Below are 65,689 nucleotides of genomic sequence, written 5' to 3' on the forward strand. Positions count from 1 at the left end.
GCTATCTTTGAATGGATAGTCTGCTAATGTGTTCGACGAGACGGGGAAACAAAGCTTGTCAAATAATCAGTTAAATTATATATGAATCAATTATTATTATTATTTAAAGATTTAATAGGTTGATATGAAATTGCAATATTGAATTTACTAGTACATAAGAAAAGTCAAAACCAAGGAGTTAATAATGTGTTGTCAAAACAATATCGATCCATTTATTTAAGGTACACTGATATTCAATTTTAAGCTAATCTGGTAAGGGATATCCAAGATATGTCCAGAAGTATGCCTTATAAAGTATACCAGTTTTTTTCCACCGCACATACCCATGGACAAAGAGTTGCAACGTACTCAAGAATTTGTTTTCTTGGATATTTTATTGTGTTTATCTATTTTATTGCACACCTATGTCAGTGTCTAATGGGGATTTAAGTCTTGAGACTAATTTTATCATTCTGTTTAATTTTTACCAAATACATGTATAATTGTGTGTAATACACAATGGTCCACGATTATACCTAAATTTCCCAGAGATAAAACTACTCCCTTACAGATATTTTTTGAATACTCAGAACACTTAGTATCGCAATTACCTCGAATTGTATAACTTACTGCGGCTGTTTTGCAATAAAGTCAAGAAACTTATAAATCTCCATTCATTTTCGGGGCATAACATGTTGTTTACATATATTGTTTACGCTAGTGACAATTGAATGATACGAACAATAAGTATGCCGAAGGTACAATGTAATGCCGATGGTTGCACTTCAGAAAGCAAGTCAAAGTATTCGGAATATTTAGACTTCCAAAATAACGTTTATCAGAAAGAAAATGATTAAACTTATTATTAGAATAGTCTACTTAGCGGGAAATATCCACAAAAAATTAACACAAGAGAGCTAGCATTTTAATTTCATAGCGTGGTGCAACGAACATTTAGCTAGGTATTTCACCAGGGCTTCTTTCTTATATTATATGTCCCTTAAAAATCTGCAGTGATCGATCTCATAGTGTAGTCAATAGCTATAGCACATTGTCCTCAGCTATTAATCAACGTTTCCTACCTTCAACGCAAAAGAGTTTCATTACGTTAAGTAATAGCGATATAAAGTATTCTTCCTTTTGTTTGAAATAGGTTAAACTACCCTTATGGCATGAGGTTATATAAAACTAAAATTAATCGTACTTTAAAACACTTAATAGGTGATGATTAAATTAATAAGCCTTGCAGTTATTTTTAATTAAAACAGTTTAACGATTCGAGTGTAGTTGCAAGTACTTCCATGACCAGTCATAAAAGGTGTTTATCCTTTTTTCAGGGAAACTTCGAGCAGGTTTAGTCAGTATTGGATACGGAATATCATGCCCATATGTTTTATTATTTGTAGAATACAAAATTTAAATCTCATTCACTACAATTGGGGAGCAACCGCTAAAGCACATTTGCCACCAACATGCAGGGGGGTTATTTTAGCTTTGAAACGCTGGCTATAAAATGTACATGTTTAGGCATCCATTAAGTAGTTGTTACAAGGCTCACATATTTTTACTTTCTTTCATTTCAATGATTTATTTATTTATTTTTTTAATTTTACTATGGATTATAGTTGTTTAATAAATTGTGAAGAGGAAATATGATTTATGCAGCTAGGGAAATGAGAAGGGGGGGGGGGGTTAAGTACACAAATATTGTTTTTAAAAGTATTCTAAGTTGAGAGATGACGTAAATATCTCGTTTTTGTTCAATTTGGGTCTGATACACTCCACACTTTTTAGTACAACTATAACCAATACTTGCAAAGATAGTTTAAATTTTTATAAAAGCCATAAAAATGCGTAACAGGAGTAACAGCCTAGTAGGTAAGTAGTACGATAAAATAAACCTACAGTGCAGGTAAGGATCCACAATTTTAGATTAAACGGGGAGTTATTTTATTCTCACAAGTCCATAATTGCATTTCAACACATATAACGGAATAGGTGAATGACCGTTGACGATTTAAATTCATATTTTGCTTTAATGCATTGAATAGTAATTGACTAATAAGTCACTTGTTTTATAAGTTATATTGGTGAATGAGCAGGCCCTGGTCGACGGTGACCATTTGCGTTGAGGTACTGCCGCCGTCACCATGGTTCTTGGCACCCCCATTGGTGGCGGTTGCAGTTCCATTCTTACTCGTGGTAGACACGAGTATTCATGGCCCTTGCAAGTGGCGTATTCCGTCGCACCTCAACGCAACTGGAGGAGTGCAACACATATTCTTACGCTCATTCCATTGTTTATCCTATTGCACATGTAAATTGAAATTCAGGATTTGAATTTGTGCATTGGCTTGTAATTGACAAGCAGTTGACTTGATTGATATTGAATTGATTGATTGAATGATGATTGATTGATTGAACTTGATTGATTATTGATTTATTGATTGAACTTGATTTATAATTGAATTGGTGACGTTCATGCACTTGTGACCTACCCAGTGCATGATCCGCCCGATTTGGGTCGTCACATTTGTTGTATTGATTGTTATTGTGGGGCAGCCCTGTGGTAGCCCCAGCAAATTGATCACCGCGGCCAGAAGCGCCACATTAAACAAGCAAAATAATATCTGTTGTTTGTTTGATTAATAGGGAATCTGCAATAATACCACTTATACGAGCCTGGTCTCGGATAAGTGAGTTTATTTCAGTAACCCTAGTAATATTTATCTATTCCGGATAAGTTACGTACATTCGGATAAATATAAAGTTTCACCCTTAGTCACAAGCTATCATTCCGGATAATTTAGGTCCATTTGTATATAGTCTAATAATAAGTTCGTTTCTACCTCCTTTCTAGAAGAATCGATTAAACGGTAAGGTCATGGAAAATTTTTGGGAGTTAAATTGTGGCAATGTTTTAAATTTTACCCACCCACCCTCCTCTTGTTTTTAGAACAAATACTGCTGCTTTTTGTTATGTCATTGTAGCTGAAGACTGCCTGCTTCGCCCAGCTTCCACAACAGCCTATGTCGCGGTGGTGGATTATGTGTGTTCGGATATTATATGTACGTAGGGACGGCTTGCTTGGTCCAGCACCTACATCAGCCTATGTGCCGATGGTGAATTTTGTGTGTTTGCTCATTCCGTAAATACAGCCTGATTGGTCCAGCGTCCACATCAGCCTTTTTCAAGGTGGTGAATTCTGTGTGTTTACGTAATCCGTGATGACTGCCTGCTTGATACAGAGTCCACTTCAACCGATGTCGCGGTGGTAATTCTGTGTGTTTGCGTATTCCGTCGCACCTCAACGCAACTGGAGGAGTGCAACACATATTCTTACGCTCATTCCATTGTTTATCCTATTGCACATGTAAATTGAAATTCAGGATTTGAATTTGTGCATTGGCTTGTAATTGACAAGCAGTTGACTTGATTGATATTGAATTGATTGAGTGAATGATGATTGATTGATTGAACTTGATTGATTATTGATTTATTGATTGAACTTGATTTATAATTGAATTGGTGACGTTCATGCACTTGTGACCTACCCAGTGCATGATCCGCCCGATTTGGGTCGTCACATTTGTTGTATTGATTGTTATTGTGGGGCAGCCCTGTGGTAGCCCCAGCAAATTGATCACCGCGGCCAGAAGCGCCACATTAAACAAGCAAAATAATATCTGTTGTTTGTTTGATTAATAGGGAATCTGCAATAAACATTGTATATCCTTTAAATCAATTTATATGTGTTTTAAAAAAAGTTTGCTGAAAAAAACCCACACTGTTTTGATTAAAGAAAATGCTGTAAAAGTAGTAGAATGCTTATTAGACAGGTATGACGCATATTTTTTTTTTCTCTCTCTCTGCAGAAGTACATGTATTATAATTCTGATATGTCATAAAAATACTAATTGTAATGTATAATATAATCTTTGCCCAATATGTTGTATGTTGCATATATTTTTAATAAAAGAAAAAAAAAAAGGTATGGATGTCTATGATGTAACTCATAACTAAACTTTTAAATCCTTTCAATGATATAACATCTAATTTAGCTTTTAAATCCCTATCTATCATGCAACATCTAATTACAAGGGGCATTTCAAAAGTTCTGGCAACTGGTGTGCGGTAAATTAATGAGCGTCATTATCATAAATTAAATTATATCAATCCCTCAAAATAGTCGCCGTTGACCTGGACACACTTTTTCAGTCTTGAAATCCACGTGGAAAATGCTGCCTTATAGTCCTCTTTCGGTATACGCTTCATACACTGGAATACGACACTTCCGATTGCATGACGACTTTTAAATCGCCGTCCTCGGAGGGCTTCTTTGATAACGGCATTCAACCAAAAATCGCATGGAGCTAGGTCAGGACTGTAGGGTGGATGTGGTAAAACGGCAATACCATTTTCCTTTAAATATTTGGTTACTACCTCTGATCTATGGGCAGGTGCGTTGTCATGGAGGAGCTTTATTCCTCTAGTACTGGTTGTTGGTCGGGTCATTTTATAGTGCTCTACAACCTGAGACAAGACATTCTCTGCATAAAATTGATCAGTAACACTGCTGTGTTCTGGAACCGGAACTTGTGCAACAGGGCCTTTAGAATAAAAAAAATAAGGCGTACATTACTCCCCGGACAGACCGGTTTCTGCGTGCAATTTGAGGCCTTGTATCATTTTCATCGATCCAAACTTTATTACTGAACTTAGTTTCCGGTTCAAAAAAAATATATCCATGTTTCATCACCAGTTACAATCTCATTTATTCGCCTTTGGTCACAATCTTCATAAATTGTTAGTAACTGTGAAGCCATTTCTACCCGGATGCGCTTTTGCTCTTCCGAGAGAAGATGCGGCACCCATCTGGCACAAACTTTCCTAAGCTTTAAGTTTTCCTTTAAAATACGAAAAAACTGCTGAAGAATTAATGTTAGTTAATTCTGCTAATTCCTCAACTGTATATCTAGCATCATCAGCTATCGTATTTTGAACAGCGACGATTTCTTTTTCGCCATATGCACAAACTGGACGCCCCGAACGGGGGTCATCTTCAATTGACTTTCTACCCTCTTTAAATTAAATTTAAATCTTGCTATTACTCGATGTGAAAGAGCATGTTTTCTATATACTACATCTAAATCGGCTTTTATTTCTGTTGCCGTAAAGCCAAGCAATGAGCGAATTTTGCAATACGCTCTTTGCTCAACAAAAAAATTGTTCTCCTTATCAGTCATTTTTACGCGCAGTATACAGAGAATACCTAATTATGACGTCATTTTAGCAGACCTATACGTCATTTTGAATGTAAAATGAAGTCACTACTAATGCATATTTGCCTAAGCTTTACAGTGGTATCAGAGTCATTTTAATCCGTAACGTAGTTAAAATTTTATATACCAGTTGCCAGAACTTTTGAGTATGCCCCTCGTATAAAAGTATTCCTTTTAATTTCCCTATGATGCAACATTTAACATGTCCAGAGATCCATTTACCTTAATTCAATTCATTTATTTAAATCAAAATCTAAGTAGGTGCTAATTGCACCCATCTGGTAAACCAATTTGTTAAAGAAATGATACTAGTGAAATGTGGATTATTTATTGACATTAAATTTAGTGTAAATTCTGATAAATCAAGATTCCCCCCACATTGAAATTAAAGTTGACAATTCTAAATGTTAAATGTGGGTCTAATTATGTCAAGTTACATACTGTAAAATCAGATAAATTAAAGCTAATTTTAGACAATCCTTTTAAGAAGTCTTTCTTGGAATGATAACAGCTAATGAATAGAACATTCGTGTAAAAATCCAATTTTACAGAAGTGTATATGTCACATCCAGAGGTGATATTCTATTTTCAACCTTTGTCAGTAGATACCACATTGCTTTTCATTATTGCAATACTGTAACCATGATTAAATGATAAATCTGTGCAATTTTGTTATCCCTAATAGCAAAAGAAAAAATCAGAAACTATTTTTAAAAAAAAACACTATAGAAACGTATGTTTTAATAACTTTATGTAACTTAAGATTCAGACTCAAAAAGGACAGAACTTCATTGAAATAAACATGTCATCATCTGAAATTTACATTGAAATTTTTGAAAGACAATCTGCTCTGGTTATAATGAATAGGCAAACATACTTTTACAAGGTGGTGTGTCGAGAAGAACCATGCATTCTGATAGAGGATGATGAAGATAATGTCTTGAGAGAGACATTGATGCTACAGAAAGAAGGTATATTTTCTTTTGCTTATAACCACTTTCTTAATCTCTAATAATAATTCAATAAAAACAAAAAAAGACTACTTCAAAACTCTTCAAATAAACTACAAGAAACAAGTATAACCATAAGAAATAGCATAGCAGAACACAAATATTCTCACACATCAAATCTATATTTAAAAAAGTTAACAAATTAGGCATTGCACAATAAAAAAAAAACAATGATCATGTTTAAAATAAAAAATTTACTCACAAAGTAAAAAAAAAAACACTTGTTAAAATAAACACAAATTCTGACATTCATACAACATGTTATATCTTTAAAAATGATAATAAGTATAAGCAAAAGGGAAAAAAAAACTACTTAACCTCTAGAAACTATTTACAGACTTGATAAACATTTCATATGACACAGAATTTTTCCCTCATTAGCAATCCTTGTACACAAGATGAAACTTGAAACTAAAATATAAAACATTTGATTCTACATTATAAATTTAAAAAAAACAGTTTTGACATTTGAATTATTTGTTTCTTGTTCAAGATAAAGAGTAGGGATTTTAAACTAAAATATTGCAAATATTCTCACACACCAAATTCATATTTTAAAAAAATTAACAAATTGGCACTGACATAATTAAAAAAAATGTTATTTTTCTCAATTTCAACTTCTTGAAAGAAGGCTTTCAGATCTCAAGTGGTTGTGAAAAACTAAACTACATTTGTAATCCCGTGTATTAAACTGAAACTAAAATAAGAAACATTTGATTTTACATTAAACTTGCTTCAGAATTTACATCAGTTTTGACATTTAAAAAAAAGTTTAGTCTTTTCTCTCTTACTTTCTCTTTTTTGGGGGGTTCAAGTTAAAGAGTGAAAATTCCAAACTAAAATATCCGAAATTCAGTTTCTTGAAAGAAGTCTTTCAGATCTTCGTCTGAGTTGATTTGTAGATTGTGGTCTTGTGGTATTTTCTATTAGGGGTCTGACTTGATTGTTCTGTTGAGTCCTCTGAAGATTTTGTTGTACTGTCTGGATGTTGGTGATAGATGTAGTCTGTGTAGAGTGCATACAAGTTTGTGGGTTAGCTTGATTACCAGTAAATCATCTCTGTTGTTGTTGACAGCATCTTTTTATCAGCAGATATATTGCAATGGCTGGAAAAAATTAAAAGTCTGTGAGGGTTATGCTTCTTTCATATATAACATGGTCTTTGCACCTCCTTGGACATTTTGTAATTTTAAATAGAATTCCTCCGAAACATATTGTGATCAACACTGAAAAAATAAAACAGAATAAGAAAATAAATAAAAAGGAAAATGATATATCTTTTCTTACCATTATTTTAGTATTAAGAGGCAGTCCACCAAAAAACCAGGCAATGGTTGGCACATCGCATGTCATGGATTTTAATTATTTTTTGCATGTAGACTTATTAAAGCAAATGTTTACACATGGCAACATCAAATTTTTTTTAGTGTTCCTCCAGTCCTATTTTTGGTAAGTGCTTAATTTTAAGTGCAAAAAGGTCAACAAGTTGGTTAAAAATTTACTACGTTTTTGTTTTGTTTTATTTGACTGGATATGTCAATAAATATTATTTATAGTATAAACCCTTATCTTTTATAATATGAATGAATAAGACACCAATTTATGTATCTTTAGAAAAAAATATGTGGTCTAAACTTGAGTTAAGCAAGTGACTTAATGAATTCACTATCCAATTTCCATTACGTTCTAAAATCCAATACATTTAAATGTCAAAACTTTCTCTTCATGTTATTATGAATACAAAGTACAAATTAATGAATCAATTTAAAAAATTGGTGGGAACAGATATATTGAGAGAAATAAGAGGCGTCAAATTATCTACGTTTTATAAATTTATCCAAATTAAACCGATCCCGACCGGAATTATATAAGGAAGAAAGCTACTATGATTTCATCATGAAACTTGGTTGTTTTGTTTTAATATGGTTTACAAATTACTTGATTTATTTTTAAACATGTTTTCTAGGTGTCAGTTACCATTAATTTGATTACCGGTACTTAATTATTTTGCATTAATTTCGATCGGGATCGGTTTTATTTCAATCGGGATTGGTTTCTATATTAAAAATTAGAAATGTTTTCTAAAATCGGCTCTTCTTTGTATTTTATCGAAGGAATATGTCTGTATTTTATTTCTTTTCTGTGAGTTACATGTTTTAGATGATTTTATCCATAGATTACATATATCTTAATTACTAAATGTTTTTCAGGTCCATGAAGATCTTTTTAATTACTTGTAAAACATCTGTTTGATTTCTTGATAAACACCTATTTAAAAAGATATTTATTTCATGTAACAATTAATAGCAAATTTTAAGCTTAATAAAGTATCTCATTTCCAAGAAAAATATTTTTCTAAATTATCTGGACTAAAAGGAAAATCTAAAAAAAAAAAAAAAATAGTCCTGCAGTGGCGAAATTATACATGCACGTACTTTAATCCAGCAAGTATTTTTTATGTGTACAGCCTCGGCTTTAATCCAATTTTTTTCATCCATTCATCATATTAAGGAATATTTTCATGCTCTAAGAAATTTAATTTGAAATAAATAAGAAAAAAATCTGTACACTTACATACATATAATCATGATAATAGAGCCCAGAAATAATCGCACAAAAAAAAAAAAAGCGGGGGGAGGGGGGTTTCGTCTGGGCGGCATCCGTTTTGTAACTGGTTTGATAATAATGAGATATTTTGGAAATTCACCAACCTACTGACTTATTTTAACTCAATATAGAGTATTAGGATATGTGGAACAATTGTCAAATTTTAAAAACGAAAATAAAAAAAAAATGTTCCATTGACTCATCTGCCGTTTTAGTGTCAGCTTGAAGTGGGGCGTCCAGCAGTAGAATTGGCAACATTTTCCTCATTAATTAGTAAATTTATAGATTTCTATATCTTTTTTTTCTATTTCAGATTTTACATTTTTTAAAAAATAAAGTCTAAACAGAATCTGAACCACCGACACTAATAGTAAACAACCATTGCTAATATTAGTGAAGTGGGATGTGAGGAGTACTTCCGTTCTTACAACTGTTAAAACTTATTCGGTCCGACAGTCGTATAATGCTGATATTTGATATTACTGCATTTAAGTTAACATATTCAAGTATTAACAACACTTCATGAAGTGCACATCTCGACTTTGCTGAATTTAATGTTGCGTAAATTTGGAATACATGTATTCATTATTACTGAATAATAAGAAATAATCCTTAATCTTTTCACATCCAAATTTTATCAATTTAATCCTATTATGATTACTGTAAAGACGTTTTGTACATGTATAAAATTACTTATCAATACTGACTTGTTTTAAAACATCTATAGCTGAGGCACCGCCCGTGAATAAAATACATTCTGGATCACAATATTATTTAATGCACTCGGAAAAATAATTGGACAGAAAAGAGAAATTATTTAACGTAACTTTTTAAAAATATTTTTCTTTGCACGTTTACATAAATTTACCAACTTCCGCAAAATATTTGCAACTATTGTGACGCAATATTAGATAGGTATTTGACGTCACTGATGCATCAATGGAAACGTGGTTTCAACCTGAATAATAAGGCAAATTTTAGACTAAATATTATGTTTGGAGGTGAAAATTAATTCCGTTTTTGAAAATAAACCAATTATTTTTGGTTGAATGATATTCTTTAGCGTATCAGTTCTAAATTTCTCACAGGGGTTCTGATAGTAAGATGTTTAGATGATTTCCCGATGCTACGGGAGATAACTCTTGCATCACAGAATTTCATAAAAATGACTGTCTATTTTGCAAGAAAACTACTATTGAAAATATTTTTCCCACTGATTTTATTTTTTAAATTGAAAGATGAAATATTTCTTGATTTAGTTTGGAGTGAATTATAAATCTGTTGAAAATGTATTAGAATTTACAGTTTTTTGTTTCCGACCTACATTCAATGGTTTATTTAGGGGAATTCAAGAACACAAAACAAAACGATATTTTAGTAAATAAGCTATTTTCAAACAAATCTTTACTTACATTATTCCATATGGACTACATTAATATCATTTTCAATAAAATATCAAATATTCGTCACATTCGATGTGCCGTCTATTAATACAAAACTGCCTGGTTTTCTGGTGGACTGCCTCTTAAAGTGTTTTCAAGTGAATAGAAGCTTCAATATCTGTATGATGAGGTTGTCTTTGAAATAATCGTTTAAATAGTTCATTACACCAACAGTTATAGCACATGACGAAAGACAAAAGAGTGCATTTCACTGAAAGAAAGGAAAACATTTTTTGATAATTTTTTCCCACTGAAAAAAGGTATGATTAAAAAAGGAAAAAAAAGTAATAAAAACCACACATACACACACACAACTTACCAGAAGGATAATGAACAAAATCTTCAAATTAGAAATGGACCTCCACATGATGTTTATCTGAGGAAACTCTTTAGTTGATACGTAGAAAGTGAGCGTCAAAGTTGTGTTCTAGTGGGGAAATTCTTTTTAAATGTATTATCCCTCCTAAGAAATATGACCAAAAAACCAGTTTTTTCCACTTTCAGACACTGCTGAGTCATCAGTAGATTCTTATGAAGAAGTGGAAATCTTGGATGAGAGTCTTGAGGACATTTTAATTACTTCCAACATGGAGGATGAGTCGACGGCTGATACTGGTTCAGACAAGGAAGAGGAGGAGGGGGATTGTGTTGGACTAATGAGAAAATAAAATAAAAAAAACATGAACTGTATTTTAAAATTGTGAAAACTTTACACTTTTAATATTATTGTCATAATTATTATCATATAATTCATTTTTTCCTTTTATTTTGATGTTAAAGCTAGAGAACTAAAATGTATTAAAAACAAATACATGTTATATGATTGTCATTGCTGTCAAGTCATTAAAAAAATGGACTGGAAAAAAAAACAGTGAAATGTAAAATAAAAATTTAAATTTAAGTGCTTGTACTTTGGTTACAAAATATCAATGGACCTAAGAATAATTACTATAACTTGAATGAGACGCACACAAATATTTCTCTGTCATAATATATAGAAAATTTGGGGGGAAAGTGAAGTAAAGCTTATAAGAATCATCATGATCGCACTTCTTTCCGATTTCTGTGTATTCTGACGTCACTCAAAAATATTAAATCATACATAACCTTATTCGTTTCACACTGGCTATAACTTACTGTTTTGAAATCATAGTATTTAAATGAAATATTATGATTTTTTTTAAATTTCATAAATTCAATTACGACTGATTTTATTTTCCTTTTATTTTAACTTTAGAGAAAAGCCTTTCATAGTATTGTCTATTCTTTATATTTCTCATTCTATTTTTAAGCCTTTTATTAAATATATTTCATGTAAAATTAAAAGTCTTTTTAAGAAGACTTCACATATGCCACCACTTTATTTTCTTTTTTTTATGTATCTTCAGTATACAGTACAACTGAGATCACATTTGCAATGTGGATTTCAATACAAAGCAATAAATTTTCGTTTATTTATTCATAACTATTCTAAAGAAATAAAAAGATGGATGAAATTAGTTTAGTTATACAGTCGTTAAATGTTTTGTAATAATGGTGTTTGTTACATACCATTTACCGTTGAACAGTTCTGTGGATGTCTATCATTTGAATTTTGAACAATAATTGAACAATGTATACACAGACAAATATGTTTTGATTTTTTTTTTTTTTTTTGGTGGATTCAGTGCATGAGTTATTTTATTTTTTTAATCTATATAAAGGAACACAATCTGTGTTGAGACATAGAGTACCTAAGCAGAGTGACAAACATGACAGATTCATCATTAGTGAAATCCTACAACTATGAATCCGGAAAGATACAGAGTGGCTACTCTTTTTTCGGGAGCCACAAATTTATTTCCGTAAATTTCTGTGATGAAACACAAAAGTGTTACGTGCATATTAGGAATCAGAAAAGCAAGAAGTCAGTCAGCTTGCGAGTAGACGAATTTGAACACTTGCTACAGTTCGCCAAGTCTGTGGCTGAAGTAAGTGAAGAACTAATGGAAGAGGTGAGTTGTTTATTTGTAACCAGAGGAGAAAAAAAATAATTTTCACGTATTTCTTTGAACCATTTTTGAGGACAAAATAATACAGTTTCAAATGAATAAAGATATGCACCAGTATCAATTGAGGTATTTTATATTTATTTTATTTATCAAAGGAAATCAGATTAATTAATTAAATAAATTTATTTAATTTTCATCTTGCAGTTTGCTCAAACTTCTGACGATGATGAAGAAGTTCCCTTTATCGAACCAAACGTTAACAACCTTAGACCTGACAGTTCAAAGCAAGAACCGTCCTAAAAGAAGCAGAAGACTGGCACGAAGAAACGAAAAAATCCTTTTATTCTCGACGAAGCTGAATGCGATAGTGAATAATAATAAAGGGAGGTTGTGACAATTGAAGTGATTTGAACAGAGACATGGATCACTACATTTTCTTGACTCTTATAAACACGTATTACATAGAAGTATTAGATACTTCAATGGACAACTGTAGAAGACTTTCTATTTTTTAAATTGAATTTCGTTTGTAATTTGTACACATGTATTTCATTTTAAAATCCGTACAACATGCACGCTGTTATGATGTAGTTATTATCTTGATATAAAATGTGATTTACATTGATATTTAAAATTTTGTACCATCTACATATAATAATTTTTTTTTAAAACAACGATCTGTTATTATTCAATAATTAATAAATGAATAAAATGGTGGAGAAGACAATATCAACATTTAGGTTGTCTGTCTCATTATCATCTTTTTTAATGATTCTCTGACAATAGTCAATGCATCTTGTGTATGATAATCCCAGCGGGCACGCAACGTTGTTTCAACATTGAAAGTAGGTGGAATATAAGTTGCACCGTTGAGAAATTATAGTTCAATCAAGGTTGAAGATGCAACATATTTTCAACGTTGAATGTTCGTCAATATTTCAACGTTGAAACAACGTTGAAGATTCAACATACTTTCAACATTGAATGTTTGGTGTTATTTCAATTTTGAAACAACGTTGAAGCCGCAACATATTTTCAACATTGAAGGTTCGTCAATATTTCAACGTTGAAACAACGTTAATTCAACATATTTTCAACGTTAAATATTTTATTATTTTAAGGTTGAACAGTTTTAAAAATCCAACATATTTTCATTGTTGAAAAAGTGATGAAAATTTAACGTTGAAACAGCGGGTAATGAGTACCTTACTTAAGAAGGTCAAAATAGTAAGGGTTATTTAACGCTAAATCAATGTAATTTTTCCAATATATATGCATTGTTGGAAAATATGATTATTCACAAAAAATGAAATGCATTATGAATAAATTTATTTAAATTTTATTCAAAACAATTGTGCTTACAGTACTGAAATAAAATGTTTAATACGAGTTTATATGAAGTATGACATCTACATTCAACTTTTTACTGTAATTGCATGTTTCAAAAAAGCTAATTTCTAAATTAATTGTGAATGCAGTGTTTTTGCATTAATGAAAAAAAGAAACTTCTTTATGCTTGATATAAGCTTTTTTCTTTTCTTTTTTTTTTTTTTTTTATAAATAATGACATTCTTATCGAACACTTCAATGCAATTCCATGTTATTATAGAATTAATGAAAATAATAATTTATTCCGAATTAATTTTAATCTATTTAAAATTAGACTTCTTAGATCCGCGCCATATACTCTGCACAGAATGTATACGGAGCGGATCTAATTAAGAAGTCTTATTGGAATTAGATTGTGCTTTTGTTGCATTTATGAAAGAAAAAAGTTAACCGTATTAAATATATTACTATAATCCTTTTTATCACAAAATATATAAAAAAGAACATTAAATAAACACGTCACAAAAGGGTTTATATCAATTTTCGCACTAACAATTAACCCCGGTCAGTTTACATTACTTAAGATCCACTCCCCAAATTTATCTTGAACGCATCAGATAAGGAGTGGTTCTAGCTTAGCAGGTCAGTTTCAAGGTCATGATAACCTTGTTATGCAATTTTCTTACTGGGCAGCGATACAGAGAAAGTTGTTTGCAGCTTATCTAGGTCAAAATTTGGATTCAACTGATGGACAAGAAGTGCGCTTCTTCTTTGCTGTTCATATATAATGTATTTTACAAGCCATGCACAAGGATTAAGGCTGGATTATCAACTTCTACTCAGCAAGTATAATTTCCTTTTCATGGATTAAGAAGAAATTTTAGATTTTCTAGTACCCATACATCATTTCATTCTTGTTTTGTAAGCATATTTGTAATCTGCGTGAAATGCAAGATCAAGTTCAGCTTATTCACCTAAACCAAAATATTGGTACATGGGGTACATTAATAACATATATACATTATATACAAAACTGGTCAGAGGTACATATACAAAACAAAAAACATGACAGAAGATTAAATAAATAAATAAGAGAGGGGAAAATATATCAAAGAAGACAGACTTCATCAATTTTAAGGATGAACATACATAGTTTTTCAGCATTCTTTCGTTTTGAGTTGACATTAGTTACATGAATTTAATAGCACTCGGTCTGTGGGAATAATAATTGCCCAAGTAATTGTTTTTTTACATTAACGTAAGTTTTACATTCGAAGATACAATGAAATTCATCAGCAATTTGAGTATTATTACAAAGTGTACATATTCTATCACACAGTGGTATAACATACCATGTTCCAGATCTACTGGTAGATGATGATTTGCGATACGAAATTTTATAAATATTTTTCTAAAATTAGGAGATACATGTAACTTATCAATATAATTTTCAAATCCGAAGTTTTGTTTGAAGATTCTGTAAATCTGTCCTTTTGAAGAATTAATTACTAGACCACTTTTGAATAAATTGATCTTGTAATATTTGTTTTACATTAGCAGCTATCCATTTATTATTAGTTCCCTACCGGTGAAACCGGAGGGGACTACAGGTTTCCTCTGAGTCTGTCCGTCCGTCTCTGTCCCTCTGTCTGTCTGTCAGTCTGTCCCACTTGGTTTTCCGCACTTTTTTCTAAACGCTTGCAGATATTGAGCTGATTTTTGGTATGTGACTGTATCTTGATAAGCTACAAGTCAAGTTTGAATTTCGTTCCGCTTCAATGATTTTTGACGAATTTACGACCTTTTAAATTTTTCAGGGTTTTCAATAATTTTTTTTCTAAACGCTTGCAGATATTGAGCTGATTTTTGGTATGTGACTTTACCTTGATGGGTTATAGGTCAAGTTTGCATTTCGTTCCGCTTCATTGATTTTTGACGGAATTATGGCATTTTCAATTTTTAACGGGAACCAGATTACACTTGCCGGTAGGGGACTAGTATTGCTAATGCAATAATCTCAGAATGCTTGTTCATATTGACACCCTGTTCGTACCATACAATTGATAAACCACACATTATACCATATTTTCTGTATGCAATCTGACCATGGGTTTGTTAAATTTCAACACAGTACAGTTTAAACATATGTTTGTATAAATCATTTACAATTTTATTTTGCGGGCCTGAAAACACTGGCACATCCTTGGTTTGTGTATTTTTATTGATATTAATTTGAACATGAAATTAAAATATAGTATACAATTAATTCAGACACAATTTTAACTATAACTATTTAGCATATGTCTCCATATGAGTGAAAAATTCTCGAGAGGGACTTTAAACAATAATAAAACAAACAAACAAATTTTTCCACATTGTACATATGTTGTGTATATGAAAAAGTTGATCGTTATTTTGCTAATAAATGACCATTTTCGATTCTAATATGTGTTTGAGTTTAATAAGTTGAAAATGAAACGGAGCAGTCATTCAAAGGAAAAGAATTGACGAAAACAATTTAAATGCAGTTGGCCGTAAGATTTCATCAACCACTGGTGGCTTAAGACGTAATTAATGCCCTGTTTGGATCAGATCCATCGCCCGTGAAAATTACAAAGGAATACAACACTGTATGTACACTTTCATGTTTTTAACATTTTACTTCAGTAATAATTATTTATTATATTACTATTATGAATTTTAACACTAGGACAAATATAATTCCTCTCATTAATTCCATGTAAATGTCTGTTTCTTTTGCGGGGGGGGGGGGGGGGGTTATTCATGTATATTTTTATCATTTGAACTAATGTTATAAAATAAATGACTTTCACATCACTATATCTTTTGTTAACAGGTTTTGTATTAGAGGGTTGAGCTTCCTGTTCCTTTCTTTCCGACCGACAAGTCATTTTGTGGGACTACTATGCGCGTGATCTAAAATTAATGGATCCGCCACTTTGTGGAACTTAGTTTTAGACAGATACGTGATATGATGAACTTGGACATGTTTATTGTGACCCCCTTTTCACTAGGAAGATAAATTTTGTTAAACAGTGATTTTTGATATTCAGTGATTGGATCCTGGATTTATGTTTGTTTTAAAGTACAGTTTAACATAAGTTCACTCAGAATCTTAATATAGAATTACAGCTTACATATCTCGCAACTTGAATAAAAACTTTTATTAGAATTTGAAATGTATTTGATTATAAAGCAAAACTCAATATGAATTAAACGTGATTTCAACCAAATATCAACATTTGTACAACCAAATGTTGATTTGGAAAAGAATTGAATCACATACATTTATTTTACACTGGATATCTTAGAAAAAATAAAGAAAATACATAACAAGTCTATTCAGCGTACAATTCATATTAAAGTATGCAAACAAAGTAAAAGCGATGTCAACGCGAAAGACACATTAACTATTGTAGTTAATTACATCAATTATTCCTCATTCAATATCATAAGTGTAGACAAATATGGTAATAAAAAAGAAAAAAAACATGTAATAACACGAATCTCTTTATCTGTGTAAAGAAAATAGATATTCAATCACAGCTTGCAATTCCTATAATGTCCAAATGCCAGAGTATTGACCTCATCACAAAGATATCATCAAATCCATTTTATGCGATCTTGTTAATTCGATCAACTGTTATTTTGTGATTTCGACTGATGACATTCATTTCACAACGAAGTGACTCATTTTTGAACAGACATTTTTATACTGCCTTATTGATAGTTTTTCTTGAACGACTGATTTTATTATCCCTTTTGCTTTACAAGTTTCTTTATACAGTACGCGATAACAATACAATTTCGATCGCAGACCTACAAATTCTTGAATCACCTTTGCACCACATTCATCTTTGAATTTTCCTAAACTTTTTTTGTTTGATGTATCAAACAAGAAATGATGAAATTAATGAACAATGTTTCACCTAAACCGTAAACTAAGACAGAACAGCATTCTAATGCATGAAGCTAGTGCAAATGCTTTTAATGTAAAATATATAAAGTCTTTAACTTATATGTGTGAGACCTCTGCACATTAAAATTGTGCGACATACAAATGCATTGAAAAGTTTTTTTCCCGTTCACGGTAGCTGATTTGGTAAAGCGCTCGCTCCGTGTTCGGAAGGACGTGAGTTCGAATCTCGCCCGCGAATAACCTAAGGCTATAAAAAAAATAGGTAGCAACTGTTCCTTCGCCATGCGCTCGGCACCTTGAAATAAAAGTTGCGGGTCCTTCGGATGAGACCTTAAAAACCGAGGCCGCGTGTCACGGTGGGCGTTGGCACGATAAAGATACCTCACTGCTCAATGGCCGTAAGTGCCGAGTAAAAATCAAAAATTGGAAGCCCTTCACCGGTATATGGTGACGTCTCTATACGAGTGCCGGTTGAGAGCGGCAAATTTTGTCCTATACTCGACACTTACGGCCATTGAGTAGTGAAGGATCTTTTTCGTGCCAGCACCTACTACGACACGGGACCTCGTTTTATACGGTCTCATCCGAAGGACCTCGAATGAGGCGTAAAACAACGTACAATCAATCAATTTCTTCTTAAATTTGAATTTACTGTTTATTCAATTAAGACATGCCTCCGGTTCACTATTTAAAGATTGTTTGCAAGTTATATTATTTAATACTAAATGTTTTCTTTTTTCCTTCCTTTCTTTTTTTTTCTTCATATCACGGAATAAACGCTATCCAACTCAAAATATGTCATTACATAACAAGAAAAGGGGGGGGGGGCTTAAGTTTACGATACGGTTTATTTCGTAAAATTATTTAGAGATTAACTTGGAAAATTATAGATTAATTTCTTTTTTTTTAATGGAGGAGTAAATATTAAATTTAAACTTAATATATACACAATATTACATAATAAATGGGGTGTGCATGAATATTCATTTTGGTTAAAGGCTGGTTCTTAGCGATATGAAAAATTCCGTGCGGCGGGAATTTATTGTTCCATATAGAGAATGCCTATGCACAATAGAGAAATTTATCAATTACGGAGGTCTACACAAGATATTATAGGGCCTGGCAGGGAATGGCCAACATTAGTTCGCAGACTATTTTGGAGGAGGTGCTTAACTCGCTGAGAAAGGATATTAATTTGTACGTTTGTGTACGTAAACGGATTAAACCCAGATTTTTTAATGGATTGAGCAATGTTGATGGGCCTTGCTAGGGACAGAGCCGCGCATGGTCATTTTCTTGCCATTTTCAAGTATGTTAATTTCCTTCTACTTAGAGATTTATCAATTTCGATTCTATGGTTCAAATTAAATCCTTCCATGCCCTAACACCAGAACCATGATGCAGGGACCAAAAAATTCACAATTTTGGAAGAGGCATCCTTACATATCATAACAATACTCTTAGTTCATCAGCTTAATACTCAGGAGGTAAGAAGAAGATTTTCAAAGAATTATTGCATTTTTACTATGTAATCATTAGAGCCCACCCTAACACCAGAACCCCTGACCCAGGGGCCATGAAATTCATAATTTTGGAAGAGGCACCTTTACTCATCATAACTATGCATCAGTTTGTTTGTTAAATACCCAGGATCAAAAAAAAATTTTTTTAAAGAAATACTGCATTTTCACTATATATTCAACAGAGCCCCACCCTAACACCAGAACCCCTGACCTAGGGGCCATGAATTTCACAATTTTGGAACAAGCACCCTTACACATCATAACTATACTCTTAGTTCATCGGATTATTACCCAGGAGAAAAGGAGAAGATTATCAAAGAATTATTGCATTTTTACTATGTAATCATTAGAGCCCCGCCCTAAAACCAGAACCCCTGACCAGGGGGCCATGAAATTCACAATATAGTAATAGGCACCCTTATTCATCATAATTATGCCTTCAGTTTGTTTGCCCTGGATCAGAGAAGATTTTTAGAAGAAAAAATGCATTTTCACTATACATGTATAATCAACAGAACGCTGCCCTAACACCAGAACCCCTGACCCTGGGGCCATGAAATTCACAATTTTGGAAGAGGCACCTTTCATCATCATAACTATGTATTTATTTTGTTTTCATAATATCCAAGAGCACAGAAGAAGCTTTTTAAAGAAATAATGCAGTATCACTATATATTCAACAGAGCCCCACCCTAACACCAGAACCCCTGACCCTTGGGCCATGAAATTCACAATTTTGGAAGAGGCACTCTTTCTCATCATAACTATGTACTTAGTTCATCGGCTTAATACCCTGGAGCAGAGGAGAAGATTTTTGAATAATTAATGCATTTTCACTATATAATCATTAGATACCCGCCCTAACACCAGAACCCCTGACCCAGGGGCCATGAAATTCACAATTTAAGAAGAGACACCTTTCCTCATCATAACTATGCATATTGTTTGTTTCCTTAATACCCAAGAGCAGAGGAGAAGATTTTTTAAGAATAATGCTTTTCACTACATATTCAACAGAGCCTCACCCTAGCACCAGAACCCCTGACCCTGGGGCCATAAATTTCACAATTTAGGTAGAGGGCTCAATGCTTATTACATTCATGCCAACAGTTTGCCTGCTTGATGCCCAGGAGTAAAGAAGAAGATTTTTAAAGATTGCATTAATTCTGATGGTTTTAGCCCCACCCCTCAGGCCCCAGGGGGGTAGGGGTCATGAATTTCACAATTTTTACTCCCCTTCACATATAGATGCTATGTGCCAAATTTGGTTGAAATTGGTTTAGTGGTTCCAGAGAAGAAGCTGAAAATGTTCAAATGTTAACGCACGAAGGACGACGCACGCCGACGGACGAAAACAGATAGCAATAGGTCACCTGAGTAAACTCAGGTGACCTAAAAAAAGGCTAATGTGATAAATGTCAGATACTTAATATGCATGGAAATTCAAAGATCTATTACATGGGTATAAATGGATGCACTGTAAGTGTTTGGAAAACTGTTATGTCAGATCAAGATTCTCAAATGCATTAACCCAGTAGATGTCGCACTAAATGACGCTTAAGACGCAGAGAGTATACGAATCCAGGTCCAAATTATCCATGGCATTAACATGTCTATGACAAATTGAAGCCTTATGGAATATGTATTCATGGTTGTAGAGATGGATATTCAAGGCAAATGATATGGCTTGAGGCAGCTTCAACCCACGACTCATTGCGGGGTACTTTATGTTTCGAAGATTGTCCGAAAATGGTTAGAGCGGATATGGGTACAGCAAATGGAACTGTACGTCAACTACAAGTATTTCTTAGAGAAGATGATGCCACATGTAACCTTAACAGCGTCTTCTTGTATGGGACGAGAAGATGTAACCAGAGAATTGAGTTTGCACTATTTTGGAGGAACGTTTTCGAGTCATTTAGGATGATGGCTATTACTCTGGTGATCATCTTCACCAGGAATTGATACGCTTTTGTTTTCTTCATATAATCCAGGTAATGACGACAATATAATAAAAGCAAACTTGCATTGTACAGAAAAATAGCATCATTTTTGAAAGGAGGGACAGCCAGAGAAAAAATATTTTAACTTTGCCAAAAAAAATATTAAAAGGAAAATTGTCCAAAGTCGAAAATCCTACTTTGTGAGGGAACGGGGAGTGAGGATGGGTAAGGAATTAGATTCGGTGAAATCCGTTTTTTTTTTTTTCAAAACAATTTTTTTCCCTTTGTAACCCCATTATCCTAATCCGTAATTTTACAATAGCGCAAAAAGAAAAAAAGGGGGCAACCGCCCTTTGAGTTTGAATAGTAAAAAGTAATGTTTGGGAAAAAGCAAAGGGGGGGGGGGGAATCACTCCCCCCTCCCCCGGTACTACGTGACTGTTGTATACAATATGCAGTACCTTAATCGATAATCTTTGAAATATTTATATATGCCAAAATCTGTAATTCAGGATGGATTAGACATGGTGCCACAAACCTGGAGTAGTAACAGAATTGTGAACACGAAAAACCAAATAACGCCAAACGGGAGACCTTATGTGTTGTACAATTTTCCGAAACTTTGTGGCACCGAAGATTTCTTGTGGAACGTTGAGGAAATGAAAATAGATTTATGTAAAGAGCATTGCATCAAAAAGTAGGAAGTGCCTTGTGATCAAGATTTGTTTGAATTGTGTCATCTTGAAATGAAAAATCATGATTGGCACAAGCCAGTTAACCAACAAGAAGCAATTGATTAATACATATCATCATCTCCTGTCATTCGAAACATTGATTTAAAAATCAAATGCACTGAGATCAAAATTGATTCAACTTCTTTGTTGAAAGTATCATTTTCGGACATGATTATCTAATCTGTGTAATTTTAGAGTAGATGGTGTGAATTTGTGATAATTATTGTCTTGCTATGCATTGGCAATTTTTCTAATTTCAGGTTTGAGAATAAATATTGATAATTATCATGCCATTTTCTTAAGCTTTATGCTATAGAAAACAGTTATCAGATCATCTGACTTCAACCTGAAACGTCAAGACGAAGTAATTATTTCAAGAATACATATTGATCATTCAAAAATTAAACATGGACACTTATTGAATCGGGAGTCTCAGCCAGAATGTATATCCTGTGACTGTCCGATAACTATAAATCATATTCTCTTGGAATGTTCTGATTTTACGCCTATTCGAAGTGGTCTTTTTAGTAATGTGAGAACGATGTTTGAACTTTTTACAATGTTAATGTTTATACAATTTTAGAATATTTACATAAACTGATTTTTATAGTAAAATTTAGAAACAATTTTAGTAATTTGTGATGAGAAATATATAGATCATTTTACTTTTGAACAGTTTACATATTTTAAATTTTAAGTCCGTCGGACGGGACATTAAATGGTGCCCCGTGTAAAGGATTACAACCACCTTGGCACGTAAAAGATCGTTTCTCTGGATTTCGAAAAAGAGTAGGCTCACTGGGGGATGACAGGGAAACTAACATCTTTTCAAAAACCGTTCATTTAAACAAAATTATCCGCCGAAACATGGCTGAAATATTGCCGACTCGGCGTTAAACAATATACAATTAATCAGTCTTGAGGCCTAAAGAAAAGAATTCAATGGCGAGAAATTTCTGATGCAATAACCAAGACATGGATAAATAGTGGTAGATAATAACTAATGTACAATATATTATATGGTACACTTTGTTTGTTTGTGTGTTGTTTAACGTCCCTCTCGAGAATTGTTCACTCATATGGAGACGCCACAACTTGCCGGTGAGGAGCTGCAAATTTTGTCCTATACTCGGCACTTACGGCCATTGAGCAGTGAGAGATCTTTTTCGTGCTAGCACCTACTGCGACACGGGACCTCGGTTTATACGGTCTCATCCGAAGGACCGGTCTCCGCGTCCCACAGTGCGATTCGAACCCGCGACGTAAGGATCTACTTCGCGACTCTAGAGCAGACGCTCTAACTACTGCGCCACGCGGGCGACTAGAGAATACATTGTTTAAGTGTATTTGGTGTATTTAGCAAAAAGTTTGCTCCATGGTATGGTATTATTCCCAATAAGATAACTTGCCTGTATGAACGCTCCTACACTCGGCAAAAAGGGGTCTAATTAAGCCATTCTATTTCAGTTTCAAGAAATTTAGGACAAACTTTTGTTAGATTACAAAATTAATATTCTATGACCGACTCAATAAGGAGAATTCCCTGATAATAGAAAAGACCCAAGCACCTAGAATTGCTCCTCCGATAAATTGTACAATCCTTGGACTTCTACTGAAAGTCTCTTACTATGCTAAAAAGCCTAGAAATTTCGAAAGTTCACGTAGGTCACCGTGACCTACTTTTGACTCAACATCACATGAAATCCAAAGATGCAAAAACTGACAAGGTGTGATGATTTCTTTTTATCTCTCAGTATCAGAAATATTAATCTTTTTAAGTGTTTTGAAAATTAGATATCAAATTCAGAAAGTAGGTGACAGTGATCTGCATTTTAGTTGACACACTTCAAGTCACAATAACCGCCGATATATGGCTGAAAAATTCCTGACTCGGCGTAAAACAACAATAATCAATCAATCAAGTCACAATAATGCATCAACTGAAAAGCTTTAATGATAATAAGTTTTGACAAGTCCAAGAGTCCAATATATGTATCAAAATTAATTTGAATATTAATGCTTGCAAATCTCAAAAATTAGGTCACCATACTTAATTTTAGGTCAATTCACTTTTGCATTTCACTTAATGAAATTAACAATTAGAACACGGGGAAAAAGAACAAAAGCCGTCGTGTCATAAGCAAAAACAAGTCTTAAAGCTGTGCACATTAATGTAGAAGGTCCGATGGAAAACACAGGCGAATCAAGTCAGCGATATTCATATGTTCAAACTAATTACACGTCCGCAGCTTATGTTACTGTCGGGATGCCGACCTTCATCAACCCCAACAGCAACGAAACAGTAGCTTTGGTTCCTCGGCACGGAGGAATTAAAAGATACAGCAGAGAGGAAAGACAGTGCATGATGGTAGACGTCACAGTCTTTGTCAACGCCTGTTAGAGGACGCCGTGATCTGCGACCTGTACAAGGCATCCTTTAAAACTCAATCTGCCCACACAGAAATCTCCACAATTATTCCTCACCATCATGGTCAAGGAAGTTTGACTGGCTCTATATATGAGAATAAGCGCAGGGCATTATTAAATGAATGCAGTCAAAGCCTTTTTCGAACTCAATTGGGTTCCATTTTGAGAGAAAAATTGATGCGGTTTGGTTTCAGAAAATGCGAAACATTTTGCTAAAACCTGCAAAGATCATCATATTGCCTGGCAACTCCTGCTTACATTCCATATAACAGCTGTACAAGAAATGGTCACCCCATATGTTCGATTCGCAAAGAGAAGTGGTCAGTCAATATCTGTAGTCTCTTATTACATTCTATAGAGAAAATAAAGCAGAAAAACCAAATTGTGCTTATCTAAATATGCAAGTGTTTAGATTATCTCAAGAAATCATTAACTTCAGAATTAGAATCAGAAGAAACAATGCTGCACTTGAACGAAACGCTAAATTTCCCATTGAAGAATTATTTTATGGCCACTTTCACCTTTGTAGTATCTTTCCGACTGTCCCGTGATACTACTTACTAACGATATTACGTCAGATGGCGGGACAGTCGCAGGGTTCTCTTTCAGTGCCAAGATATCCAGGCGAGAAGACGTGTGTAAGAGATCCAGACGGTGAGTCAGCCACAGGCCAGAATCTGCGGTGCATTGTGTATATATTGGGCTATTGGAGGAAGCCGTGTCGGCCTTATGCCTTGGAAGTGATCCGGCTGTCACGCAGATAAAGTCACCCCTCACACTCCGGGTAGGGTGGGGGATATTCCGGGGAGGGGGTTACTCACCATATGTTTATAGCGGGAGTGGTTTGCCTCCCGTCACACACTTTTTGCTCAGTCAATGTCAGGCCACATGGGAGAGGGGTTGCCATCTGGGGGGGGGGGGGGGGGTCCCTCTGCACCTATGCCCGGCTTAGACTCGGGCATCCCCTGTGGGGAGGGTAGTGTGTCACATGGTGTGTCAAGAAAAGAGGTACGGTTTGCTTAGCCCGAATTTAGATCACCAGGGATGAAGTCAAGTGATTCCCTGTAGTCCTCTATATCACTGATCTCAATGGGTTCAAAAATGTCTAATGGGACTGCCTCAAAAGTACCCAAGATTTTAAGTCTTGAAATTAGGGCTTTATAGTCACTTGGTATAGACTGACCTGGATAACCTGAAATAATTCATTTAACTTTTTTTTTGGTGAGAAAATGATGCAAAATTGTCAGATGTATTTTATTATTTTATACATATAGATCGGATCAATCTTTACTTGTATTGAAATGCCTTGTTCTGTGGATTACTTGCATCGGACCGGATAAGACCGTATAAACCAATGTCCCATGTCGCAGTAGGTGTTGGCACGAAAAAGATCCCTCACTGCTAAATGGCCCCCAGCATAGGTATAAATTTGTAGCCCACCACCGGCAAGTGGTGGCGTCTCCATATGAGTAAAAAATTCTCAACATGGGCGTTAAACAACAACAAATTTGCATCGGGAAATTTGTCACCTTTTGTTTGAAGGCATCATTTGGTAACATATTCGGTTGTTCTTGTTTGTGGGTCTTCTTTCAGGACTGGAATATCATACTCACTTAATAATAGAATGTCCTTAATTTATTTAGACACTCTAGTCGCTCCCCCTTTTATGCCCCCGTATCGAAGATTCGGGGGGTATTATAGTTTTTGCCCTGTCCGTCTGTCTGTTTTTCCGCAAAAACTTTAACATTGCCCATAACTTTCGATTGGTTGAAGCTATGGCTTTCATATTCACATGTGTATTCCTTCTGACAAGACCTTTCCTAGGGTACCATCATATTTGACCTTGGAGTTTGACCCAGTTTTGCAAAATTTTACCGAACTTTAACTTTAGCCATAACTTCTGAACAATTGGTGTTAGGGCTTTCATACTTCACAATTGTAATCCTTGTGACAAGACCTACCTATGGATACCACCAACATTGACCCTTCGACCTGGACTTGGGAGTTTGACCTACTTTAGAAAAACTTGGCCGTAACTTTAAACGGTTGGTACCGTTCACGGTAGCTTAGTCGGTAGAGCGCTCGCTCCGTGATCGGGAGGTCGTGAGTTCGAATCTCTAAGTCGATAAAAAATGGGAAGCAACTGTTCCTTCGCCATGCGCTTGGCACTTTGAAGTGAAAGTTGCGGGTCCTTCGGATGAGACATTAAAAACCGAGGTCCCGTATCACGGCAGGCGTTGGCACGATAAAGATCCCTCACTGCTCAATGGCCCTGAGTGCCGAGTAAAGGTCAAAATTTGAAGCCCTTCACTGGTATATAGTGACGTCTCTATATGAGTGAAACATTCTCGAATGGGACGTGAAACAACATACAATCAATCATAAACGGTTGGTTTTCAACTTCACATATGTATTTCTTGTGACAAGGCCTTCCTTCGGATACCAACAACTTTCATCCTTGACCTTGGAGTTTGACCTACTTTTTAAAAACTTGAACCTTGGCCATAACATTTGAATGGTTGGTGCTAGGGCTTTCACACTTCAAAAAATGTATTCCCTGTGATAAGACCCACCTTTGTATACCAATAACTTTGACCTTGGAGTTTGATCTATTTTTGAAAAAACTTTAACCTTGGCCATAACTTTTGAACGGTTCGTGCTTTCATATTTAACATGTGTATTTGTTGTGAGAAGGCCATTCCTTGGGCCCCATGAATTTTAGACATTTGTCCTTGATGTTTGACTTGAATAATTCATAAATGACGTTTTATGACACAGTTAAAGGATTGCTTGCTGTCAATGTCTTAGACCCGGAAACTGTAACCACCACGTACTCTCTTTTTTGCTATTTACCTTAAATGAAAGTTCTTAATTTTCGGGTGTAATTGTCAATAGTACGATTCTGTTCATTAATGTCATAAAAATATTCCATGGACTAAAATGTATAGTTTCAGAAAAGGTAGTTTCATGTGTGAAATGTCTGGTCCATTTCAAATGAATATCATTGCAATATATAGCAATGAATAGTCTACGGAGAGTATATAAAATGTTTCTTCAAATTAGTTCATAATCTCTTTGCTAGAGCTGCGCAATCGTTGCATGGCCATAGGAACCCGGCGTAGGGACATGTCTCACCCCACCCAATAATTTTGATTAATATAGTATACGATAGAAAACAAAGCTATTTTGTGGATATGTAGACCTTTAATTAAACTTTAATTAAACTTATGATAATCAGAATATAGTTTACGGACATCACCTTATACCTAGTGTATTCTTAGAGGAGTTAGTATGAACTCTGGTGCAGGCGATTCCGAGTTTTATTTGCAAAATTTATAAATGTATATTATTATTTTTTTTCTTCTTACATATTTTGAGCAGAAGATTTCTCGTAGATGGCTCCATCGATTTTCTTCAAATTTTCAGGGTTAATGCATTGTAATCTGTAGTGTGTACCGGTATTTTAGTTTTTGAAAAATCACTTAAGGTCAGAAGTTATCGCACTTTAATCGATTTCAGATGACCTCTTTGTCAGCAGTAGATCTCAGTTGACTAAAGCTAAACTTTCAATGATGATAGACAACATGTTGTAGTTGTGCACCTGGGCTTTCAAAAGTTCCGGAAGTTCGTAATATGGAAGCTCGGGAGGGGTCAAAATTTAAAAAGTAATTTATGAGTGAATTTTAGAGATTTCTTGCAATAACTTTTTAACTATGAGTATTTTGTTGAAAATGTTGAAAAAAAATTGTTTAGAATTACACGATCTTTTTATACGATATCAAGTAAAGTAGGGCATGACACATCAAATTAGGGGACAAAATGTTTTAAATCCATAAGTCTTTAACAATCAATAATTTGTTATACATTTCTAAGCCAATATGTTTTATCTTTAACAATCTACAACTGATATTTACGTCATATGTTCTATATTAAGGGGTCGTAAAGGGGCTTAATCTTTCACGCTTTATATCTCGAAAGTGGGAAATATTTTGATAAGCAATATTGAGCAATATTGAAACAAAGATGGTCAAAATAATGTTTTGAACAAAATACAGCCTTCCAATTTCGATTAAACGTCCCCATTAAGAAGTTGAAGCAATATTGAACAAAAGATGGTCAAAATAATGTTTTGACAAAATGTAGCCTTCCAATTTCGATTAAAAGTCCCCATAAGGAGTTGAAGAACCCCCTCTGAGTATTTCTTATGCAAATATCTCGGAAGCGAACAAGAATTTCTCAATTGTTGTTGAACAAAGTGTTCAAAATCATAAGAGCCTTAAGGTGATATCAAGAAAAAGGGCCTGACCCTCCAATTAAGGTTTTTAATCAATAACTCTTTAACAATCAACATTCTGTAATACATTACTGATGGAAAAATGTTTATCTTAACAATTCACAACTATATTTTATGATATTCATATACAATTTTTTTGGTTACATAATTAGGGGCCATAAGGGGCCAGAATGCCAAATCTTTGGCACTCTTTATCTCGAAAGTGGGAAATATTTTTACAAGCATATTGAATAAAAATGCTCAAAATAATGTTCTGAACAATATGTAACCTTTCAATTTTTGCCAAACGTTCCCATTTAGGAGTTGAAGGACCAGCCCCTAAATATTTATTTTGCATTTATCTCGGAAATAAATAAGAATTTCTGAATAGTCGTTGAACAGAAAGTGATCAAAATCATAAGAGCTTTAAGGTGATATCAAGGAAAAGGGGCTCACCCCTTAAATTAGGGACCGAGACCCTTTAATCAATATCTCTTTAATTGTCAATATTTTGTTAAGCAATACTGAAGCAAAACTGTTTTAGCAATTTATTTTTATCTTTATACTTGAAGGAACAAATCTTAATTAAATTTTTATCTCATCTGATCTAAAATCGGACAGAAGACCCATTCGTTGCTTGCAACAAGATCGCATCTAGTTAATTTTTAAAATTAGGATCAAATTCTTTGTTGTTAAAGTTTTTTTTCTTATTAAATTTATTTTGAGGAGAGAACGACCCAGAGAAAATTCAAAAAATTGCATTGAAAATGCTGTGGGACTCCTGCAAGGTTCTACGTTCGGCGACTACGTTTTTTTCTTCTTCACGAAATTGAAAGAACAAGGGAATGTATATCCCATCTAATCCTCTGACATAATTACTACCAGCTCGGTGTATCCGATTGATCCATCTTAATCAACACATCAGGAAATCCCCCCCCCCCCAGTCCCCTGATTTATTTCTCCCAGCTCCGACACAAGACTACCTATTGAAACCTGAACTTTTGCACTCTCTACGCTTGTGGGCTCCAAGAGAGTTGACTTATTACAAACATCTTTACTGACGTATTACATTCAAGATTATGTCAGTAAATTAGATTGAAAAATCAATAATAATGCGTTTAGTATATACATGTATTATATACTCAAATGTATTTTTATACATTAATTGCATTTACCACCATGTGCAGTAAGTGCCAGTTATCGAAGAAGAATAGTCTAAACGCGATAACACTGCTCCCCTTAACCAAATTAACCAAGTAGCCCCAGGTAATGCAATGGTCCTGTGCTCTCATCCTTTCTTCTTCATCAATTTTGAACAGAAAGAAGGCAGAGAAATCAGCTCCAAGCTCCATCAAAAGCAGTAGGTATATTGTTTCGTACAGGTACCGCTATATAAGCAAAACAGGTCCATTTAACATTGCAGGTCATTCCACGGCTAAGTATTTTCATCAATATTTATCACTGACTAATGTGGATGTTTTGTCCTTTTCAGGCTTCAAGATCTGCCAGATGTTTGAGAAGCTGGAACCAGTGGTCCAAGGATATCCTGTTGTTCTGCATGTTGGTGCTAATGTCATTTCCAGTGGATCTTCAGTGCAGACCATGCTTTGGGACTTCCAGACCCTTGCCGGGAACATAGGACCTTTAATCCATCGGCCATCATCCTTGTATCCGGAATCCTACCAAGAGCTGAGAACCAGTTCCAAGAGAGAGTGCCAAGGCCAGACTTTCTGATGAACTTCGATAAGAGGGCCCATCAGCTGAATCAACAATTGTCAGTCCTTTCTGCAAGAATTGGCCAGCTGCATTATGTTGGACATCAATCGTTCTGGTTGAGAGGGGAGATTTAGCGACATCTACTCAGCAGGTACGGACTACATTTGAGTGCACTGGGATCAGGGCCGTCATTAGAAATATCCATAGAGCCATTCTTTGCTTGGACGTCTCTTCATCACCAGCCAGTCCTTCAGCCTCGCCACCAACCAGTCCAGCAGTATCTCCACCATCCAGTTCACCAGCAGATACCCTGTCAGCATATCCATCTGACTCTCCATACAGGACTGCTTTGCTCTTAACACCACAAGAGACATCTATGACCATCAACGAGGAAGAGGATTGGCAAGTTCTCCAACCAGCTCAACCATCAGGTTCTACCATATCTTGTTTCTCTCGTAGCACTTCCCCTGCATCTGCCTCCTCTCCTCCTGCCACATATATGTCTGTTTCCTCTCAGTCTTCTCCAGCCCCAAGCACTTCCTCTGCATCTGCTTTCTTGCCCAGCACTGCATCTGCTTCTTTTCCAATCTTCTTCAAAGGGCACCATCACATTCTTTCAAATTTCGATCCCTGTCTCTTAACTTATCAAGGTCTTGTTTTCCCGAGTTCTGAACATTTCTATCAGTATCTTAAAGCTGTCGAGCACTCAGACCCCTATTTTGCAGACGAAATTCGTTTAACCCCGACAGCAAAAAATAAGTAACCAAATTTCTAAACTTGTAAAAACTGGTTCTCATTGGCATTTTATTAAACAAAAAAAATAATGCTTCAGTTTTGGATGTTAAATTCAACCAATTTGCTGAGTTTCAAAGATACCTTCTCAGCACACAAACAAGGATACTGATACACAATGTGGCAGACTCGTTCTGGGTACTGATTTCAATGGCAGAGGCAAAAATATCCCAACTTTTGAATGTAGTTTCGGCAAAACAAATAGCCATTGCAACCAGTGCTTCATCTGTCTCTACTCTGGCTTCCGTGTAAAGGTAGAGACGCTACATACTATGTTATAAATTCCATAATCGTAGAATATATATTATATATAAACATCGAACCCAGCAGCCGTGTTGTGTTGTATTTTACCACGTTTATAAGGCTGTGACATAGAGGATGTGTTTGGCTGTGACAAGGCAGCATCTACAAAGTTCAGAAGTTTTGTATTTGTTTTTGCTTTGTTTTTTTTTTTATATGTTGTCACAGAAGAAACTCCCCCCCCCCCCTTTTTTTTTTTACATGTATCATTTTTACATGGGTGAGGTTTAAAATCATGAAGCAGTTTGAGACTTGAATCTGAACATAATTTGTAAATAACCAAACACCATATTTTTTATCGTAGGTTCGACTTAAGTGGTGCCTTAATGCCTTCAACCAGAGGGAGGACTTTCGGGACGTCATCTTTGTGGATGAAAGCACAGTTGAGATGTCAGCTCATGGAAGACTTTTCTTCCATCAGGACAGCTCTAGACTGCAGAGAAAGTGTGCAAGGAAGTCTAAGCCGAAACATGCCTATAAGGTAAGAGAATATGACTGTATATGTAATAGTTGTTATTAATCCTTAGTAATGAACACTAAGTGTATCTATTGTTTTACACCCAAGTTCACTAATAAGCAGCATTTGGCATGTAGAGATAGCGAAAAAATAAATGCCTTTAAATCTGGTTTTGATGACTTTCTGGTAAGCCTAACAATGTATGGAATCTTAATCTAGATTTTCGTGTACATGAAATAAAGGGTTTAAAAGATATTTCATCGAATATATGCGGTCCCGAACAAATGAAAATGAGCTTAAAAATGTACGTTACATTCGATTAGCCTATTTGCAAGAGCACATCTGTACAAAATCACTAATAATAGAAAGCCTTTTGCTTGCAAAAACATTTCATAACACAATACATGTAGCTTTCCAAAGATTTGTTTCAAGATATCCAGACAATGTTGATAATAATAGCGGAAACATATATGTGATCAATTTAACAAACATATTCATAATTATAAATTTTGGAGATGCATAATTTTGAAATTTTTGAAAATAAATCATACGGGTTGAATTTTATTTTAAGCAATTCATTTCTACAATTTGAATGTTTTTCATCACTTTGGTATAATTTCTTGGGTTTATGTCGACAATTTAAACACAAATTTTCCTTTTTCATGTTTAGTGTCGAATGTAACGAACATTTCATAAGCGAGTTCAAATCTGTTGTTCACTTAGGAGAATATTGGGTATCCATCAGCTTTTAATATTACTCAGAAATTGCTCTGCTTTTATAGTCAAACTCATGAATTGTAGATAAGTAATATTTTTGGTCTGTATTATTAAAAGACTCGTTCTAATATTCAAACACATGTAGAGTACTTTGTAATGATTTTAGAACAACAGTTGTTTTGGTAAGACATACTAATAGTTTTGACCTTTTAAAATTACTTTTGTAGACTTTATATTATCTATATACACAAAATAGGTACAAGGATTCAATGGGGTAAATATAAATTCACAAAGAGAACGTAAGTAACGGACATTTCATTGTAACGAACATTTTATCTCCCTCAAAACATCTGCTTTTTCACAGGATTGTGCGATTGAAAGACATACAGAACGCTAGATTTATAAGATTTATAACTAATTAGACAGCTTTGATCTTTTAACAACAAATTAAACTCCATATCATGGATATTGAACACAAATGGTAACGAACATTTCAATATGCAAGTGCAACGATAAATTTTCTATAGTAACAACGTTTGTTAAGTGTTCATCGTGTAATCACAGTATTTGGAAGTCATCGAAGTGAAACAATTTTATATTGAACTTGTTACTCAAAATATTGAACATATGAAAGTCATAGAATTGACGTAACGAACATTTCAAAACGACAGTCACTTGATGTTTTCGGCTATTTTGCTTTGGCTCTCATTTGACAGCTTGTGAAGTCTACCATACTTCCCAGTTGGAATAGGTTCATCAATAATACAGATGATTTTGTCTGCTGATACCCATAGTTCGTCAGGTTTCCTCGGCCACCTGTACAACTCCTTTCTCTTCTCCATAAAAGAGATCTCAAACTCTCCATCATCATCATCCTTGTCGACAACCTTTCCAACGTACCACTCCACATCATAATATGCTGCAACAAAATCTCCTATATTCAACTTGACATTGCTGTCACCAGTAGGGGAAACAATTTCTTCAAGGGCATTGTTCTCATTTGCAACTGTTCGAGTTACTGCTTCATTCCAACCACTGCAAATATTACCGGACAAGCATTCGTCACAGTAACAACTTACATCCTTTATCTTCACACAGGAGTTTCCGAGACCAACTACTGCATGTAATTTCATTGTACCTTTCACCGCTCTGATCTCTGACTGATATGCATTTACTACATCTTTCTTTTTTTCACATTCCGCTGACTCCAGGTAGATGAAAGTGACATTTTTCATGCTAGAAGATTTTGCACAATCATAGAAAGCTTTGGCATCTTGTATCATCACTTTCCCACTCCTCATTGCTTCATCCGCCAGTCTTTCCACCGTGCCTCCAAGACCATCACACGGCCCCTTACCATGACCGGACTCAAAATAGTTCCATCGTGCGTTCATCCCATGGGTACTCTTGTGGTTTGCAACAAAGTCGATTATAGTCTTATTTCTATATTGACTTGTCGGGCTGTCTGTCCAATAATGAATGGTCGATACGTCAGGGTCTATGTTTTTAATTATTGGCATAATTTTGTCAATAAAGGTTAAAACTGTCGTTGAATTATGGCCCATTTCATCAGAGACAACGATGATACTTTTGTGTTCGATGGTATTTTCTGAATTGGGGTAATACACGACCATGGGGTGTAAGGTAACGCACGTCTGATTAAAATATGCACTCTGAACTTCCTCCAGTGACTTACAGGTGTAGTTTTCGGCGAAGTCCATCTGAATGACTACATTATGCTGAGGTAGATTTCCTTTAAGGGTGTATATCTGCTCATACTGGGTTGACACGCGACTTACATGACCCTTAAAGTCTTCCGTTTGCTTATTCAGAAAGTCTAGGAACGATTTTATATTCTCAAAAGACTGCTCCATGATTTTTGTAACATATTTCCTTTTTCCTCTACTTCCACTCTTTTCCACTGATTCACTTTTACGACATCATTCTCTGCAAAATGTTCTTTTGCTTTAACTGCAACGTTTTCTTTTACCATATGTTCTGGATTAAGGGGAATGTTCAATCCTGCTGCTTTCAGCGCTTTTGCTGTAAGTGCCATATTCTGATGCTTGGTGCAGAGACATGTATTACGGCTTATAAGTGCCATTAAAAGAATGTTCTTTGGTCTTATCCGTTTGAATGTTGTGAGAGAAATCTTCATCTCAGGGTTCTCGGACTTGAACTTTTTGTAAAGATTCTCTAAGTAATCAGTGAGTACCCGTGTTTGTGCTTTCTCTCCATTGTCTGTTTTCTTCACATCGTTCTTCCCTGGCTGAGCTCTGCTATTGTCTTCCCTCTCCATAAATTCTGTTACTTTTCTCTCAAACATTCTCTTTTTGTTGCGGCGTGTGTAGCGAGCTGTGGACAAAGATTTCGTTTTTACTTTAGACATGCGGTTTCTGTCCAGACCAGCCTTTGCTGCCAAGGATGTTAAGCATCTGTATTTTTTGACAATTTTACCACTGACTACACTGTACACCGCCTTCATCTCAGTTCTCCTTACATTTCTTTTTGTTACATCGATCTCCTTTGCTATTACTGATGCGAGTAAAAGAGGTTTCTTTACAGCATTCTTCTGTTCCATGGGAACACAAATATAGTAGTTTTACAGTATAAAAATTGAAAGTTCTCTCTCAAGTTTAAACTAAAATATATAAAATCTACAACAAGCTGAGCATTACAATGAATTTCATTCTTACACAATACAGATTGATCTTCAAGAATGACATATAAAATTGAGAAGCATTTTTATTGTTTTTGTGAAAAAAAGGTTAAATTTTATGTTTTTTCTATTAAAAATGTTAAAAATGCACAGCAACTTTTAAGGAAAACATTCAATTTCTTCAAACTTGATATTTTTTTAATGTATATTTGCTATAGATGGTTATCCATGACTGGGTTTTATCCAGCATGCATTGCGCGCGCGCCGTCTTGTAGGGCAAGCGTAATCGAAGCGAAGAAAGCAATCAGTGCGTGTAATCGGATTATAACCTAAAGCCATGGTAAACACTTGTGTTGTGTGGGGCTGTACAAGGCGTTCCAAGCCTGGAGATACCGCAGTGAAGTTTTGTGACATTCCAAAGGTCATTAAACACTTGGGCGACGAAACGGAAGACCTTTCAATCAAACGACGAAGATTGTGGCTGGCTCGCATCAACAGAGCAGATTTTAACCCCGATCCTACGAAGCGGCATATCAAAGTGTGCTAGGATCATTTCATTACTTGTAAGTATTTAAAACAATCCGAGTTTTTTTACTATGTTTAAGTGCATGTTTACATTGGAATGTATTACGCATGTTACAGTCCTTTTCTGAAGATCGCGGAATATAAACGTGTTTACAAGAATGTTTGAAATATTATATAAATTGAAAAGATTTGAACACCATATATACCTAATTTTTATCTTTAAAATAAAAGTAAAAGGAATAATCAAGGAATTCAATTCAATTTTCTTTCTTTCTTTTTTTTGCACTATAGCACATGTACATTAAATTCTTAACCCCTACCTTTGTTTCTTTTTCAGGGTCAAAAGCTGACTTATATGACAAAACCAACCCTGACTGGGCACCTTCTTTAATGCGCGGACCAGCAGAATCCACTGGACCAGAGAGATATCACAGGATACAGGCCAGAAATGTAAAGAAGATACAGTTTCGAACAGCAGAGGGCTTTCTGAAGTTACAAGGGTCCAGTCATATTGAGACCATAAAAGAGATCGAGGCAACTTCTTGAGACAGTAAACCAAATTGCACATTTATTCTTGGAGGAGCATTTGGATGTACGAGGGAAGAGGAAGAAACTGAAAATCAGCAAGAGAAAAAAAAATTGAAAAAGGAAAACCTTTCATTGAAAGAAAAACTGTGTGCTGGTACTGGTGATGTCTGTCAAGAGACATTTCAAGATGATGAGAAGGTGAAGCATTACACTGGGCTCTGCTATGCTACACTTATGTCTACATACGAGTGAGCAAAAGATTTATTGCTGTACTTAAAAGGTTCGTTTATAACGTGTACTTGGAAAGGGAGAGAAGTGTTCGAAAGTCAGCCCAACAGTGGCATCAAAATTGATAAGATTTACTCCTCAGAAGGATGGACATAGACTGTTTTCACCAGAAGACTGGTTAAGCTCTCAACAAGTCCAACGCTTATTCTCAAGATTCCATCAATACAATCAAGTGAGGATGATGAAGGCCTCAATGATGTTTTACATCATATTGTACTTGAACAAAATGAGATGAATTTAATTTAGTCACTATGCGAAATTAAGCAAACGAGCTAATATTGATAATATAATTAGAACGAATTTGAATCTACACTGTAACCCGAGTATGCTTCTGAGTTTATATGACTAATCATGGGTTTGCTGTTCTTGAGAAGAAACTTTTAAAGATTTTTCCAAATTATTTCTTTGTAAAACTTTTACTGCCCATTGTGGCCCCTCCCTACCCTCTTGGGTCATTCCTAGCCCAGTGGTTCTTGAGACGATTTATAAAATATACCCATGCCAAGAAATCTCGTCCGGTCTGAATATGCTTAGCTAACGGTCATCAATTACACAATTGAGGTCAGCCGATTTTCTAGACTGAAACCCCGCAATGCACTGGAGCAGTGATAATAAAGTAGGAGAGATTTAGGTCAGCAGCCGGTGCATGGGGGATAGAGAAATTAGGAAAGTAGCAAAGAGACAGTGGACGGTCAGACAGTTATTAAAAAAGTTTCTATGATTTTCCTCTTTTAGTATTCATCGTCTCCATATTGTATACACTTAGAAACACAATCTCAAAAAATATTGAAAAACTTCTTGTTAAAATACAAAATACTAGATGAAATCCCGCGCAAGCGCGGGGAATTGAATTTATACCACTACCGACAGAAAATATATTGTAATTCTCTACTGACAGCCCACAGGCTTATAGCAGGAACAAATACTTTGTTGAAAATCCCGCATGAAATAGATTTAACTATCCAAACCCCCGGTTTTTTTTTTTTGGTTTTTTTTGTGTTTGTTTTATTTATTTATTTTTTTTAACTCGAAAAATAGCAATTTCATTAATTGACGTTTATTGTGAAACCTGTTATACTATGTTATGGAAATTGTACTTTAGATGCTCTTATTTCATTTCCGTCAAGAATGAAAGCAACGAATATGCACATTTTAGTAATAAATTGATGGGGGGGGGGTAAAATTCACAGGTACTTGGGTCTTGGTTTACAAATATGTTTGTACCTTAGTGATATGTAAAAATGTACTTTACTTTTTTACCTATCAATAAGGTACATACATATTTATAAACCAAGTACCTGTGTAAAAATTAGCTTTTAACGCCCTATGAATAGGCTGAGTATTTGATACAAAAGACTAAGCTGCAATAATGTAGCCCTGATTTGATCTGATATTTTCTGGCATCTCTCTGCTCCCCCCCCCCCCCTTTTCAAAAAAGGAGAGGGCTACATTATTGCAGCTACAAGAAATTGTATTCAGAAAATAACTGTGCATTGATTAAAGCGAAAAATTTTACATCTTTAATTGTATTTGAACAATACCTTATTCATTAATTTTCTCTTTTCATGTAAGCAAGTTTATTATGAAGTACAAATTGTACTTCGGGTTCGTTGCCACGATGCTCCCAGTAAGAGATATATACAAATTTTACCGATAAATTTATAAGGAAAACCTACTACATACATGTATATGCAATAGTCTTTCGATATATAATTATATTCACAATTTATAGTGTTATCAGTGATTTACCATTATTTCAATTATGACCATTTGCACAAAAGCTTTTTTAATGGTCATGTAGCTATAATCGCCTCGTTTTTTCTTAACATCGGGCTCGATGCTATATGACGTTCTAGAAGCTTCCGTCCATATAAAGATCGGTGAATGACGAAAATATTTTGCACATTTCCCTTTTTAATCGGTTATCACAACTTATTTCTTTTATATCGTTTAAATCGAGTTTTGATTGAATAATTCAGTGATGACGTTTTATGTAATAAATAAACGATTGCTTGTTGTCAGTTTCATTAAAAATTGCCAGTAACTTAGATCCGCCAACCGGAAACGCCACCGTACTCACGTTTTAGCTATTTCATGGCTGTTTATAGAAAATGAAAGTAGACTTAATTTAATGTACGATACGTACTATGCGAGTGAAATCTAAATATAGTTTACGGACATCAGCTTGTATCTAGTGTATTGTTAGAGGAGTAAGTAAGAACTCTGGTGCACCCGTTTCAGAGTTTGTTTGCAAAATTTATTAATTTATAAGTGTAGATTATATATTTTTATTAATCTAGATATGTGTAAATAATGATCTTTGTATTATTATCATTATTAATGTACATAATGATGAAGAGTTTAAAAGACGGATAGTACGTTTTGCTTAGAGAGTTTAAAGGTATGTCTAACTCACTTCGTAAGAAATAGGACTGAATTATACTATACCAATGAATCAAATATTCATGCGAAAATATAATAACGTTTGCCATTTTCTATGAAACGAATGTGATTTAATAATGTCTAACTTTTTCAGATCTTTACATGTTGCAAAATGCATCTAAAAAATTATTATTGTCAGTTTTTAATGTCTTCCGTTGTTTAGACAGCGCCTTACTATCTGTTTTGGTGGGAAATGCAAAATACTGGAAAATAAACTATGTAAAGATAAGAGGTTGAACTTGTAAAATGTCGAATTTTTTTTCGAGGCAGGACCGACAGAACCTGCTCGAGTGTTGGTGAGTTTGAATAAGAACAGACAAGTACGTGCGCACTTTTTTCGTTGGACAGTGATTCTGTGACATGAAAAAGCCGGTCCCTACAAAACAGGAACTTAAATGATTTATCTATTATTCATATAATACGTTTTTTTAATTGCTTTTTTTTTTTGGTTCTACAAGTAGGACCACTGTGATAAGACCCCACGCCAATTTAAATCGTATTTTGACCTTATACATTCACAAAAGTCGGAGAAAAAAAGAAAATACCAAAGTGCTTTTCAAGAAGCTTCAACTATTGTTCACAGTGATGTTTCATCTATTAAAGTTCAGTTTAATTTCAATGCTACGTTAGAAAATGAAGGTGTTAAGAATGTCCAAGGATCTTGTGTGGTTCAACAGGTAATAGCAGTGAAGGACAAATTCAGAATTTATGATGAGCGTTACATGAATTACAGATGATTGGTGCAATTATTCCAGTCAGCTATTAATGCAGACAAAATCCGTCTCAAAACAATTCTTGAGATAATTTCATCCATCAGTAAGTATATGTACTGAATTTAAATGTATAGTTCACTAAATATTTTTATTGCTTCATTTTAATATCACTTTTGTAAAACAGTTTATAGCATGAACCATTTTTCTTACTTTGATTGACAAAAAATTCTTTACACAGGCAGACTGCAGTTCTAGAAAGTTAGAACACATTCTAGAATTTGTGCTACAACATGAAAAATACAAGAGGTATATTGACAATGACACTGTCACCCTGAGTTTTTCCTGTGACGGTGCGAAAATTGCAAAAAATATCTCGTCTGTAAGAGGGGTGTTCAAGATTTTGGCACCAAGGCACTGATTACCAGATAATCTTGAAGATTTGAGCATGTGTCCAGAAGATGAGATAACACTTTTCTTTTACATTGGTGAGAGATTTCATATTTATTGAAATCCTTGTCTTGGTTTTGTATTTCCTAAGTTTTTATTTCAACAAGCACCTGTTCATTTGAATTAAGGAGATGAAAATCGATGCAGTAAGGAAGAGTTTGCCTTAGAGTGGCTTAGACACATTCAGAGACATGGAAAAAATTCAGTCAAATGGAATTGTCATCAATTGAGGAACAATTTCAGTAAAATGTTAAGGCTTATTGAGTAAAACTACCTTATAGTGCAGGTATTTTTTACTCGTAACCTTGTGTTATATCATCTTAAATTATAGACTGGTATTTTGTAGGATAATGACTTGTGATTGGGAGGCACTTGCCTTATTGAGGGGTATAAATGGTGCCCAATGCAACTTTTTCTGTATGTGGTGTAACTGCTCGAAAAAGCAGATATGTGACTTCAGTAGTAAATAACTCTTGCAAAATGAGAAATTGATACAAATATACGACTACTTCTAATAATAAATGATTATAGTCAACTGCAGTGATTTTATGATTTATTTTGTAGTCCCATCTTGGTCGATGCAGAGATCAAAAGAAGAACAAACTGTTCTAGACTCTGAAAAGAAAACATTTGGACACAAAGACAAAGATCTCTGCTCATTTATTACATACACACAGTGTCTAACCGACATACTAAAAATAGCGGAAGTTCTTGCGTATCGAAGCGTGTAAACAAACCTAGAGAAGAACAAGTACCTGTTATAATGCAAGGTGAGTATGATTATTGACACACAACCATGAAGAATAAACGGAATTATCATTCTGCATATTCCGCTGAATAAGTGTCAATTGTTTGTATTAAAATTGTATAAATATTTACGGAGAAATTTTAAAAACGCAATCGTTTGCTCACATATTTACACATGCATGTAACGTTTGTACGTTGTTTATAGTCCACAAGAGATATAATTTTTTCCCTGAATGGCAAATATTGAAAATTATGATACAGAACAATGTCATGTATGCTTCGGAGTTTTATATTTAAATGTTAAGGTTTGAAATTGCACAATTTAAAACACCTCTGTCATTGTAATCACTGTATGCGTCGTTTCAAACGAGATTTTTCGAATTGTATTGTTCGTTCCTAAAATAAACGCAAGTTGTACTGGCATGTAATTGAACAAACAGGAGATCCACAAGTCTTGACGGTCACCTGGGTACCTAGTCCATAAATTCATTTAACCCAACAGTCAGAGAGTTTCATACTTTCATTTAAATTTAATTTTGGCGTCTGAATTTGAGAAGAATTAACAATATTTATAGTTGTCAATAAAAGGTAAAAAAACAAACAGACAAACAAACAAAAACAAAACACACACACAAATAAATAAAAATAACAAAAACAAAAAAAAAACATAAAATATTTAAAAAAGAAAAGAAAAACAAACAAACAACCCCCCCCCCCCAAATAAAACTGTGAACATAGGACGAACGTCGACAGACGGAAACCAAAATGCCATAGGTCAAATGAGTAACTCAGGTGACCTACAAGTATTTTTAAATTGTTTTATTAACAATGTTGTGATAAAACAAATGCACGATAATTATTATTTTTCTTTTTATTTGTTAAGGATTGATTGCTGTATATTAGAGGCAGTTGAGAAGACATCAGGAAGTAGAATCAGGCAACATTGTAATATGTTCTTATACAGCACTAAAAGAAAACATGGTCTCAAAAGGCATAAACGCACCAGGCATGTTGTAAAATCACAGACTACTGCTGTTTGTTATGGAAAAGTGCTATATTTATATATAAATATATATATTCGATCAATGTGGGAAAATATACATGTACACGTCGCAACAAGGTTTAATGCTGCATGAACTTGGTCCTTTGATTAGGTCATCAAATTGTAAACTTTGAATTGAATTTGTTTTTGAGACATGATTTGGAATAAAAATTTGTCTTGGTGTTTTTATTTGGACTAATTTTGTCTTTTATTTCTTTTCTTGCTCTTCGTTGTGCAGTCATATACAGAATTGATACCCCATTTCAATGACAGTAATGTTAGGGGAAAATATCTTAATTTTTTCCCCCGCTTTCACTGAAAGTGGGGGATATTAATTTGGGGCTGTCTGTCCATCCGCCTTTCTGTCTGCTTGTAACACTTTCGTTTCCGCGCGATATCTCGAGAAGCCTTTGAGCTTTAGCAATGAAATTTCACCCTGTAGCCTAGGAAGACCCCTATTGATTTAGTTATGTAAAATTCCATTGCGAAAAGCTCAAAGGCTTCTCGAGATATCGCGCGGAAACGAAAGTGTTACAGATAAACAGAAAGACTGACTGACGGACAGGCAGGCCCAAATTAATATCCCCCACTTTCAGTGAAAGCGGACAAAAATAGGTATTGGAATTCACTTGTACCTCAATACATGATAGAAATTTATTTGCCGATGAAGTCATTTAACTGTATAATTGAAAGATAAACCCTGTACTAAGTTCATTAATTACAAATTTTTATAGACGTTATAAAGTGTTCAAATTATGACAAAATTTACAACGTTCAACGCATTATATGTAAGTATAATATCAGGCACGTAGTATCGGGGGGGGGGGGGGGACAGGGGGGCCTGGCCCCCCACTTTTTTCCAGACACAAGTATTTCTATAGGAAATGTTCATTGAATGTCCGGTTGCCCCCTACCCCCCCCCCCCCCACTTTTGGTTGCAGTATTGTCAAATAAGGGTAATATAAGGGGAATGCAGTGTTTGAGTAAAAAGAAGTTGGAACCTACCCCCCCCCCCCCCCCGACGACTAGGATTTTCGAGTTTGCACAATTTTCCCTTTTTTTGTTTGTTTGTTTGTTTGTATGGTGTTTTTTTTTTTTTTTGCTTGTCGAGTTTTTTTCAGGTAAGTTGAAATTTTTTCCTCGGGTTGCCCCCCCCCCCTTTCAAAAACGATGCTACGTCACTAAATATTATATTGAAGCAAATATTGCAAGGGATGTTGAATAATAACTTTTGTTAAAGGTATCGCTTGTTAACAAAATATCAGATTGTTGCGTACTTTTTCCTACATTTTGGATTTATTCAGTTTGAAAATCAGTTACACACAGAGTCATACAGCTATCCAGCCTAACATATGGGAAGGTTCAGTTAAAATATTGTTTGCACATAGAAAAAAAGGTAACGCTTGCTAATTAAAAATCTTTTGACAGTAGAAAGAATCAAATTGATAACCGCCTTTTGGACAACAAAACAACCATACAGTTTATGGGCGTAGTCACAGGGGGGGGCAGCGGGGGCACTAGCCCCCCCCCCCCCACACTTTCAGATGGGGGGCGGCAAGAGTATGTCTGTGCCCCCCCCCCCCCCCATTTGATGTAGAACAAAATCACAGCTATGTTGAAATTATATTAAACCTCATTTTATGGCAAATTTATTTTATTTTCAGCAACAACTGAGTAAGCATTTATCTTGAAGTAATAGTAATGTAATATACTTTAGAATATATCCTAGCCAATCCGAATCTCATCAAGACTAGTAATTTCTACAAGATAGCTGCAGTATTGAAGATTCTGATTTCGGTATACCTGTGATGAATGTCAATCAACTTTAAGTGCACTATTTGAAGTCCTCTCATTCAACTTAGACAGGGGCTTGATATAACATGTTTTACATCTTAATCATGGCCATAGGAATCGGGGGGGGGGGCACGGGGGGCCTGCCCCCCCCTAATAATTTTGCCGATACATAGAATACTATAGAAAACATAGCTACTATATGAGTGTGCCCCCTCAATAATAACGTCTGATGACTTTTTTTTTTGGTTGTCTAGGAATTTTGGTTGTTGATAGTGCCCCCCAACTGAAAATATATGGTTGTGCCCCCTCAAAGTGAAATTGCTTCCTACGGGCCTTTTAATTTCTTTATATTACACGTTTTACATCTTTCTTGGATTTGAGGCCCCCTCCCCCTTTTAAGTTTGTGACTACGCCTCTGCAGTAAAAGAATGAATAATACCTATAATATAGTATGTTAAATTTAAAAACAATTTATGAATTATTGTTTCTACCTAAATTCATATCTGTGGATAAGTTAGTGTAAACGCTTAATTGTTAATGCTTTTTAGCGACAATATTTTATCAATCTTTTATAAGAAAGAAACTGCAAAATGATATTTACTTTTGCCTCTGTAAATGGGGGGGGGGGGAGGGGGGTGAATTATGTTATGTGAATTATGAATTAGCTTCTATATCGAAAAAAGGTCTAATCGCAAAGTATGTCTAATTTTATCCCATTTCCACAAGGGAAAACAGTCTAACACAGTTCTATTTGGAGTCTGACATGTAAATGAGAATGATTTTGTGACAATGGTTTTGTTGAAATTTCTTGTTTCAAAGTGGCAGTAGTAACAAACAGAAGAAGGTATGGAAGCATTATATCATTTATCGAGTGCTGAAAGAGGAAATAGAATTTATCCTAGAACTTTTCAATTAAGAACGCACCTAATTTATCAACGACTCGTACAATGAGAATACTGTCCCGCACAACGACACATACAGTAAATATTGAACGACGGATACAGTCGCATTTTGATTAAAGAAGTAAAATTAAGGATAATCTAATCATAATTAGGAATAAATTACGTTTCAATACCCCAATATTTATATTTTTTATTATTTGATACAATTATTACCGAATATGGGATAAACGTCAATGCCATAATATATCTTTTTAAGTCTTTCTACAACTACACTGCACTGCCTTTTGCATTGTGTTAAAAAACAAAGCTGCATGTTGACAAAACTGTGTTTCCTAGGACACGTTTCATCATATATCTATGCGTTTTAATGCACTACACATTTAAATACTTAATATGTCTACGAATAATTGTCGTCTTATTTTCATAACCCCATGACTGGATCATGTTGTCAACCAAGAAACGCAACAACTTCCGTTTTTTTTAGTATGTGGGTTAGATACTGTGATACAGTGACATGCCAATCGATGATCTTCATTTGCGTATAAGGATATCCCTTAAGCTCTTCAATCAGGTCCATTACGTCTAATTAGTATTATACATGTAAATATCATTGCTATGTACCTTCATACAAATGTAATCCTTGCTGAATTTTAAAAATTCTGAATTCAGCTTGTGACCTGGGCAATAGACCAGAAATCTGAAGAAAATTTGAGAAGGGAGCTGAAACGTGTAGGCGTCAGTTTCAGAATGTGGGAAGAGAAGGGTGATGATAAATTGAACACCAAAGTGAGGAAATGGTCTAAGCCAACATGTAAGCATTTCCTTTAAAAATTGGACAACAAATATTTACACTTATTATATATAATCTTTAAACGATATTTATCATTTCATTTGTAGGTGATGATTTGTAAACTTTTCGAAGATGTCCAAATTCACCATATTCTGGACAATAAAAAGGATAGGCATTATGTATCAATAGAAAGCCTCTCAGTAAATCAGTTGAAAGATGAGCTACACTACAAAAGGAAGCCTGATCTTGTAGCACGACTGAAAGATGCTGTTGGTAATAATACTAATGTTTAAATGAAACTAAGACTCTCTAATTAACAATTATTTATATTCCCTGAGTGTTTACAGAGTAAAATAAAACTGTTCATTTATATTGGTATAGCTAAGAGGAATGTAGGCTCTCGTCTTTAGGTGCCGTACGATTTCTCTAAAGAGAATCGCTAGGGAAAAAATTGTAAATCACAGCTATCACTGAAACACACAGCAAGCTCACATACATCCAGAATTTTAACAAATTTCCCCATCCCTTAGGACGATCGACTTCGGGTGTCAATATCACTTCCGTAAATTAAAGTCGGGTGTACGACTAATTGGAGTATCCGCTTCGTCAAATTCCGTTAGCAAATTTCTGCGCACTGAACTTCGGGGGGCCCTTGGAGTCTCCGCACTTCGTATAGTCTCCATATCAAATTTGTGTTTCTCAGGTTGTTTAAATAGCAATGTCAACATCACTGCAATGTGCGCCACCAAAACACCACTCACAAATAAATCCAGTTTGACAAAATAATTACATTATTCACATCACATCTAATTATGTTAAACGTGAATTTTGATGCGGCAAGCACATGCCGGGCATCGATAGAAATGGCTCACAATCCCTTTACTTTCGATTATCAAACGATGCCGATTTTCTGTTTTGATAAACATATTGTTACAATTCGGGCACTCTTTTCTCAAATCGAATGGTTCAATCCTGACGAGCACTTTATTCCCGGAATCATCATAATCGTAAATATACGCTAGTCTCTGGTTCGAAATGTTTCTAGGTAAATCCAAAATTTACAAATTCACTAATATATGTCACAGAAACTATCCCACCGCTGCCACCAGTTGTAGCGTCCGAACAATTATCAGATAAATTAATCCATTGCTTATTGCAGGTAGCAATAATGTGTAAAATATAAGTAAACGCTCAATGCGTAATCCAGGTATTTCATCGCTCCCGGCGATTTACTCCTTCTTTGGAAATCAAAAGTCAGTATCGGTTTAAATTTTATTTACACATAATCATAGTTAAGAATCATCCAAAATCAACACAATAAAACACTGTATAATTAATCCTGGAACAATTTTTGAGCGAAGTATCTCCCAACAGAACTATAAAAAAAAACTGTCCCCGTATCAAATATACTAAATGACCATCACTCCTAAGGAGTGATGGGGTATAAACAAATGACCGTCACTCCTAATGAGTGACCGGATGTAAACAAACTATTCTAAAAATAGAACGAGTGACCGGGAGTTATATAAATACTGCAGAATATTAAATAAACAAATAAAATAATAAATTTAGAAAAAGACTGACTTAAAAATACGTGACACATTTAAATATTTCCAGGTAAAAGACTTCTTGCATGAAACTATTGATGTCAACCTGTGCAAATACATACAGTGTAATAAGTGTAAGAAGAAACTGCATCCTAGAACTTGAAGACAAAAAAAGACAGAAAGAAAAAAAGAAACAACTGCAAAAAATATAAAGACTGTGTCAAAATGGAAGGCAGAAGAAACATTAACAGTGGCTCCTAAAGAGGGCCAGAAACATTTTCTTCGAGAAGCAAATTGAAAACGCCAAACTGGATTAAAATTATGTAATTTAGTATCAACACAAAGTGTATGTCTGTTGAAAAAAAAAAATAAATAAATCTTCAATTTTTTTTCAATTATTGAAGTCTATTTTGGTTTAGCTAAACTTAAATTTCGTCAGCATCCGTTCCCCAACCTATTTCAGATATTTTAGCTAATTCACAGAATCGTCACTGCGTCTATCTATCTTTCTATCTATCTATCTATCTATATATCTATATTGGTTAAAGATGTGGGAGATATGATTGTGTAATTTCATATAATTGGATTATTTCCCTTTGATTCTGATAAACCAATACTAATCGTTTATTAAACAATACCTCTAAAGTTTTTATGTCGAATATTTATAATTTGTTTTTTCATAACAGGGTTTCTTTTTTGAATTGCTTGTGATCCATAATAAAGAGATCCGTCTTGTTAATACTTACAATCACAACCTTGTCTCCATTGTTAGTCAGTAGATGTCCCACAAACCGAACTTCTTTGTTTGTTTGTTTATTGTTTAACGTCCCTCTCGAGAACTTTTCACTCATATGGAGACGCAACCACTTCCCGGTGGAGAGCTGCAAATTTTGACCTATACTCGGCACTCAGGGCCATTGAGCAGTGAGGGATATTTTACGTGCCAGCACCAACTGCGACACGGGACCTCGGTTTATACGGTCCCATCCGAAGGACCGGTCTCACAGTGGGATTCGAACCCGCGACGCAAGGATCAACTCCTTACCCCGCGACTCTAGAGCGAACGCTTTAACCACTGCGCCAAGCGGGCGTATGAACAATTTCTTAAATGAGGCAAGTCATTGACAAACAAGTTGATAAAACAAGAATATCAACAGTCTCGTTGAAAGTCATCATTTCGTAAGTTCTATGGTCGATACTATGACTTTATCAGCAAATAAAATCTATCATTAAATCATATGCTTACTGACGTTTTATATACCAATTGTTAGGCCATTATTTACACACTGAAGATGTTTTTTTCCCGTTTTTACCGATTGTGACAAGGAGCACACGGCAGGGGATGCTCATTCCTACTTGGCACCTGATCCCACCTCTAAATTCTGAGGTCCGTGTTTGCTCTGCTCCCAATTTGTATTGTTGGCACTGTTCATTATCTCCATATTTCACTGTAAAACTATTTGATTTTTTTAGATAAGCTCATTATTTCATCAATTTGCAAATTAATATAAGAATGCAAAAATGATATACCAGAAAAATATCTCAACATCCTTATCCTGCCTGTAATGTTGCTTGTGAGTATTAATGTTATATGCAAAAAATGTGTTTTGAAACCCATTCAAGATCGTGATCTTCCAGATGAAGTATCTGGCACACTGTAGCTAGGTAATTTTTAAGTCGACCAGGTGAAATTAGGTACGATTGCTTACAACCATCTTCTTTTGCCAACTTGTTTATGGACGTTTAGGAGTTTACATGGTGTATTGTAAACACAAATAGGTTCGATGAGTTGATTCCGCAACCATCTGTGTTTCATTAGACAATCTTATGCAAAAATCATGGTGTCAGTGAGCAGAACTGGGCACCATTCCTTTTTGTTCTGCTTCCCTTGTGTTTCCACCATATATATTCTGGATCAAACAAAGTCAATTAAACAAACAGCTCACTTTCTTTCTTGCTCTTCATTGCATTTTCTAAACGATCAACTTGTCTCTCCCTGAAAGTCTGGACCGTTACACAGGGGAAATGAATTAGCATTAGGTGGTGCATATTTTTTGCAGGAATAAAGAAGGTAACAAAATATCAACAATTTTTAGGGCCCCGCAAGGATTTGCGGGTGCCCTATAGTAATCACTCTGTCTGTCTATCCGTCTGTATGTCCGTCTGTCTGTCAATCTTCCGTCCACAAATTTTCTGTTTTTCTTCCCAATAACTTTTTTTTAAGTTGACCAATTAAGTTCAAATTTGGTATGTTGGTTGAAGAGGCAGTAAGGCATATTTTGATGCTAAGTTTGGTTCGCTATGTCATCCACTTTGGAGCTGGGGTGGTGGGGTAGATTCCTTAACTTTACATTAGAATGAATGCCAGGGCAAAGAGAGATAACTGCTGAGAATGTTCCTATTGTGAACTGCGAAAGCTGCAACTAGTCCCATGGGATTAATTAACTTTCCTCTTGAAGAAAATCCAAAGCATTATCTGTTTCTGTCAAATTGAGATTGATTAACACCGCTGTCTGCAAATGAAGTTTGTTTTGGAGTTAAGGTCAATTCTGAATGATTTACATTCTCTGAAATGTGGATTTAAATAAAAAAAAAGAACACAATGTACATAAAGAATTTTTTTTTTTTGTTTTTTTTTTATTTACTTATTTATTTATTCATTTTTTTTTTTGCTGCCATATGTAAATTCAAGAATACTATTAATTTTAACAGGTAGTCCAATAATAATCTCATTCTATCATTACTGGAAAAGTTCTTATTGTAAACTTGGAAGAAAAGAATGTGAGAGCAGTACAATTAATCCCCTGGGATTAATTATCTTGTCTAGGGCAGAAAATTTTCCAGGCTTATCTTTGTCACTGTAAGATAAATTAACATTTGTCTGCAACTGATTTTTGTTTTGAAGTTAAGGTCAAGCCTGGGTGATATTTACATTCACTGAAGGCTGGCATTTTATAAAACACATGCTTTATTCTTGTTTAAATATACATTTAATTGAGTTATTATAGATATGATGTTTTTTACTGCCTTATGTTAATACAGGGATACTCTTTACAGGTTGTTGGATATTTATGAATTATCTTGAAATTTTATAAATACAGTTATTGCATATTCTTCTTCGTATATTTTTCAATTTTTTTAATCAATTAAAATTCTCATTCTGTAAGCTGCACCTTTATATTTCTACCCCTCGGCGGGGCCCTTGCTGACTGGTCAGTTTTATAGTTTTTTAAAAAATTCAGATCTGATAATCTTATATATAATTGTTATGCAGAAAAGAGGTAACGATTACCAATTTTTAGCTCTACTGGTCAGAGACCAGAAGAGCTTATGCGATAGTAAGGTGTCCGTCGTCCGTCCGTCTGTCTGTCTGTCTGTCTGTCCGTCTGTCTGTAAACAATTTTTCAAAACGCTACTCCTCCTACAGTTTTGGTCCGATTTCAATATAACTTGGCACACAAGTACACTACACTAAGATACATAATTTAGTGCATCGGTTTTTGATTTCGATGGACGGTGTTGCCATGGTTACTAAAAATAGAAATTTCTGTGAAATTCCTTTAAAACGCTACTCCTCCTACAGTTTTGGTCCGATTTCAATATAACTTGGCACACAAGTACACTACACTAAGATACATAATATAGTGCATCGGTTTTTGATTTCGATGGACGGTGTTGCCATGGTTACTAAAAATAGAAATTTCTGTGAAATTCCTTTAAAACGCTACTCCTCCTACAGTTTTGGTCCGATTTCAATATAACTTGGCACACAAGTAGACTACACTAAGATACATAATTTAGTGCATCGGTTTTTGATTTCGATGGACGGTGTTGCCATGGTTACTAAAAATAGAAATTTCTGTGAAATTCCTTTAAAACGCTACTCCTCCTACAGTTTTGGTCCGATTTCAATATATCTTGGCACACAAGTAGACTACACTAAGATACATAATTTAGTGCATCGGTTTTTGATTTCGATGGACGGTGTTGCCATGGTTACTAAAAATAGAAATTTCTGTGAAATTCCTTTAAAACGCTACTCCTCCTACAGTTTTGGTCCGATTTCAATATATCTTGGCACACAAGTAGACTACACTAAGATACATAATTTAGTGCATCGGTTTTTGATTTCGATGGACGGTGTTGCCATGGTTACTAAAAATAGAAATTTCTGTGAAATTCCTTTAAAACGCTACTCCTCCTACAGTTTTGGTCCGATTTCAATATATCTTGGCACACAAGTAGACTACACTAAGATACATAATTTAGTGCATCGGTTTTTGATTTCGATGGACGGTGTTGCCATGGTTACTAAAAATAGAAATTTCTGTGAAATTCCTTTAAAACGCTACTCCTCCTACAGTTTTGGTCCGATTTCAATATAACTTGGCACACAAGTACACTACACTAAGATACATAATTTAGTGCATCGGTTTTTGATTTCGATGGACAGTGTTGCCATGGTTACTAAAAATAGAAATTTCTGTGAAATTCCTTTAAAACGCTACTCCTCCTACAGTTTTGGTCCGATTTCAATATAACTTGGCACACAAGTACACTACACTAAGATACATAATTTAGTGCATCGGTTTTTGATTTCGATGGACAGTGTTGCCATGGTTACTAAAAATAGAAATTTCTGTGAAATTCCTTTAAAACGCTACTCCTCCTACAGTTTTGGTCCGATTTCAATATTACTTGGCACACAAGTACACTACACTAAGATGCATGATTTAGTGCATCGGTTTTTGAATTCAATGGACGGTGTTGCCATGGTTACTAAAAATAGAAATTTCTGTGAAATTCCTTTAAAACACTACTCCTGCTACAGTTTTAGTCTGCTTCTAATATAATAAGGCATACAAGAAGACTATACTAAGATACATAATTTACTGCATTGGTTTTTGAATTCAATGAACAGTGTTGCCATGGTTACTTAAAATAGAAATTTCTGTGAAATTCCTTTAAAACGTTACTCCTCCTACAATTTTGGTCTGATTTCAATCTAATTTGGCACACAGTTAGAATACACTACGATACATAATATGTATTTCTGTTTTTTTTATTTGGGTGAATGGTGTTGTCATGGTTACCGGTACTAAAAATAGAAATTTCCGTGAAATACTTTCAAAACGCTACTACTCCTAGTTTTCATTTGATTTCAATATAACTTGTCACAAAAGTAGACTACATTAAGATACATAATTCTATTTATTGTTGCATGTTGCAATGTTTCAAATCCAAGTGCTACTTTTCTTTTGTTATACAAACAGACCAGTAGAGCTACAGTCTCATCAGAGACTTCTGGTTAGCTTTATTTAGACAATGTTTTATGTTCTGTAAGCAAACTAGTTATTTGTTTAAAAAGTAACATATTTTAAAAAAGATAATTATCTCATCTCGACTGTGAAACATATTTCCCTCCATTGATTTATTTAAACCATTTTTTTTTTAAAGACAAGAACAACAAACCTAGAAATATGAACTTTTCTGAAATAAAGTGCACGACAGGCATTGTCACTATAAAGATCCATCACTGCTCAATAGCTCCGAGTGCCGAGTAAAGGTCATAATTTGAAGCCCTTCACCAGTATATGGTGACGTCTCCATATGATTGAAAATTCTCGAATGTGACGTAAAACAACATACAATCAATAGAAACAATCCAAAATGCCCGGAAGCAGAGAAGATTTTCAAAGAAATAATGCATTTTCACTTCTGATTTAACACAGCCCTTCCCTAACACCAGAACCCGGGTGATGAAATTTACAAATTTGGAAGAGGTGCCTCATTATAATAACTATAAAATTACTTGGAGATTTTGAAAGAATTCACACATTTTCACTTTATTATCAATTGAGCCCTCCTCCCCGAGAAACACCATTACCCCTTGGACCCAAAAACATAACAATTTAAAACACCACAAGTTTTAAAATTTTGTAAGAAGCAACTTTGCTCATCACAACTATGCACTTTGTTTATCTGATCAATACCTAGTAGCAGAAAAATTATATAATAGAATTAATGCATTTTCACATATTATTAAGAACCCACCCTTACACCAGATCATCTGACCCAGGGGCCATGAAACTCATAATTCTGGAAGAAGCAACTGTACACTTGTTTCTTTGCTTTATAACCAGGAGTAGAAATTTTTTTTGGAAAGAAATTAGTAATTTCACTATATACGTAGCCAATATAACCCCTATTTACCAGAACCCCCCACCCCCACCCCGGGACCATGAATTCCACAATTTCGAAAGAGGCATAATTGCTTATCATAACCATGCAATTCCCACTCACAAATATTTTCATTTTTACCCAGGTTCGTTCCGAAATATAATTGTTCTGGAACAAGGTTAACTTACTTCAATAAAACTTGTTAAGATTTCCAACAATTTATTATGCATGACTATAAACATGAAATAATACTGAAAATTATGTAATACTTGATTCAGGTGGAAAAAGTGTCAACTCTAGTCTTTGTGTAGATACATTACTGACAATTTATAGATTTGTCATGATTTAAATAGCCAGAAGAATAAAGAAATGAAAGTGGCCCATAGATACTTTTCATGCTTGACTGACAATTGACCACCGATAGCCAAAGTAGTATATCTCTTGATAAAGCTGTATTAAACTGAATACCTTTAATTCTATGGAATGCTTAAAGTGAAATCTACTATACCCCTTCCCCAAATTTTAGGAAATATATACATTTACTAAAAGAATATCTTCTCAAGATGCATTTAATTAAAATATTTTGAATAAAAGTATATTATATTTGAAATAAGATTCAAAAGTATAATAAAAAAAATAAATTTCCTCCCAAATATTAGGAAATATTTACATTAACTAAAAGTATTACTACTCAAGATGCATTTAATTAAAATTAATCTTTTCAATAAAAGTATATTATACATGTATTTGAAATAAGATTCAAAAGTATAATTAAAAATAAATTTCAACAATGAAATAATATCAACAAAATTAAATTATATACTTATAAATATACAATTAATATAACGATTAATAAAAACATATATATGTACAAAAATAAAATTTGATATATAATTATTTTAAAAAAATGAGTTTCAGTTTTACAGTTTCCATATGTAAAGAGGGCTTCCATCATTAATCAACAAATTTATAGACCTATGGATGGATGAAAAGTTAAAATATTAAATTTCAAAGTTGTTTGCGGTATAGTTGCATGTTATGAAAAGTTTTTTTCCTTGTTGGGGGTAATAATTCTTTTTCAAACGGAGTTGAGCATTCCAGTCCTCGTCGGACTCGACTACCTCATATTTCGGCATGGTATTGCATTCTTTTCTGGTAGTACATTTCTCTAGTTTTGCCTGTTCTCTTCCACATCTCTTTCTCTTCTCTACAATTTTTCTTGCTGCCATGCATGTATTTGGTTCTTCTATATCCTTGTTCTCCTTCTCATCCCTGTCATAGTTTCTTCAGAATATGGGCGGAAGGATATCCCCAGGAATCTTGAAGTGATTGTTAGAAACTTGGGATAGCTGAAGCCTTCGCCGCCACTTCTTTGCTTACAGTCAATTGCAAATAATGACCGCTTTGCAGGTGCCTGGTGAAAAAAAAATAATTTCTCGAAATTCTGGTTACAAAGAGAACAAACTAAAAGGTTGTGGTGCTCCTTAATGACGCATATACTTGCGCAACGTTGAATCACAATGCTTGACCTCGCATGCTATGCTTTAGGAAGGCCAGTGAGTGCGACAATTAGTGGAATTCGTCCAGCTCCTCATCCTTAACATGTACATCGCTTAGTTCCATGATACTGAAATATATATCAGTAATTATAAAGGGGTTATTTTATAACATCACGGACAGACAGACAGAGTGATTACTATAGGGCACTCACAAATCCTTGGGGCCGTAATTTATTTTTCTTTTTATTTGACTAGATATCTTATAAGTTGGATTCCCTTTTCAATTTTAGTTTTTATATTATTATATTATTCATGTACTTTTTGTTCAACAGAAATAAACAAAGGTTACCCTTTCAGCACAAGACAAATTCTGTGTGACATCTGCTTTTCACTCTCTGTAGAGGTTTGGGATCACAACTTCTGAAAAAGTCTTTTTTTTGTTCGGCACGATTTACCGAGGATCCAAAGTGTTAAAGAGATATCTAATTTCACTTTAATAATTAATCTGCCGATTTTGTCAGTGATGGTAAGGGTTTTCACAGATTTGGGGGAATACTTTACGTTTCTTGTTATAACGTGATCTAACCTTGGCTGTACAAAATTGATGTTTCCGTTTTTTTTTTCTTTTTTTTTTTTTAAATCATTTTTAATGGCACTGGGTCATTTTTTAAGGATATAGACGGATGTTTCCTTCGCATGTGATATAGGAGATTTGTTTTCCAGCCAGCCTATTTGACCTCTGGATGACAAACTTTACAAACAACAACAAACCTGTCTATATCGCTTGTAGTCTTATGTTTCTTAAAGCCAAAATGCATCCATGCATCTGCCTTTTCCTTAGTGTTCGGCACGATAACAAACGGGTCATCAAACTTTTCTCTTCCTGACATTTTTCTTCATATTTTATTTAATGCATCCCGAGCCCCAACCTTAATTCCGAGCCCGAACATTTTGTCGGTATATCGGTACTGAAAAAACGTATCGCAATACGATATTTTTTGTCAACGTACCACAATATACCGGAATATCGATATTACTGCGCAGCCCTAATATCTTGGGAAATTTTCTTTAAAAAGCACTTACAAAAAAATGCATCTATTCTTAACAAAGTAAGATGTATTCATTTCCTTCTCTGGTTTTGTATAAAGGACCTAAGAAGTATGTGTGCCATCCTTTTAACTTTTTTGCAGGTGAAACTTTTTACACTGGTTGTTTCAGGGCGTTTAAATAGCGTTTGCTCGTTGGCATTGGTCACAGGACTTTACATACTAGACACTGCCACCATGCATTCGTAAAACTCCGCAAATTTAAAATGAAATGAAGATAAAAGAATCAGATAGTCTTCTTAAAGTGCGTCTTAAATTCCACAACATGGAAAGAACTGGCAATAGCCACAACAAATGTACTCATGTGAGCGAAGCGGCCCATTGGCCTCTTGTTAAGATTAAGTTTGGTCTTATTTCAGTGCTTATTTGTTCCTTAAAGGTTAAAATCGGAGATAAAAGTGATGGCTCCACATATGTTTAAACAGGAAATGCAGGAAGATCTAAAGATACTGTTTGGACTAGGTCATGGTTACAAAATTATGTTGTCGCCCGCGTGGCGCAGTGGTTAGAGCGTCTGCTCTAGAGTCGCGGGTTTAGCTCGTAGATACATGTATGCGACTTTTTCAGGCATCCCAGTTCTTCAAATAGCAAAACACAAATAGACGCACACATTTAAATTTTTGCTTTGTGTTGCCGATAATTTGACCTTTCAACAGCAAGCTAATTGAAGCAGCGGGTTATGCAAGATTCTGGAGAATTCCTGTTACTTGAAATATCTGGGACGATTTGGATGGTCAGACCAAGGGGTGAGCTATGTTGAACGCACGTGTATCTCGATCTAGATGTGAAATTTTTTTAAACTCGAAATTTTGTTCATGAAATGCAAGTATTAAATAAACAATGAAAAGAATATTGGTTAAGTATTCCTAGAAAAAATTTTTACTGACGGCAGCAGCCAGTTTAATCCTTTTGTGAATGCATTTATTCATGTACCAATTAGGCGGCCGAACGGGCGGGAAATTTTTTTCTCTAAAATACGTAAAGACTTTAATGTGTAGTTTTGTTTTCTTTTTTGTTTTTGTTTTTTTTTTTCTGTTTTGAAAATGTGAATATCATTTCACAAGTATCATGTGCATGTAGGTAAAACTGACAACTTTTACATACTTTACCTGCATCATATTGTAGATACCATTATTATTCTTTCAAACACATCTATTTAAATTGCCATTTTTGGCCCCTATCATATAAAATATCAAAACAAGCTTGTTAGTTTTAATTTATAATTTTAATCGCTACAGTAATAGCGCCATTACTTTGATTTTAAGTTTGTTGCTTAATTAAAAACATCGAGGAACGACAAAATCGGGGATATAAAATAACCATGCAAATCGGGTTCGAAATACCCAACACTTTAACAATCGAGATCGGGATTAACAAAACTATAACAAAAATATAAACAAGGGATTTGAGTCAAGAATCAAGTCAATTAAATGCACCTAAACGGCTGAAGAGAAAGTAAGTTTATTACACTTTATTTAATTTGTAGTGGGTTAATAGCACTAGCTACAGCAGTGGTACCAACATTAGGTTAAAGAACCCTCGCTGACAACATTTAGGCCTTACTGTATTAGCCATTTAAAATGTATGAAGGATCTCGTGGTGTCAAATCTTACTGGTCAAAATATAGAACTATTAAACATTCTGTAAGACAGCACGTTGAAGATCTGCAAGAAGTTTCTGATAGATCAGCACAGGAGGAGAATGTTTCCGAGAACACAGCAAACCAAGATATACAGAGAAAATTTACATGTCACAGTTTAAACTCGAAATCAACAGAACCCGTTGGATGTAAATTCCAATACCCTGGCTCAGTGTACTACAGGAAGCGGTACTACGGAGAGAAATGTGTTTGAAATGAATGACACAGTAGTTAATGATGAAATCCTGAATATTCCCATGGAAGCAGCAGAAGTTCTTATTTTAGATTTTGACTCTGAGCATGAAACGGAAAACATTGAGAATAAATCAGTTCTTACTCAATTACAGGAATGGGCAACTACAAATAGAGCTTCTAATACATCATTGGATGGAATTTTAAAACATTTTCGTCCATACTTCCCAGAACTTCCTAGGGATCCAAGAACACTACTTAAAACCACAAAACAGTATGACATAATTGATTAAAGTGGAGGCTTACCCGACCTGAAAGTTAATTGTGCTTCCCTGACTATATAATGTTTTGTTAAATTTCTAATTATATACCTGTAAATGTACCAATTTACTTAATTCCACATATGTATCAGTTGTTACCATGGAAACAAATTTTTATTCTGATGTCATATCCATCTGCAGATTTTTGTTTAGATGTTTTGTCCATATATTTATATGTATATATTGACTGCTATGTAAGTACATGTATCTAATGTAAGATAATACATTTTGTATTTTTGACAAACTGTCAATTATGAATCAATTATTTCAATTAAAAGGTAGTATTTCTCTCAAATCAATTCTGAAATAATTTTAAATGGAGACTAATAAATTACTACATTTTAAAATTAAACGTTTTAATCTTTATTTGAATAATATGAGTTATTATTCAATAATTTTTATGTGTTTGTTGAATGAGAAAGTAAAAAAAAAAGACTTTTTCGCAGTTTGGGGGCTCATTTTGTTGCCATGACAACCATTTCGCCATACTTCTTTGCATAATTGAAAACTTTAAGATTTTACCTTTCAAAAAATATATAGGTTGCATTATGTAAAAGTGACTAGAAAATGTCAAAATTTCTTTTTGAAATTTTTTAGTCAGTTTTGCAGAAAAAATGCGAAGTTTCTGGTGGTTTAAGGGTTAGCAAAGTTTCTGGTATTTTAAGGGTTAAGGTACATGTATCTGATATTTTTTTTAGAATTTTATTTTGTGTCCATCAAAGGAGAAAATATCTCCTCTTTAATAAAAATAAAATAAATAAATAATTTGTATTTAAGAAGTTTTTGTTTGTGTGTGTGGATTGTGTAAATACTCCTGGTGTTCTTTTTATAGGTTTCTTCTGATTTGTTTGTATTGCTAGCAATCTTTTCTCGTTGTGTTGTTATACATTCGAGTTTGGCTGCATTGAAAGGTTGACAATTTGAAGTTTTGACAGGAATTGTTCGTTTCAGTGATCAGTTGTAGTTTACATATTATTCACCCCTAAATCCTTTATGTGTATTCGTATATATTCACATTTTCAGCTGCAGAACTTTGTTGCCTGTATTAGTTTTCTTTATGACAAATAGAGCCGAAAAATCGCAATATTGGGGACATGAATGTGCAGTCTGTTTTTCTCCACAAAAGCCACTTAGGGCCCTTTTTTGCCCTGAGAATTTCTGAAAAATCGAAACTGCTCAGTTTTGGTTGAAAATACAGTATTTATAACTTGGATCCTTGGTGACCGTGTATCTATTGAACATGACGTAGTTTTCTCTCAAGTCAATGCATTATGGCGCCATAAAATGCGTCATTTTCCCATATCCTGTAAAATCCCTTAAAATGGCCAAAATTTGAGGTATGTTTTCAATATTTCATATAGAGCACAACCTCTGATCCAAAATATACAATTACTTAATGAAAGATCGGTTTCTGAAAATCACAAAACATGTTTTAATTTTTGGATCGTGGGCTGTGCTCATATTTTAATTCTTTGCTGAAGGTAGTCAAAACGCATGTTTTCTGCAAAATTCAAGAACATTGCATTTTTGCAAAGCCTGTTTTCCAATACCTGGATTCTCAAAAAGAAATTTTGTTATAGGAAATGAAAGCACTAAGTCTCTACTTTATTTTGATATATGAAATTTGATAGAGGGTGATAGTCAATTAACTGATATAAGGACAGGGCCATTTTATGCATGAAGTGAATCTAGCTCTTTGCATGTTTTTTTTTAAAATAAAATAAGACCCAAAACATGAGCAAAATCTGTTATAGAAGATAAAATTTCGTGTACTAAAAATGATATGATGACTAAATTATAAAATTCCTTGCATGTCCAATTAAAATATATATATGCACAGAATTCATTATCATTATTCTGCAATATTTATTATGGTTTACTCTAAAATACAAGGACAAAGGTTAATTAATTACCTCAAGTTTTGTGAACAGTGTTGAGGAGTAACACCTTTGATTATTGAAATCATTGGTTGGCTGTATATACTTAACAGTGTATAGAGCTCCAACATCGACTGACTCAGTCTCCTTACCCTCTGGGGTAAGGAGGGCTGTTCTTCCTCCCATTCATATCTGCACTTCCCTTCATTTTTGAGCCGCTAGACACAACCGTAATATCTCCAATCTAAATTTTAAAAATCTGTATTATACACATATTCCAGATCTATTGATCGATCGAGAGAAAGTAATTTACACTTTGCAAGGAAGCAAGTGAGAGTCTTGTGCCATTAGGCAGGGCGGAGGCCTACGACATTGAGTAAATCTTGGGCTGGAAAAACTCGTCTCCTGTTTTTTGTTCATCCTCGCTTAGCACCAAAAAAAACGTCTCCGTGATCTATATGAAAAAAAAATGTGAAATGGGTAAAGGTCTTCCTGAATTTGTTGTTAATCGTTTCGTAATAATTGCATCATCTTAAGCATGTCGTGGAGCATCTCATCGTGAAATGACTTTCAGACAGGGGAGATTGGATTTGCGTTACATGCGGGAATTGGGGACAATCGTTGGCAATTTAAAATCAGAATGTTGCTGATACTCAATGGGAAATAACACAAATCAGAAGAGAAAATGCGAGTTTGAAAAAATTAGACACAAAACTTGCTTCATTTACACTTAAATAAAAACAACGTATTGAAGTTGCGAAACAGTAAGGTATCCTTGAAAACGTGAACATTTTAAACTCCTCTCTAGCTTCATCGCCAGAGTTTTCATTCATCAGTTATATAGAAATATGCTTTTTAAAAAGATAGAATAAGATTAAAACACTAAGAGAATAAATTTAAAATCCCTTCGTGGTATTTAAACCATGGCAACCACTGCCAACCTATAAGAAATATCATATTTCGTTCTTGGTATATGTTACAAGGATCTTTTGTCTATTATTTGCTTGCATTTCAACCTATGATTGTTTTTATTCTTAAGTGTATGACTTTTTAAAATTAAATGAACAAAATTATTACTTTTAAATTCTTTGTTTCCATAGTAACGTATGTAATAGTTGATTTACCAAACATGTCCATCATGAATTTAAAACTTCAGGCCTTAAACTTTCAGAAACAGTCATTGCCGCTTGTTTGCTTTGCTGCAAACGTTAACTGTGGGGCCATTGAGCAGTAAGGGATCTCGTGCCAACGCCTGCCGTGACACGGGACCTCGGTTTATAAGGTCTCATCCGAAGGACCCGCAACTTTCACTTCAAAGTGGCGAGCGCATAGCGAAGAAACAGTTGCTACCCATTTTTTATCGACTTAGGCCAGTCGCGGCCGAGATTCGAACTCACGACCTCCCGATCACGAAGCGAGCGCTCTACTGACTGAGCTATCGTGAACGGTAGCTAGTAAGATAACATGACATTCTTAAATCAAAGAATAAGCCGTCTCTGAAAAATGTTTTTGTTTGTCCTCTTCAGACCGTATGTGCGTGAGTGTGCATTTATAAGTAAAATAATTATAGGTAAAACGTTCATATTTTTTCAGGGAATTGTTTGAAATTCAGTATATATATACAAATATGAGTATTCGAAATAAAATGACATACCCGAAATCGCATGCAGGCAAGAGTAATAGGCTCTGGTTGTAATATAATTGTAAAAATAATTTTAAAAAGTAGACACATAGGTTTCCTTTTTAAGTAGTACATTCAGACTGTTTAAGCTGTTTTTGATATTTATGTTGAAAATCTGCCATCAAAAGGTACTGCAGGGATTACAACCAGTAAAATGGGTGTAGTTTTTCGGGGGTATAAAAATCCAAGGGCATGACAGTGGCTGAGGTGTGAGTACAATCTATTAAGTTTTTTTTTTCAATAGTATACCTCCTAATTTATGAAAAAACCTCAATTAACATTATAAGAATAAAAATCGGAAAAGAATGAGTAAGAGATGTTAGGTGTGTACCGAATAGATTATTTTAACCATTTTGAGTCTGAACTGATAAACTTTAAAAGCAAATGTACCATCTCTAATTGGCTCAAACTTGATCAAGTGATTGAGTATATAACAATGCTTTGTCAGGTTAAAAAATTTTCTGCCTATTGTGGACATTGTAATAGGTGTTATACAATTGAATAAGCCTTTCAACTGCCGCTAGGGTTCGACGAAAAGAACGATAACCCATTACCGGAACTTGTTTACAGCGGGTCCGAGGAAGCTAACTGTTTCTAAGCATGTCAAGTTTTAGCACTTTCCAATTGTTTCTTCACTGTCAGCGGAATCCAGTGGTTTGTCATGTAGTTACCGACACTGCACAATAATATATAAGTGAAAATTTCAATAAAAATATAAAGTGAAATCAACCCCCCTTCTTAATTTTGACCTGATTAAATTTTTATATTTGATCGTTCTTCTTCGTGCTTAGTAAAATGAATAAGATAATTTATTGATGCATTTAATTGTAGAAATATATATATCTTTATAGATGAAGCACAACAATGCACACTTAAAATACATGGCATTAAATTTTCTTCTACATACCAACTCTCAGAGAGAGTTAAAAATCTTGAATATAGTCCGTTCCTCATTCATTTGATCCCGTTATTTCATGGAGAGTGAAGGCATTCCCCTTGTTTTGGTCAACCCTTTTGTGTACCGAAGAATATAAGGAAACCTATTGTGTACATAACAATACCAACTGAAGCAGGCTATATGTCATTCCTATAAACGATAACTCATAAATCGACACATTGTTGGTCTTTTTTTTACACTCGAGTTACCTGTCCTTAAAACATAACATCGTACATATCAAATATTAATAATAAATTTTGGGGGGATTTAATTAAGTGTATGTATAATTCACTATCTTTTTATGAGAATTTCACGTACCTACAGATCTATCTATAAAATGGTTTTTACCATATGTGCAACTTGAAAAATTAGTTGAAAGGCCTAAATTTAAGTGTCAGGTGACAATCCAAGCCACACGTTTTCAACATAATCAACGATGAACATGGCAGGGCAAAAATTTATTGGAAAGAGTGGACAACAGACAAAGTACGCGTCACAAAGTTAGAGATGAAGGTTATTTTAGAAAGTATTTATTGATGTTCCCAGTTAATAACTTTGATATTCGCATTTGACAACAATTTTGAGGTTTTTGTATCAATTCTCTTTTAAACACACCAACAAAACTCAAAGTATAACATAAGGATATATATAAATCATATCCAAGCACTAAAACGTATCTGATTTTTCCAGACTTTGAATGATACTGGCGAGTAATTTCTTAAAACTCAGGTCAAGAACACACCAGATATTGTTGAAGGGGACTTAAATTCCAAGATTGCTAACAACATGGATAGGTTGGATGGGGATATAAGGGCCAGCTTCAGGTTTTTCGCAAAAAACGAAGTTAAAAAGTGGTGGCAGTCTTTCTTTGAAAATTATGACGAAAAAGGTATTTTTTTACCTATAATAAATGTTTACAAGCACAATATTCTGTAGCCTGTAAAAATATTATTATTAATATTATTAATTTTGGAAATGTTGTTTACATAGCTACTCTATAAGAAATTGTTCTTTTCTAGCAAAAGACACAGCGTGGTTCCTTCCGGAAATCCTGGGCTCTAAAGCACGTATGTATAATATCTCGTTATAAGCTTGGACTATTTTTTTTTCAAATATATTTTTTTTTAATTTCAGAACCAGATTTCCAAGATGACTCGAGCGTTTTTAATTTTGACGAAGATGAAGATGCCCCTATACATCAGGTAAACAAATATCAGTAGTATATACATATTTCATTAGACATTTAAAAACAAAACTTCTACTTTACAAGCCAGTCTGAATTGGAACAAAAATAATATCTAATAATATCAAGTCTTGTCTGGATAGCTTTGTCAAATATAAGAAAACCGTTCACGGTAGCTCAGTCGGTAGAGCGCTCGCTCCGTGATCGGGAGGTCGTGAGTTCGAATCTCGGCCGCGACAGACCTAAGTCGATAAAAAATAGGTAGCAACTGTTCCTTCGCCATGCGCTCAGGCACTTTGGAGTGAAAGTTGCGGGTCTTTCGGATGAGACCTTAAAAACCGAGGCCCCGTGTCACGGCAGGCGTTGGCACGATAAAGATCCATCACTGCTCAATGGCCCTGAGTGCCGAGTAAAGGTCAAAATTTGAAGCCCTTCACTGGTATATGGTGACGTCTCTATATGAGTGAAAAATTCTCGAATGGGACGTAAAACAATATACAATCAATCAATCAAATATAAGAAACCTGTCGGAAAAATATGTCCACAAAGGCATCGTTGATAATATCTACTTCAGGGCCTTGTGGAACTCTTAGACCCAAGGTATGAGAAAATATAAAAAAAAAATATATAAAAATATTAGAATTTAGAGTTATATCACAGTCTTGATTGTTTAATATTTTTAATAAATAGGTTATAAGATAGGAAAAAATAAGAAAATGATTGCACATTTTATAATAAATATTTTAAGAAATAAAATCTATTTATAAATAAATAAATTCATTTCAAATAGAACTATAAAAATACTATAACAATAGAATATAAATAAAGTTTTAGATAACAGATGCATGTAAGTAAGATTTTTTATGCAGTTCTGTCAGATTTTAGATACCAGGTGCCTTCCAGGCCAACTATCATCAAACGATTAGAAGAAAAAAAGTTGAAAGTAGAAGACAAACTAAAAAGCCATTTGAAGCTCTCTTGAGACATTTCCATAACACATGATGGCTGGGCAAGCTTAAATACAGAATCTTATTACACAACGACTTAACATTTTATTGACAATGATTGGTGCCTACAAAGTGCTGTTTTAGGAACAGGAAAACTTGTGCAGGGAGTCACACTTCGCAAAATATATAGGGCTGTGTCAATATATCGAATATTCAATACGTATCGATATTCAGGAATGTATCGTATCGAAAAAATAACTCCCAATACGTATCAGTAAGACCGTTTTCCTTAAAATTCTGTAAGAAAGTTGGGAATTTCAGTTACCAAAGATTATTTTTAACTGTTTGAATTAAAAATGATCAATAATGAAATAAACATTAAGAAGATAGCACATCTTTATAGACAACTATATTTTAACATGTTATGTTAAACTCACCCAGTTGTTATCAAATTTATGCATTAAATGTCATTTACAAGACAATTTAGAAAGACTTAGTAAATAATCCAATATATTGCATATCGCTTTATAAAATATCATATCGTATCGAAATATTTTGCTCAATACACAGCCCTAAAAATGTAGCAAACGAACTTAAAATACTCATGATAGTTGGTCCCTTCCAGCACCAACAGCAACGTCAGACAACGCTGCGAATGAACAAAACTGTTATGAAATGTTGGGTTGGAATAGATTCGGATGCTATGGCCACAGGATCAATCTGGTTGTGAAAAATTCTCTTTTATTTACCGAGGTTAGCAGAGTATTAGGGACGGCTAGAACACTTGTAGTTTTTTTCCCCATAAATCCAGTAGCATGACATCTATGCTGCATGATAAACAGAAGCTACTCCTCACCGGCTTTTGATTGATGTGGCAACTAGGTGGAATTCTACCCTGTATATACTACTGCTTAAACAAGCACCAGTTCTTATGGCCTTGGCTAATAATCCACCCTTGCCTAAACATGTCAGCGCAACTCTCAAGAGCTCTGTTTTCAATTTTGATGAATTGACCATAGTTGAAAATTTGGTAAAGATTTTTGTGCCCTTTGAAAAAGCCACCACAATAATTTGTGCAGATTAACATCCCACCATGCAAAAAGTCCTTCTCATTGTTACAAAACATGCCGGTAACTGAGATATCAGATGAGGATTCAGCAGTAATAAAAAAAGATTAAACAAAAGATACAAGCAGAAATGAACAAAAGAACAAAGTCAGAGGATATTTCTCTCATGGGTTA

General features: G+C 34.4%; 1 pseudogene; it reads left to right on the forward strand.

The window, feature by feature from the left end:
- Window positions 1–35,459: 35,459 nt before the first annotated feature.
- Window positions 35,460–45,783, forward strand: LOC133179884 (uncharacterized; annotated as a pseudogene).
- The last annotated feature ends 19,906 nt before the right edge of the window (window positions 45,784–65,689 follow it).

This window comes from Saccostrea echinata, unplaced genomic scaffold (assembly GCF_033153115.1).
Source record: "Saccostrea echinata isolate AGI-Se365-2 ecotype Australia unplaced genomic scaffold, CSIRO_AGI_Sech_v1 ptg000005l, whole genome shotgun sequence".
Taxonomy (NCBI): domain Eukaryota; kingdom Metazoa; phylum Mollusca; class Bivalvia; order Ostreida; family Ostreidae; genus Saccostrea; species Saccostrea echinata.